We start from the raw sequence: 70,310 nt of genomic DNA, 5'->3' as shown, positions 1-70,310 counted from the left end.
TTTTGTGCTGCCCGGATTTCCTCCTTCGCGAATGCGAGTCCAGTCTCGCGAACGTGAAGACCAAATTTCCCCTAGGCCGACTTTCCCTTTCGCGAACACGAGGCTTCGATCACGAACGCGTAGCCTTGCCCCTCGACCCTTCGCGAACGCGTGCCCCCTGTCGCGAATGGGAAGCACAAAATAGCCAGTCCGAATTTAATCTTCGCGAACGCGAGACTGCCCTCGCAAACGCGATGAAGGAAACCAAATACAGGCATCAGAAAATTTCAGCAGCTGTTTAAGTCTAAATTTCGATCCGTTAACCATCTGAAACTCACCCGAGGCCCCCGGGACCTCAACCAAATATACCAACAAGTCCTAAAACATCATACGAACTTAGTTGAAATCTCAAATCACATCAAACAATGCTAAAACCACGAATCATGCTCCAATTTAAGCTTAATGAAACTTAGAAATTTCAACTTCTACATTCGATGCTGAAACCTATCAAATCAAGTCCGATTGACCTCAAATTTTGTACACAAGTCATAAATGTCATAACGGAGCTATGAAATTTTTCAGAACTGGATTCCGACTCCGATATCAAAAAGTCAAGTCCCCAGTCAAACTTCCAAACATAAATTTTTATTTTAGCCATTTCAAGCTTAATTTATCTACGAACTTTCAAATAATTTTTCGGGCATGCTTCTAAGTCCAAAATCACCTTACGGAGCTATTGGAATCATCAAAACTCTATTCTGGGGTTGTTTACATATAAGTAAATATTCGATCAACCTTTTCAACTTAAGTTTTTAACCTTGAGTTTAAGCGTCTCAATTCATTTTGAAATCTCTTCGGACTCAAACTGACTACCCCGATAAGTCACAATACAGATATAAAGTATAGAATGAGCAGTAAATGGGGGAATATGACTACAACTCTCAAAACGACCGACTAGGTCGTTACATCTACTCCCCTAAAATCTTTCGTGGGGGAGTAAGAAACTTCAGCAAGCGTGGCCACCATGCTTTGCTCACCAGCATAGATGACGAAAATGACAGCGGATGGATGGAGCAGTTTGTCATCTTTACTACTAGGGATATCATCCTGGTCACAACTCCATTTTTCTCCTAATCCTGGAGTCGTTCATGTAAGTTTAAAGTTTATCTCTTTCTCTGAAAACAAGTTGTTTCATGTCATTGTTAACCTTTTTTATTTCATTATTTCAGCAACTTGGTGGACACCACCAAGGGTTGAAGGTCTGGACCAGTTGGTTCAGAAGTTTCTGGACATAACTACGTAAGAGACCCACCGGTGGAAGAAGTTGGCCCGAAATACGGGTGGAGGGCCATGAATCATGATAAACTAACTCTTCTTTTACTCCATCTTCGTACATGAGTAAACCTTCTAACTCTACCTTCTTGCTTGCTTCTGGTCTCCCGCAGGGTTCTGTCTCTATTCCTGAGGAGAATGTTTTGGTTGATCCTGTAGGGGCTACGAGGTTGTTGAATGAGGCTTTTACCCGGACTGGTGCCCTCAGGTCTGCTTCCGGTGCAGGTTCTTCCTCTCGGAGTCCCCGACCGGAGAACAAGAAATAAAAATGTGGCATTCTTCCTTGACCGAAGGTAAAAACAAGAAAGTGAAGAAAGCCACGCCTATGCCCGCCGCAACCACTGTTGTTAGTGACGATGGTGGGGAAGCTAGTGATGAAGAGGCTTCCCTACAAAGGAGACGACGATCTTCATCAGCTCAACATAATGCTCAATCTGGAGAGCTTGAAACCCTAACCAAGGGCGACCTCTTTGAAGAAATGGATTTGGTGGAGAATGTTGATTCTCCCATTCCGGTCCTACTCGCTGCTTCCGATCCTATGAGGCTGGATACTGGGTCTCTTCTGCCTTCAGTTGTTGAGCAACTAATAAAAAGCACTGCCTCTGCTTCTCAACCTACAATACCATCAACTTCGTCTCCCTCCACACCGGCCATACCTTCATCACTAGCAACTGCTACATCTCCCCCACCCGCCGCAGATGCCCGAGAGGAGGACGTCCCTCTTTCCCAGTCCCCTGACCACGAGAATTTGGGGAACAATTACTCGCCCCCTTATGCAGATCCTAGGGGAGGAGGAGTGTCTCTCTCCCAGTGTCAACGGAGTTCCATCTGATGTCAAGGCCGGTAGAACTCGCCAATTATCAGAGAAGAAGAAAATACACTCTCTTTCGAGGGAGTGTATGATAAATAACGCCATGCACAATGCATCAGCGATATTATACTTCCTTTTACTGTTTGTTTCTCTTCGTCTGTTACAATAGGGTTCCTGACTTCGATATTTGCTTTACAGGCCAACTTCCTTGCTTTCGAGGGCCTTCAAAAATTGATCCTTAACAAAAAAGGACTCGAGTCCGAGCGGGATCAGTTGTTGGCTGATAGGAATCAACTTGTCGTGTGCCTGCCAATATTAGAAGAGAAAGCCGCTGAGGCGAGTGATCTTGACACCCGGATACAGCATAGCGAGCAGGAGGTAGTGGCCTTTAGTTAAGAAACAAAGAAGGACTCAAGTCCGAGCCGTATCAGCTGTTGGCTGATAGGAATCAACTTGTGGCGCGCCTCCTGGTATTAGAAGCGAAAGCCACTTAGGCGAGTGATATTGAGGCCTGACTACAGCATAGCGAGCAGGAGGTAGTGGCCCTTAGTCAAGAAGCTTCCTGATTAAATGTTCAATTCCAAGAAGCTAAGGCTAAATGGTCCATAGTTCATGATGTCATGCTTGCTACTGTCGAATGCGAGTCTCCCTCTATTGAGCAAGTGAATAACTTGGAGCCAGCCTTGAATTCCCAAGCTGAAGAGGTTGTTGCTGCCGAGGAGAAGTGTGCCAAGATGGAGGATAGGTATAAAATGATCATGGGTCACAATAAGTTTCATATAACCACAATCTGTGATCTCGATCTTCGCCTTAGCACCATGAGATCCGAGAGGGATGGCCTTTTGACCGAGGTTGATAGGCTTAAAGCAAAACTTCAGCACCGAGGGGATTCCATCATTATTGAAAAGACACATTCTATGTACCACATGAGGAGGAAAATTTTGGAAGAGGCAAAAGAGGGCGTTATTGATATTGGCGATGAGATTGCCAAGGCCGAAACGCTGGAGTTAGCTACCCGAGAATGCCTACGGGCTCAGCCTAATGCAACCGATTCTTCTAGTTCCGGTTTTGAGTCCTCAAGAACCGAGGAGAAACTTGAAGAGAATGATGACGAGGGCCAAAATCCTGCACCGGCGGCAGATCTGCATACTTCTCCGGGGGAGTAGATGCCTCTCTTCCCCTGAGTTCTGGTGGTGACGTAGTTTAGCTTTTTTGCTTTCTTTTCCTTTGTTATTTTCTTTTTGTATTTTTATACTTGTTCTGCTTCGCACGTTTAATAAATAAAAGTACTTTTTGTTTAAGCATTGCACAAAGTTTATTCTTTTTCTGTCAAATTAGACAAGGCTTCGGGTGTATTTTTCCTCGATAGCATTTGGATCCCGGGCATAAACTCTTCCAGTTTCAACCCTTTATTGTGAGGATTTCATAAGAGAGGGCCCTCTTATGTTTACGGTGCTCTTAAAGAGGACGTCTCCTGTTCTTTCCAGCACTAGCATTTGAAGTACTTAGTTAACTTTCAAATGATAAAATTAATTCATGGTTTGTATAAGAAACAAGATAAAAATAAAAGGACTTCATTTTATTTCTTCTATATTAAAAAGTACATAAGTAGTCGAGTGCTGAAAGAAAAGAAATTGCCAATACATGTGGATGTTTTATACAACTTGTTTCTACGGGGCTAGCTGTGTAGTCCCTGGTCCCGATGAGACATTATCGATTTCGGGTCTCGTAGTCCCAGTTTTTATGGAAATCAGGTAGTTGTATCCTCATACTGTCCCCCCTAGTGTTGGAATGTGAAGAATGTGAATCGAAACACTGGAAGTCTTGTTCATTTGAAGGAAAAACACTAGTGAATCGTTGGATAATCATTCGTTCGATAGCAAGATTCGTTTACCATTAGGAACTTTGCTATCGAGCCATAGATTATCTAATCACCCCTAGTGGCTTGTCTGAGGAAAACATTTGTGAACGGTTGAATAGCCTTTGGTCCGGTGGCAAGTTTTGCTTCCCATTAGGAATTTGCCACCGAGCCAAAGATTATTTAACCATCCTGTAGTGGTTTGTTATTTCAATACCTTGACATTTAAAGGTTTTATCTCTATTGATGACATTTTTTTCATAGTATGCTTTTCGTTGCTGCCTCGTTAAAAATCTTGTAAGAAAAACCCAATTGGGATAAAAATTGGGCGAAGGAAAAAAGAGTGCAGCACATACTTTTAGTACAAGCGATGCCCATCAGCAATAATACCTTTTGAGGTGAGCCACATTCCACCTGCTCGGAAATTTGACTCCGTCTTGGTTCTTTAGTTCATATGACCCTTTCTCGGTTACAGCTAAAACCCGATAGGGGCCTTCCTACGTCGGACCCAACTTTCCCGCGTTGAGCTCCCGAGTTTTCTAAGTTACTTTCCTCAAAACCAAGTCGCCCACTTTAAAATAGCAGAGATTGGCCCTCCGGTTATAGTACCTTTCCATTCTTTGTTTCTGAGCTGCCATCCTTATGCGCTAAGTCCCTGTGTTCGTCAAGAAGCTCCAATTTGACCAGCAATGCTTCATTATTTTCCTGCTCGTCCGCCCGGAAGTACCGCAAGGTCGGTTCTCCTACTTCCACCTGGATCAGAGCTTCTGTACCGTATATGAGGGAGAAAGGTGTCTCTCCTGTGCTCGACTTTGCCGTCGTCCGGTATGCCCACAACACTCCTGGTAACTCTTTGGGCCACTTGCCTTTGGATGCTTACAATCGTTTTTTAAGGTTTTGAATAATCACCTTATTGGTTAATTCTGCCTACCCATTTGCGCTCGGATGGTATTGCGAAGATGTGATTCTTTTAATTTCCAGGTCTTCAAGAAATTTTGTGACCTTGGAGCCTATGAACTGTGGTATGTTGTCGCAGGCAATCTCCTTCGGTATTCCGAACCGGAAAATTATGTTTTTCATAGGAAATCGACCACTTCGCGCTCACCAATTTTTTGGTAAGGACCTGCTTCAACCCACTTAGTAAAATAATCAGTTAAAATTAAAAGAACCTTACCTTCTCGGGTCCCGGTGGCCGCGACTCGATTATATCCATCCCTCATTTCATGAATGGCCAAGGGGACAGTACCGAGAGTAAGAGTTTTGCCGGTTGGTCCAACAACTGTGTGTGGTGCTGACACTTGTAGCATTTGTGAATGAATGACTTCGCATCTTGCTCCATCCGGGGCCAATATTATCCTGCCCTAACTAATTTTAGGACCAATGAATCTGCACCGAAATGGTTCCCGCAAATTCCTTCATGAACCTCTTTCATGACGTAGTCAGCCTCGGAGGCTCCTAAATGGCAGGACAATGGGATTTAGAACAACCTGCAATATAATTGTCCTCCCCAGAAGCTGCAACGAGCTTCTTTGGTACGGAGTGCCCGGGATGCCTTCGAGTCTTCGGGCAGCTTGTCGTGCTCAAGGTAATCGATGATCTCATTCCTCCAGTCCCAGATTAGGTTGGTTATATTTACTTCACAATAACCGTACGCATCTAGTACTGAATGCATGAGCTGCACGAAAGTACCGGAATATGATCCCTTCATCTCCGTGGACGATCCCAAGTTGGCCAATGCATATGCTTCTACATTTTCTTCTTTCGGGATGTGGGTGATCGACCACTCCCGAAACTGCGTGAGCAAAGTTTGAACTTTAATCACATACTGTTACATGCGTTCCTACTTTGTATCAAAGATCCCATAAACTTGGTTTACCACCAGTTGTGAATCACATTAGATTTCTATAACCTCGGAGCCAAGTCTCCGGGCCAATTCGAGTCTTGCAATCAATGCCTCATACTCGACTTCATTGTTAGTTAAAGGAACGGTTTTTATAGCCTGCCTCAGGGTTTCTCCCGAAGGCGTGATTTTTATGGTCCATTCGGGCGTGGAACTCTTTCGCGTTCTCATTTATCCGCTCGTTCATTTTCCTCATAAATCTCATGAGTTCAATTTTGAAAGGATCATTGTCGTTGTCGTTACCGGACCAATTGTCGATCCCCCCCTTCCCCGGTTCCGTTGAAGCCAACTTTTTCCCTCGGGGTGTTGTTATCAACCTTTTGAGCTGTTTGATTTATGGGAGCGCTGAGAGGAATAGGGCCTCTTACATTCGCATTGTTGGAGGCACCTAACAATGCCTTCTTTAGTTCCATCATGGCATGATCTTGCCTTGAGAGATGCTCCATGATGGCCTTTTGCTGCTCCCTCAAGATCCTTACTGTCTCCGCAATATGCTCGTCCTCAGCGCCATCATGAGTTATCTCCCGCACATGTCGTGGATAATGCCCTTCATGGACCGGAGTTGCTACGCTTTCCTCGTTGCAGGTGTCACTGATTGAATACTCATGTTGAGACAAATTCTGTTGCGCCTCAACGTTTTGTGTGATGTTGACATCGTTAGCTACCATTTTTTTTTTTGCTATGAAACAAAGAATAAAACAAGTTAGTAATAGATTCAAGGATCAACTCAATTACGCAACTGTCTAAGTCCCACGATGGGTGCCAAACTCTTTACCCGTAAAACGGTACAGTTAAATTTGTTACGTGGTTTATAGACAAATGAACTGATTTGATCCAAAAATGATAGATAAATTAATTAAAAAATAAGTCTTAGCATTGAAATTGAGATAAATAGCAGATAGTCTGGTTCCGGGATCAAGGTTTCCTAAGGCAGCAATAAGAACAATGTTAGACAGAAAATAAAGTGTTATTTAGCTTGAGAATAGTGTATAGTATAAGTTTGTTAGAATTTTCGTGTGTTACAATGGTTGTTGAAGCCACTATTTATACCTATACCTAGGGAACAAGGTCCTAGGATCAAGCCCCTCTTAAATGACAATGATGGAGGCCATTGATGAATATGTAACGGCAGACCATAAATGCTAAAATTCTCTGTAATGGTTGCATATTTAATACTGAGGAATATTATTCATTGAATGTCATCTGGTGACAAGTATTCGTTTGCTCCCGTTGATTATGTTCCCATCGGGATCTACCCGGTACCAATTAAAGTTGTTGTCCTCAGTCTTGCTTTTCACTTGCTTCATCTTCTGTCTGCCTCTGATTCCACGTGTCACTCTGTTATTCGAGCATTTAATATGAACCTATTTTACCCTATACAATGTACTAATCAACTTTACCTAATTTTCAGCAAGAGTAGTTCTATTTTGAAATTTAAATTTTTTATGGATATTGAGCAAATTTAACATAATAAATAATTTGCTAGTGACTATATTTGTGTAAAGTTTAATTTCTATTGAGTATTTCATTATCTATATATCTATATCTATAATATATTAAAAACACGAAGGCCCTTAGTAAAATATCGTGGGTCTGGGGAGGGTAGTGTGTACGCAGACCTTACCCCTACCATGAGGTAGAGAGGTTGTTTCCAATAGACCCCCGGCATCCTTCCCTCCAAGAACTCCCCACCTTGCTCTTTGGGAGTCTCGAACTCACAACCTCTTGGTTGGAAGTGGACGTTACTTACCATCAGAGTAACCCCTCTTGTCATTTGAATTATGTAAAGATTCCTAATATTTACGACTTCAAAATCCAATAAATTTAGCTTATGTAATTACAGTATCTTCGATACTAAACATTTTATTTGTCAAACAAGTTGTTATTAGTATTAAATAACGTGAATGAAATAGTGGTGGTGCTAATTTCTTGATAGCGTAAATCAATTGCTAATTGAGGTCAAAATAAGTACAATACAGAAATATAGATAGTTAAATGTCCGGTATCAATTAATGATGAATAATTTATTCAATAGTCAATTTCACATTTCTATTATATGTGAACTACCTTTCACTTAAATAATATTTTTTTGTTCATATTTTTATATCTATATTATATTAATATTAAAAGTACGAAGGCCCTTAGCGAAACGTCGTTCGCCTTTTTTACTCTTTAAAAATAAATTTTACATTAGACAAAACTGTAATTTGATAATTTTTCCTAAAATTTAGGAGTAAAATAACTAAAATTTTAAGCATTAAACAACAACAATGAACTTAGTGTATTCCCATAAATAGGGTCTGGGATTTTAAGTACTAAATCTTTCTTTATTTGAATTATGCATAAAGTTCTAAAATTTAGGACCATAAAATTTGTTAAAGATTTCAACTTACGTGTGTCCTTTCTTTCACGCCCCAAACCTGAAGAGGCGTGGCCGGCATCCGGTACCATACTCGGCCCGAGTGTACCACTTTGTAACTGTGAACTCTAGAGGGGTAAGGCAGATGAGGTCATATTCTGAATTATCTGAAAATATCGTCTCTCTCATCTGAGGGGTAAACATACCCAAAAACTCATATATATATATATATATATATATATATATATATATATATATATATATATATATATATATATATATATATATATATATATATATACACAAACTATACAGGACTTGTCTACAAGCCTCTAGAGATAGTTGAACTGTATCATGGTCGGGACAAGGCCTCTACCTACCCATCAAACCTGTATATATAAAACGAACTCCAAGGTCTAGACCTGGTAACTCCGGGGAAGTGGAGCTTGCCAACCAAGCTGATGTTTGGCTATGTCTACTGGGAAGGACTATCCATCTGTCTATCAAGACCTGCAGGCATGAAATGCAGTGTCCCCAGCAAAGAGACTTCAGTACAAAATAATGTACTGAGTATGTAAGGCAACAGAATAACTGAAAGCTGAAACTGAACTGATGATATAATAATTGAATGTAACTGGGAGTCAAAAATAATATGAAGATATGCTTACGTGCTGATACTGACCCAACTCTCTCCATATAGTATGTAAAATAGCGGTCCGAGCCTATAAGGCTCGGTATGTGTAACTGCCCTGCCGTAGTAGGCTCACTCATAAGTGCTCGGCCATACTAGGCTCTGTATCTCGGCCATTCTGGCTCGCTCATAGGCGCTCGGTCATAGTAGGCTCAGTATATAACTTACCATCTGATCAGAGGTTGCCTAATAGGAGCCTGCCCATCGATTATAGCTCGATTGTGGTGAAAATACTGTAATACTGTATATATATAGACCCTCTGCTCTCTTGACTGGAAGAAGACAATACTCAATTGAATATAAAGTCCCGATAAGGGAGAATACTGTAACTTATGAGACTAGGATAATGTTTATAAATTCGGGAGTATGAACTTCTCTTTATGCCTCGTTATCAAACACATTTAGTTACGAGATCATGCCAAAATGAAGGAAGGGCTTAGCCTTAACATACCTTATCACAATCTTTCCAATCACCAAGTTGAACTCTCCTCTTCGTACCTTAATCTACAACAACGATAATAATACTATCATTAAGTTACGAAAGGTACAACTATCGCACAATGAACGACAAGCTTATTTTGTATTAAAGCGGGCAGCATCTCCCCTATAATCCTTACTTCCTCCAAATTCAAGATAACACCAACAACACCAAAAAAATAATAACAATATATATACATTATTTTCCAACCTTATGTACACCACACAATACTACAAAACAGCCCAACACACCCCAATCTCTTCGTACACAAAACGACCACCATAGTAGTGTCAACAACCCGAAAATATTACGACGAACGACCAGCCCAACATCCTGCATTTATGTGGTATTTCTCCATACCCTTCCTCCTCCAAAACTCTACAAAATAGTAGTAAAACATATAGCCCAACAACACCACAAAACAGTCCGCTACAAGTGAATAACTCGAACTCACGGCTTTCGATCACCATCCCGTGAGTTCTTACAACTATAGAACGACTTACTATGCATCTACAGCAGGAAAAAAATGGATGAAATAGAGCAGTAAACTTACCTTATTTGTTGGATAACTCGTCTCCTATCTTGGTTCTTCAAACTCTAGGCTTTACCTCCAATTAGAACTTGAAAGGGAGAGAAAATCAATTGGAGTTTGTGGAAAATATTTGGGAGGATTTTTGCAGAGATTAAGTCTGGTTATTTTGCCCTATTATCAGCCTAATATATGAAGGGGATAGGCCTTTAAAAAGGCCTCTTTGAATGACCCGAACTGGCCTATTTTTGGACGACCCGAACAGGCCCAGTTTTGGATTCTCGTTTAAGCAAGTAGGTGACAGTCTGCGCAGTCTCGCAAAAACGCCCATATCTCTCTACTCCGATATCGTATTGACAAACGGTTTAATGCGTTGGAAAATAGACTCATATATTTTTAATTTAATGGATGGAACACCCCATAACTCTACGTATATTGGAAGAAAATGGTAGTTATATTTGACCCAAAGTTTCAGTAAAACTTATGAACGTAACTTGTGATGACTTTCATCAACTTTTGTTCCACTACTCGCTTGACTTCAAAACATAACACACGACTATCATACGACTAACATAACTCATAACATAACCTCCTTATCATGTTAAACACTCTGGTCTCACTCCAAAAGTACATGCTATAACATTCCCAATTTGTCGACTTTCGACGAAATATTATTTTTTTCAATTCCTTTAGCTTCTGAACCTTCCAACCATCTTTGTACTTGTTGTTCATGATCTTCAATATTTGTAACCTCCGAGGTAACATGATTAACTTACTTTGTAAACTTTCAAATATGATTTCATTTCTGAACTTACATCTATTGACTTACGATGTACTCGTACGTACGAAAATATGGGTTGTAACACTTTCCTTATTTGAACCCTTCCACGTTAAAATTTTTTGTATTATAACTTTAGAATTAACTTATTTCATTTATTAAAAGATGAAATTAGTTGAATTAGAAGGAAATCAACAAATAGATTAAATTAGTTAGGAATTATGGAAAGGAACAGAAAGCACTGGAACATATTATGGAGTAAGATAATACGAGAAGGAACATACGATAACAAGTTCATTTTGGAACAAAGTCTATTTTACGGTTCAACGTTCTCCTTAATTATAAATTGAATACTTAACACAATCATGTCGAACAAATTATTTTCCCATTCAAAAGGAAGTTGTTTTCATTGTTTTTTGTAAGATATTATTTTAAAACTACATTGAATAATTAGAACAAATAAAAATATTTAAGACTATAAAAGAGAAAAAAATTGTTGGCATGCGTCAATAAAAATAAAGATTCAAAAGAAAAATGTCAGATCAAATTTTTTATTCTTTGAGAGTAGAATGCTTAGTAGATAAATTTATAATTGCCGCTAAAATTATAAAAATTTGTGATGAGCTAATATTTAAAATTTGAATAATGAAAAATAAGTTATTACATTTAATGTTGAGGAAAAAATAATCAAGTGTTTAAATTAAGTTACCTTTAATGTTGAAAAGAAATAACTAATTCTTTACATTAACTAATAAGCAAAAAAAATAAATTTAGTTCTTTTTCAAATTCATCACGTGAGAAATTATTTTTCAATTAACTAAACTCTTAGCATCAAAGAACTTTTGTGGTGCAAGATTTTTTTCTTTTTTTGAGATCAAATATATTATTTAATACTCTATTCATTCCAAAAGAATAACACTATTTATTTTTTAGTTCGTTGAAAAAATTAATAATACTTTTAAATTTAAAATAATTAAATATGAATATTTTATTTGTCGTTAATGACAAACTTTTATAGCCACTCAAAATATTATGATATGTGCAAGATCACAAGTTTTAAAAGTCTTCCTTTCCTTCTTTCTTAAATTATGTATCCAGTTAAGCTAAATTAAAGCAGATGGATAATATTAATCTAATTCTTTAAAGCTTTGTATTCATTGATATGGTTACACGCGCAAAGTGCGTACCCTAAAACTAGTTATATTAAAAGCAGAAAGGCCCTTAGCGAAATATTGTTTGTCCTTTTTACCCTTTAAAAATAGAGTTCGCGTTAGAAAAAATAATCATTTAATTATTTTTCTAATATTTATGAATAATCATTTAATTTTTTCCCTAATATTCAGTATTTCAAAATCAATTATACAAATTATTTCCTTATTTGGATTGTGTAAAATAGTTATAACTCTTTCCCACGATGGTAACTACAAGAAACCTAAGCACAACTAAAACTAAACATGCTTATTAAAAAGCTTTCTATGTTGCTGCGTTTGGGACATGAATAGGAGCCCTAAGACAACCTATCAAGACTATTGATATGCAGATCGTGGGTGGTTAACGTGAGTTTGTATATTTTTCATGCCTTTGTTTTCTAGAATTTTTGGTGTTCCTTTTGCTTTTTTAACCTCTTGAAGTAAAGAGGGAATTTTTGAAGTTTATGAGCTCCCTTACAAATACATCTCCGCTTTGTTTCTTCGTTGTATAGTGCCTTCTTCTTATCTTCTATATATATATATATATACCTTACAACTGGATCCATGCATCCAAGAATTGATTTTGAACTTGATTATGATAATTAGAAGCAAAAATTCAATAAAGATGAAGATCCATCTCCACCTCCACTTAGAAGAAGAAAGAAGAATAAAGCTTAAAGGACTCCACTGAAGAATAAAGAAAGAAAATCTTTTTACCCTTTTAGAAATAGAGTTCACACTAGACAAATAGTCATTTAATTATTTTAAAATAGTTATTTAATTATTTTTGTAATATCTAGGATTTTGAAATCAACTAAATTTGTGTATTAAATACTTGTTTATTTAAAAGAAAATAATATAACCGATTTATAAAAGAAAAATAATATCAATTCGAGCACTTCCAATTATTTTTAGGTTTAGGTCTCTTTATATAAATAGGAAAAAGGATTGAAACTAATATTTAAGTTGACACGGTAAATTTAATTTGTAAAAGAAAAATAATAATAACAATTTTGAGCACTTTTATCTTTGAGATCTTTTTCAATCTATTGGTTATAGGAGGTTACTTTGTGAGACTTCCCCCTAAATAAAAGCCACCTTTATAGTTAATAAATTAGGGTTGTCACCTTGTATTAAATTAGTTAAATAGATCAACAATTATCATTTTTAAATTTACAGTTTTCTCCTTAGCTTTTATTTTATAACAGAAATATAAATATTTAATATATTATGTACATAAGTTTTTAAAATTTTATACTCATGATACAAGCGTAACGCGTACACTAAAAGTAGTAGATATATGAGTTAATCCACCAAAGAAGATCGGTAACCAACCATATATGGGAAGTGTAAACAGTCATAAGATGAAAATAGGAATTAGGCCATCCATATATGTACGACCAACCAAACTTCGACATTTCTCAAAATGAAAAGCCCATTTGAAAAGACAAACAAATCAATTCCGATCAAAAGCTTTGTTCCATGTTTTTTTTGATGAAGTAAAAGCTTTGTTCCATGTTGTCTTCCACGATTAAATAATGTTCCATATTCCACTTTGATGTAACAGTGGTTAAAAAAAAAAAGAGCGATTGAAGAACATTATATTATGACCCATTAAAAAGATTATAATTTAAAAAATATATTTTTGTGTGTGTCTCGTTCCAATGGGAGGGAGTAAAAATTGCACTGTGTACCCTATCTGGTCCCCTCTTTTAACTTGTACCTACTTTTAAATTTTTTTAACTAGTACCCAAAGTTTAGATAACTTTATGCATTTTTCTCCTCCTTTTTTCTTAGTCATCATCATCATCATTATCATCATCTTCTTTTCTTCTTCTCCATCGTTGTAAAAATAAAGGTGACAATGAATTCATATGGTATTTGTGGGCATATTTTTAAGGTAGTTTATGGCATTTTACAGTGGTGAGGTGTTGTGGCGCTTTATCTTTTACTACTGCTTAGGGTTTCTTATTCTTCTTCTTCTTCTTAATTGCAAAATGGGTTTGTTAGATTTATTATTGTTTTGACACATTGATGATTGAGGTTTATTCTTGATAATATTTGGGGGTTATGTTTCAAATATGAGCTCATTTGGAGTAGATTTAGGTGTTAAATCATGTATTAAATTGTTGAAATTCGAAGAACAAATTTATGTTTCTCGGCAATTTGCACTTCATACCTATGTGGCCTTAAGTACATGAAAACATTGGTTGAACTTTAGACTTATTTGGCCTTAAGTGCATCTGAAGTGTAATTTTTGTACTTCAGACCTATTTGGCCTTAAGTGCATGAAAACATTGGTTGCACTTCAGACTTATTTGGCCTTGAGTGAATCTTAAGTGTAAAATTAGACTTAATTGGCCTTAAGTGTATTGCACTTCAGACTAATTTTTCTTTAACTTCAGACCCCATAAGTGTAAAGTTGATCTTAAAGTAGGTAGGCTTGCAAAGTTTTGTGCAAAGTGGATAGAAGTTCAATCGTGACCCCCAAAACTGGGTATAAATGCAATGCCCCTCGGAGGGAGGGGGAGTTGTGGCCCAAAAGGTGATAACATAGGAAGACACAAAGTCATAAATAAGTAGAAAAAAAAGGCACTATACCAAATTCTAAGGTTTAGAGCATATGTCAAATAACCAAAGGGAGAAAGTAAAGTAGAACAAAGGCATTTGGGAAGGAGTTAGTCACTTTCATCAACTGTTGCCATCAGTATGTTACATCTTACAACTTAGAAAATTGCCAATAATCATATTGCAAATGAACTATCAAAGGCACATGCAAGTAACTCCATCTTAGGTATGGTTCGAAGTTAACTTTCGATTGGCTTGTTTTTTGCTTCACTTTGGAACTGTGTGTAGGGTAAGGGAAGAAAAATTTGGCACAAGAGAGAAACAGAATTCTACTACTTAAAAAAGGGGGTTAGGCCTATATGTTAAATCATTGATAGCTTCTTTAAACTGTAATTGTTATGACCAATTAGGGTTTTGTATTAATCAGCAGTGGCCCCAATCCTTCTCATGTCTACCAAACTATGCTTGCTTTTTGACACATATTTATCATTATTTCTCCAGACCTAGCTATTAAGACTAGTACTGTTTTTGTTAACTAACATATGCTATTTGGTAACACGAAATTATTTTTCTTTAATCCACTAGTATAACTGAAAGTTCGTATATAGCTTCACTGAGACGGAATTAAAAATAGGACCCTCTGTTTCAATTTAGATGAGCTAGTTTGTCTCGACACGAAATTTAAGGAAAAAAAAATAAACTTTTGAAATTTATGATTTTAAAAGCTCGAGGGGTAATTAAAAGTTTTGTGGGTCAATGTCATTTGTGTGGTTATAAAAGTTTCTCATTAAAGATAAAATGGGTAAAATGAAGAGTTTGTTGAATTATTTCAAATTATAAAAATATGTAATTCTTTTTGGAACAAACTAATAAGGAAAGTGTATCATCTAAATTGAAACAAAGCGACTAGTTGATAAAGCACAGGTTTGGGAACAATCTCTCAACTTAAGGGCTAATCATGAGAAGTCTATTCTATTTTAGGTTTAATTTCAATCTCTAACCAGCTAAATCGCTTAATAGGTCAGAATCTAGGTTAAGAACCTAACTCAAGAAAGAAGCTAATTATCATTTTCCCATTATGATATTTGGTGGTTATGTTCTATTTTCTAAAGTAGGATAATCATCACTAAATCAATTGCAGATTTGTCTGTTTTAGTTTTGATCAACTTTATAAAAAGTAACAAATTTTTCTCTTTTATTTATAGGTTTCAATTTCTTGTTTGTAATACATGACATCTGTCAAGAAATTAAACTGTTCTCGTGGAATTGTACAAACCATTCCTCATATGCTTTAACAAATGAAACCTAGATCTTCCTCATACGCTTTAAAAAAATGACAATTAAAGGAAGTGAAGAAAAAAATGTAAACAAGAAGCTGTAGTTGGGAAGGGGTTGTCGTCAATCATTAGAGAGGAGGGAGCTGCAATTGTAAGCACTTTATTAGAATGAGGGCTGGTAAGAACGACGAGAAAAAACTAGTCACGTTCGATGTTTATATTAATCTGATATACAAGACATATGGAGTGTGTTTGGTAGGAAGGAAAATATTTCGGAAAAATATTTTTTAAATTTTTTATGTTTGGTTGGATTAAATATTTTAGAAAACATTTTTCTTCAATTGTAGGAAAATATTTTTCAAAACTCTTTTTCAATATTCTCCTATTTCACATCCCCACCAACTCATCCTCACACCCCACCTACGCTCCACCCACCCCAATCCCACTCCACCCTGGCCCCACTCCCACCCCCACCCTACCCTAAATAGAAATATTATTAATAGTACTTTCTTTTCATGTTATAGATAGAGTATTTTTTTTCATTTCAACAAATGATAAGATCCATCTTTAGTCGAAATGGTATTAGTAAAACATTCCTGGGACGCCACGTGTCGAAGTAATCCAATTATCAGCGAAGGTCGTGGTCGAGGAGTCAGCAAAGACTGAAGTCGAGGAGTTGCCATCGAGGTCGAGGTCGAGCACCATTGACAGAGTTATAACGGCTAGTTTCAAGATAGGACATAAAAGAGAATATTCTAGTTGATATCCTCTACACTTGTACTGCTAGAATTTTTAGGAATATATTCCCTATAAATAGAAAGAGACACAATGGTAGGGAACATGTGATATTGATTTGTAAAATACACTTTGACTTTAGAGAGAGAATCAGATCTTATTGCAAGTAGGGGTATTCATAAAAACCCGAACCAAATCGAACCAAACCGAACCAAACCGAACCAAAAAAAACCGATACTTTTTAGGTTTGGTTTGGTTTTGGTCTTGAATTTTAAAAACCGATCAAATTTGATTTGGTTTTGGTTTTAATAAAAAAATAACCGAAAAAATCGAATCAAACCGACTATAAAAGTAGCTATTTAAATTTATTATTACACTTATATATATGTACATTTTTATATAAAGTTTCTAAAATTTTATGGTACATATTAGTCATTTGTATGTTTAGTCTAATTCTTTGCTATTATAATAATCTAATCTTTGCCTTTATATTCTAGTTTGATTGGTAGCTTTCTTTTGCTAAGTACAAGAATTTATTTCATGTTAAAAATAATCGATTTTTAATTGAGTACTTAAATTATTCATCACTATTTGATTCAATTATCATCAATATATCTTGGTAAATGATAGATTTCTTAAAGAGCAATTGATTTGATAGTGTTACGTTGAAAATATAGTCACCGGAATATGTATTTGGTAGTGTATGTCTCATATGTAAGGAAAAAAATCAAAAAATAACCGAAAAAACGACAAAAATCGACAAAAACCAAATCGATAAAAAACTGACTTATTTGGTTTGGTTTGGTTCCAATATTTGAAAAATCGACTTACTTAGTTTGGTTTCTTTTTAGGAAAAAACTGACCCAAACCGAACCATGAACACCCCTAATTGCAAGCATACAAACTTCACCCTTTCACTAAGATTCTTAGCTACACTTTTTCACTGGATCCGAGAATAACTCAGATATTCAAAGGATTATCTATCACTCATCTTGTTAGAAAGAACATTCACTGGTTCTATCCTTTCTTGGGTGACTAATTCGTTCTATTTACTTGAATGCAATTTATTGCTATGCATCAATATTTAATAGTATATTATTTCCTTTGACTTCTTAAATATTGTTGTGTGTTGCCGCTGCCATTAAAATATTCCTATATACTAGTATTTATTGCACTTCTAAGAACTTCATCTTTAGGATATTATTGTTAACTAAGATTAACCTCATTTATATAAATTTAATTAGTTGAATCAAGATCTACATTTTTTAGTCAAATAACTTGGAGCCGTCTGTGGGGATTTTTTAGTTAAATTTTTAGTTTCCTCTAGATCTACAATTAACGCAAGTCACTAACATCAAAAACCCTGAGATCTCCTTTCTTTGTGCGTACAAAACCATACATGGCAGGTAACCAAAGAGAAAGGACAAAAATAACAAGTGATTTCCCTAGCAACCTTATGAATGTTATCTACGAAAGCTGTGAAACAGTAGGTAGGGATGTGACGCCCAACGCATCCCCTAAGCGCAAAAGGTTGCCTCCCCCACACTGTAGCATAACAAAACACAGTGGAAAAGGGGCCTCCACGTCTGCAGAAGAAGGGACGCCCCCAGCTGTGAAAAAACTCTTCGAAGCATGGCTGACTGACATGCTAGTGAGCGTCCTCAACAAACCTGCTCCAGGCATGACTACAGAAACCGCAAGAGCTTGTATGATACAACAAACAGACGAGGAGTGCAACCGGCCAAGCACCTCTGACGACAGGTATAGCTCACAACATTATTAACAATACAGGTGACAGCGCCCTCGTTTCCGTTCTAAAGAGGATGGAAGAAATGGAGAATTAAAACAAAGCACTCCGATACTAGATGAAAGAACACCAAGAACGAGTCGACAAGATACCGGGCGCTCTCAACTTGCTGCCAAAAAGGACGCTGGCAGGTTCATAGAGCAGCCGTACAGCGATGATGCAGCTCCGCATGCCATATCAAAAACCTTCAAAATGCCACTCTACCTTAGGATGTACGACGGAATGACCGATCCTGAGGATCATGTGACTCACTACATCACCGCCGTGAAAGACAACGACCTCGCCAAGGAACAAGTGTCCTCTATTTTGCTGAAGAAGTTTGGCGAAACCCTTATGGGAGGGGCATTAACATGGTATTCACACCTACCAGCCTGCTCCGGAGAACCTTTCGAGAAAATGACTGATAAGTTCGTAACTGCCCATGCCGGAGCCAAGAAGGTCGAAACAAGAGTAAATGACATATTTGCTATTAAGCAGTCCTTGGGAAAGGGACTAAGGGACTTCCTCGCCCGATTCAATGATGGCAGTCGCCGCTTTCCAGAACGGACTGAGTATGGATGGTTCAAGAGCAACTAGAAAACTGTTGAGCCGATTGATGAAATATCCCCCAACCACTTGGGACAAAATCCATTATGCTTATTGCGCCGAAGTCCGAGCAAATGAAGACGACCTCAACGGACCAACTCATCGGCTAACATCGGTGCAAACAGAATCTAGAAAGGAACAAAGAGACAACATCAGGAGGGATCACCCAGTTCCGCGGCCCAACAGGGAACGGTACCAACCATATGTCAGGGGCGGCCACCGCACCTTCCCCCCGCTATTAAGAATGCCCGTCCAGGCCAAGGACATGGACTCACCGGAACGAAAGAGGTATGCCCCCTTTAATATCTGCTCACAATTTTTTTTGTCACCTACAGAAATAGTCTACGCTCTTGAGAAACTCGGAACAAAGGTGAAGTGGCCGCCGAAGATGAGATCAGACAAAACACCAGAAAATCCGACGCCCTCTATGAGTTCCACCAGGAACGTGGGCACAAAACTGAAGATCACATCACCCTCAGACAAGAAGTCGTAAATATGTTGCGGCAGGGACACCTCAAAGAACTGTTAAGCAACAAGGGGAGAATCAATTTCGCCAGAGGACGTGAACATCAAGGCCCGCCGAAGCCGCCATCACCAACTCGTACTATCAATATGATCAACGGCGGCATCTGCGATGATGCCTCTATCAACTGCGTGAAATTCACCATCACTCACAAGCTCAAGCAGTCTATTACCTGCGAACGGCACGACGGACTTGAAAAAAGTATCATCTTCGATGAGTCGGATGCCGACGGTTTGACTTTTTCTCATAATGATGCCCTTGTTATTACTTTATGTATTTTAGATACCGATGTAAAACGCATCATGGGGGACGATGGAAGTGGAGCATGCATTATCCATCCCCGAGTCCTCACCTAAAAGTGACTCGAGGACAAGATAGTGTCGCACTGCATCACGCTAACCGTCTTTAATAATGCATTTGAACGGACGACCAGGGACATTACACTCCCCTTCTTGGCCAGCGGCGTGATTCTGGAGACGACATTCCACATCATGGACCAGGCCACCGCGTATAACGCCATCGTGGGACGACCATGGATACATCCCATGAGAGCCAACCCATCCAACCTATACCAAGAAATTAAATTCCCAACACCAGGGGGAATATTCAGCATACGCAGAGAATAGCATACGTCCTGGAAATGCCACTGCATTGCCTTAGATAGCACGGCAACCCAACAGAAAAAAGACAAGCAAAAAGAGGCATATCGATCAACAGGGCCGAGGTTGACATAAGAAGAGACTGGGGACTTCATCATGGATCTCGACACGGTCGAGGCTACAGATTCGACCATAGAAGACTTCGACCCCATTCAATTGGACCTCAACGATAGTAGCGAAAAGGCCTATATCGGCTACAAACTCCGGGAACTAGGTACATTCAATCAATTATTAATATCTAATGCAAATTTGTTTGCCTTCAGCCATGCAGACATGCCAGGCATCCCAAGGAAAATTGCCACACACAAATTAAACGTCGACCCATTCCACCTCCTAGTAAGACAGGTCGGGCGTAAATTCAAGTCTGTCATTAACGATGCAGTCCGCGAGGAGGTGGAAAAACTGTTAGAGAACAGCTCTATAAGAGAGTCGAAGTACTCCAAGTGGATCGCCAACATAGTGATGGTAAAACAAAGATGGGAAATGGTGGATGTGCGTAGATTTCACAGACTTGAACAAAGCATCTCCGAAGGATTCATTCTTGTTACCTCATATCGACCAACTCATCGACGCAACAGTCGGGCACGAACTATTAAGTTTCTTGGACGCTTACTCGGGCTATAACCAAATTATTGTGGAGGAAGAAGACCAAGAGAAGACCACGTTCATCACCCGCCAAGGAACGTATTATTATAGGGTCATGCCGCTTGGGCTGAAGAACGCGGGGGCTACATATCAAAGATTGGTAACAAAGATGTTCAAAGACCAGCTCGGTAAGACCATAGAGGTATATAAAGACGACATGCTTTTTTGTATCACAGCGAAGAATCGAGGTCAACCCAGACCAAATCAAAGCTATCGAGGGATACCGGAACTCTTAACCACAAAAAAGCAAGTCCAAAGGTTGACTGGCCGAATCGCCGCCTAATCAAGTTTCATCTCGCGGTCGTCGGATATATGTCACAAATTTTTTGGCATACTCAAAAAGGACAACGCCCTCTAATGGACTCCCGAGTGCGTCCAAGCTCTGCGAGAACTGAAGGCATAACTATCATCACCACCCATGCTTTCAAAACCCGAACATGGGGAGCAACTCCTCGCCTATCTAGCCGTATCCGAGGTAACGGTAAGCGCAGTCTTGATACGCGAAAACAAAGGTACATAATATCCCATCTATTACATTAGCAAAACACTCATCGACTTCGAGATGAGGTACCCGTACCTCAAAAAATTGGCTCTGGCCTTGGTCATAGCTTCACGAAAACTTAGACCCTATTTCCAATGCCACCACATCTCGGTCGTCACGGCCTTCCCCTTGAGGAGTATTTTGCATAAACCCGAGCTATCGGGGAAGCTGGCCAAATGGGCCATCGAGCTAAGCGAGTACTGTGTCACATACCAGTCGCGAACGGCGATAAAGTCGCAAGTGCTTGCCGACTTCGTCCCCGACTTTAGTGCAAAAATAATGCCTAAAGTCGAAAGGGAAGCCGTCCAAGCTTCACTCCAAACACAAGACCTCTGGGTCTTATACACCGATGGCGCATCCAACACATCAGGGTCCAAACTGGGACTCATATTAGAGGTCCCTACAGGCGAAGTAATTCGCCAATCCATAAGGTGCCCGGATATGACTAACAATGAGGCTGAGTATGAGGCCATAATTGCAGGGTTGAGGCTAGCACTCAAGTATTGGGCAAAACGGTTGAAACTCTGCTATGATTCCCAGCTCGTAGTCTACCAAGTCACAGGACTTTCCAAATCAAGGAACAAAGGTTACAAAAATACCAGACCAAAATCTGCAAGCTATTACCTAGGTTTGACGGATGCTAGCTCGATCAGATCCCACGGGCGCAGAATGCCGAAGCAGACGGCATCGCCAAATTGGTCGCAACTACCAAAAGCATCACGACCGGGGACAAAAGTGTAGTCTATCTCCTCAACTCATCACTAGACCAAATCAAGGTAAGAACCATAAACTTAACTTAGGATTGGCGCAATCGTATTATCGCATATTTGCAGAACGGCATGCTCCTAGGAGACAAGAAAGAAGCTAAGAAAATAATAATGCAAGCAGCCAGATACAATCTCCTTCATAGCGACCTATACAAGAGGACTTACGGCGGCCCTCTGGCGAAATATTTGGGCCCGAACCAAACCCAGCGCGTCCTCGAAGAAGTCCATGAAGGCCATTGCGGTGCTCACTACGGCAATCGAGCACTGGTCAGATGCCTCATACGGGCAGGATACTATTGGCCCACCATGAAAAAGGATGCCGCAGACTTCGTGAGGAAATGCGAACAGTTCCAAAAGTACGGCCCAATGATTCACCAAGATGGAGAGGTAATGTACGATTCCTTTTGGTTTTAACTGACTATTTCTCTAAATGGGTGAAAGCAGGAGCATTCGCCCAAATACGGGAATATGAGGTAATCAACTTTATATGGAGAAACATCATCTGCCAATTTGGCCTACCCAAGGAGATCGGTTATGATAACGGACCCCAGTTCACGGAAAAAAAAAATCGTTGAGTTCTTCGATAAATGGCATATCGAGAGGATACTCTCAACCCCATATCACCCAGCGGGTAATGGGCAAGCAGAATCCTCCAACAAGTCCATACTAAACATTATGAAAAAAGCTCAAAGATGCTAAGAGACTATGGCCGGAAATACTACCAGAAGTATTATGGGCCTACCGAACAACTCCGAAGAAGAGCACAGGAGAGACGCCCTACTCTTTGGTCTATGGGACTGAGGCAGTATTACTGGTCGAGGTCATAGAACCCAGCCTAAGGTACTCCCACAAAAGCGGCACATCGATGAAATCAACCAACCAAAAGATATGGCGTACATAAGAATGGTCGCCCAAAAATAACAAGTAGAACGCTATTACAACAAGAAAGCAAAGGTCCAGCCGCTTAAAGTCGGGGACTACGTACTGAAAGCCAAAACTCAAGCGAGCAAAGACCCTCGGGAAGGCAAGCTGGGAACAAACTGGGATTGTCCATATAAAATCACAGCCAAAGCGCACAAGGGTTCATTCCAACTAGAGACAATGGAAGGAAAGCATCTACCAAACAACTGGAACATCAACCACCTCAAATACTTCAACTTCTAAGAGAAAAAGTGTCCCTCAAGTCGTACTCTTTTTCCATCACTTGAGTTTTGTCCCATTTGTATTTTCTCAAGGAGGTTTTTAACGAGACGACGAAGGGAACATTTTGAGTCAAAGTACGCGAGGGTAGGAACACCAGCCAACACCCAAAATATGTAATTTTCTCCAAGTATGTAACCAAAGCAACACTGTCAAAGTAATAAGAAACTTACGTTTATGAGGACACCTTTTTCGTATCAAGGTTATGTTCGACCTCGCTCGAACAAACACCTACCGGCCCTCGGTCGTGATTTAACAAAAGGTTATGTTCGACTAAGCTCGAACAAACACCTACCGGCCCTCGTCCTCAATTTAACGAAATGTTATGTTCGACTAAGCTCGAACAAACACCTACCGACCCTCGACCGCGATTTAACAAAAGGTTATGTTTGATTACGCTCTAATAAACACCTATCGGCCCTCGGCCACATCTCAACAAAGAAACGCATTCGACCTATGAATATTCGGCTCCAAGGCCATGACCAACTAAAAGACAACAACAATAAGGAGGACAAAAGCGAAACGAGCAAACAATAGAAGCAAAAAACATACAAGTATAGAAAATAAACCACAGGAAGGGAAAAAGATGCAAGGAACAACTTTGATATCTCATACTTAAACTGTTTACAAAGGCTCGTGAAGACGTCGACAAAAATACACAAAAACGTCAAAAAGAAAACTACTAGTCGCCGCCATCACGACCTTCAGTGCCCTCTCCAACTCGATCTTCAATGACACCGCCACCCTAACCACTGATACCCTCACCATCTCGATCCCCCTCGCCATTGCCACCTTCACCCCCAGGATAAACGATATTGTACCAGGCATTCTCCTCAAGCCGGTTTACACCATCGCACCCATTCTTCTCATTGGCCTCGGGCGTAGCGGGATCATATCCACAAGTGACTCGAGCATCACGAGCTTTAACACGAGCATCTTCGAGGGCAGTCTCAGAAATAGACCCCACCGCATGCAAATCTCGAAAGATATCTAACTAGGCCTCGGCATGAATCCATTCCTCATATAACTCCCGAGGTACATAGGAAAAATCTGAAACACGGGAAGAGGACGGATGTGCAAGTAATTGGGCCTTCTCGGCCTCCAAAGCAACCACTCGATCATGAAGAATAGAGTTATCCACTACTAAAAAATTCGATTTTAGCGACGGACAAATTTTGTAGCTAAACAGAAATATCCGTCGCTAATCTCATTTAGCAACGGATTAGCGACAGATTATTAAGAAATTCTGCTAGCTACGAGCAATTTAGCGACAGATTAGCGACGACGTTCATAGCTAATTCCAGATTTTTTTTTAGTGATCTTTCTCCAGCTCTCTGATCCTCTCCTCGAGTCGTTCTTCCTTAGCTCTTGCTATTGATTTAACATTCTCTCACTCGTCTTGGAGAGTCCTATTTGCCAATTCAAGCATCTTCGTCCTCCTCCAAGCATCCAAACGAGCGGACTCCGCCTTCTCAAGCTCTTTTTGCTTCTCGACGGTTTCACTATTGAGGGCCTCCAACTGAAGTCATCACTCTTCTAACTGCCCCCACAACTCGGCCACTTGATCTTGAAGGTTACTGTATTGGGCCTCCACGTCCCTGCTGACCTCAAGCTCTTCTTCCCTACTCCTCAACATCCCCTCAAGAATGTTACATTTCTCGATGGCTCCCACCGATCTCGGAACTCGGCTTAATATCATCTCCCACGAGAATGATCGTCGTTTCACGCAGCAAAAAGTCCCCTTCCGTTGCGTAAACGGGCCGGGTGACTCCGTCACTAACATCCACAGACCTCCTCTTTCGAGGCAGTAGATCTCCATCACTAGGAAAATTTTCATCGTCCTCGTCGATGAGAGAATATAGAGGAGAAGTCGAAGTCTCCATGGCCGAAGTGGAACAAATTTAGACACAGCGACAGATGGATCAAGAACAAAGATAGTATCAGTCGCGGTCAAAATAGGGGTGAAAATTGAGGACGTCGTAGCCTTCCTCTTCCGGAATGAGGGCGGGGGAGCTCTCGACCTCCTTGTAGACCCCCTGTCCGAAGCTAAGCAAAAATCAAAAAAAGGAAAATCAGCGAAGGAAAACTAAAAAAAATTGATAGTAAAAGGAAATTACCAGTCAAAGGGAGAGTAGGCCCGAACTTCTTGAAAAAACTTGGCCATTCACGAATCCCTACGATGTGAGGGATGATCCGCTCGACCCAGTCAGAAATATCAGCGTCTAAAGGAGGCGAAAACGTCTTGGCTGCAAAAGAAGAAGGCGAGAAGTCAAAATTCGGGACCGAACACAAGGGAGAAATCAAAGTACTTACGCATATTGTTCCAAGTCTCAGGAAAGCCGTTGACATTGGCCACACCGTCCTCGATTCTAACATTGGCCAGAATTGACGACTGGCCTTGTCATCCATCTTCACCACCAAGCATTTTCTCCCTCGGTGGCGAAGGTTCAACATTGTTCCCCTATAAAATCTAGGTGCGAACAGATGAATTAAGTGTCACAGTGTCAGTTCAACCCCGGCCAACTCAGTAAACTTAGTGAGCATTTTTATAGCTTTATAAACGTATGGAGCGAGCTGAGCAGGACAAATGCCGTAGTGACGACAGAACTCTTCCACCAGCGGAAGGAGGGGAAAAGAGTAGCCGACTTGGAAGGGGTAGGTGTAGAGGGCGCAATACCCAGGATGGTGGACCTGTATCGTATCCCCTTTGGTCGGGATCAACTCGATATAGTTGGGAAGGCCGAATTTAGCCTTAAGCTCCGCTAATTCCTTCACCGTCATCGTCGACTGAAAAGCTCTAGGAGCGTTCTTCGGTGACTTGGTGAAATCGGGCCTGGAATCAGGGTTGCATGGGACTATCTCCTCCACCGATGGGAAAGATACATCCTCAACGGTGGAAGGAACGCTCTCCCCATGGGAGGGGAATACCACTACCAATGGAGCAACATAACTCCCATCTCCATCCTCAGATGGTAAGTTAGACATGATTCAATGTAAGGAAGGAGAATAACAAGCAATAGGGAGTGAGGAACAACGTAAGTCACTGAAACAGAGAGTTGAAAGGATTCTGCAAAGAAGATGAAGGAGAAGCTATTGCTTAAAGAAAAGAAAGAGTTTGGAAAAAGTTTCAAAATCAAAAAACCTTGCCTTATTTACAAGGTTTGAGATACACCAAAATCGAAACGGCGGGTCATAATTAGCATGAAGATCGAAATGACAGAGCCAATCAAGGGTCACACCTTAGTTGATACAATGCGTTGGTAAACGTCGTCATTATGACGCATGATGTCATGGAGTTAATCTCTCTCGGAACAGAGGGGGCCGAGGGAAGGGACTACCTGCTCGATATTCTTCAACAGGTCACGATCCATGGGGATCGCGATAGTCCTCGTAGTCCCCTCCAACCTTATCTTAAGATGGGTAAGCCCTTCCTCCATCATCCTCAGGTCGCCTACATCAATGTCAGAACCTGACTCATCGCCCTCCTCAGCAATGCCTTTGCCCCTCTCATTGGCCGGCAAGGAGGTGTCTGCAGATGTTCGAGAGGTCGATGCCTCATCTTGCCGCGTAGTATCAAGAACATCAGCAGCCGTCCCTTCGATCTCCATTGCCGCAGAAGGAAGAGACATGTCCACATGGGCTCCCACCGATCTCGGAACCTCGAAACTCAGGTTAATATCATCTCCCACAAGAATGGTCGTCGTTTCACGCAGTGAAAAGTCCCCTTCCATCGCATAAACGGGCCGGGTGACTCCGTTACTAGCATCCACGGAGCTCCTCTTTCAAGGCAGTAGATCTCCATCACTAGGAAAAGGTTTATCATCCTCGTCGATGAGAGAAATAGAGGAGAAGTCGAAGTCTTCACGGCCGAAGTGGGAACAAATTCAGACGCAATGGCAGAGGGATCAAGAACAAAGATAGTATCAGTCGCGGTCAAAACAGGGGTGAAAATTGAGGACGTAGTAGCCTTTCTCTTCTAGAACGAGGGCGGGGGAGCTCTCGACCTTCTCGTAGACCCCCTGGCCGAAGCTAAGCAAAAATCGAAAAAAGGAAAATCAGCGAAGGAAAACTAAAAAAAAATTGATAGTGAAAAGGAAATTACCAGTCAAAGGGAGAGTAGGCCCGAACTTCTTGAAAAAACTTGGCCATTCACGAATCCCTACGATGTGAGGGAGGAGCTGCTCGACCCAGTCAGAAATATCAGCGTCCAAAGGAGGCTGCAGCGTCTTGACTGCAAAAGAAGAAGGCGAGAAATCAAAATTCGGGACCGAACACAGGGGAGAAATCAAAGTACTTACGCATATTGTTCCAAGTCTCAGGAAAGTCGTTGACATTGGCCACACCGTCCTCGATTCTAACATTGGCCAGAATTGACGACTGGCCTTGTCATCTATCTTCACCACCAAGCATTTTCTCCCTAGGTGGCGAAGGTTCAGCATTGTTCCCCTATAAAAGCTAGGTGCGAACAGATGAATTAAGTGTCATTGTGTCAATTCAACCCCGGCCAACTCAGTAAACTTAGTGAGTATTTTTATAGCTTTATAAACGTATGGCGCGAGCTGAGCAGGACAAATGCCGTAGTGACGACAGAACTCTTCCACCAGCGGAAGGAGGGGAAAAGAGTTGCCGACTTAGAAGGGGTAGGTGTAGAGGGCGCAATACCCAGGATGGTGGACCTGTATCGTATCCCCTTTGGCCGGGATCAACTCGATATGGTTGGGAAGGCTGAATTTAGCGTTAAGCTCTGCTAATTCTTTCACCGTCATCATCGACTGAAAAGCTCTAGGAGCGTTCTCCGGTGACTTGGTGAAATCGGGCCTGGAATCAGAGTTGCATGGGACTATCTCCTCCATCGATGGGAAAGATACATCCTCAACGGTGGCAGGAACGCTCTCCCCATGGGAGGGGAATACCACTGCCAATGGAGCAACATAACTCCCCTCTCCATTCTCAGACGGTAAGTTAGACATGATTCAATGTAAGGAAGGAGAATAATAAGCAAGAGGGAGTGAGGAACAATGTAAGTCGCTGAAACAGAGAGTTGAAAGGATTCTGCAAAGAAGATGAAGGAGAAGCTATTGCTTAAAGAAAAGAAAGAGTTTAGAAAAAGTTTCAAAATCAACAAACCTTCCCCTATTTATAAGGTTTGAGATGTACCAGAATCGAAACGGCGGGTCATGATTAGCATGAATATCGAAACGACAGAGCCAATCAAGGGTCACACCTTAGTTGATACAACGCGTTGGGAAACGTCGTCATTATGACGCATGATGTCATGAAGTCACTTTTTCTTTTGGACTAGATGGCTCCAACAGACTTCCCGGGAAATTCAAAAAATTCAAAATATGCGGACCTCAGAAGGCCACGTAGCCCTGTCTCCACGACCACGACCTCAGCCAACTCTATAGAATTGTATCATAAACGATATTGTTGGCTCACCGACCTCGATAAGTAGAGGGACTAACTGTATGGGTCAAAATCCATCTTTAGTCGAAATGGTATTAGTAAAGCATTCATGGGACGCCACATGTCGAAGTAATCTAATTATTAGCGAAGGTCGTGGTCTAGGAGTCAGCAAAGACTGAAGTCGAGGAGTTATCATCGAGGCCGAGGTCGATCACCCTTTATAGAGTTATAACTGCTTGTTTCAAGATAGGACATAAAAGAGAATATGTTGTTTCAAGACAAAGATTCTTGGCTACACTTTTCCACTGGATCCGAGATTAACTCAGATATTCAAAGGATTATCCATCACTCATCTTGTTAGAAAGAACATTCACTGGTTCCATCCTTTCTTGGGTGGCTCATTCGTTCTATTTACTTGAATGTCATTTATTGCTATGCATCAATATTTAATGCTATATTATTTCCTTTGCCTTCTTAAATATTGTTGTGTGTTGCCGCTGTCATTAAAATATTCCTACATAGTATTTATTGCACTTCTGAGAACTTCATCTTTGCGATATTATTGTTAACTAAGATTAATCCTCATTTATATAATTTAATTAGTTGAACCAAGATATATATTTTTTAGTCAAACAAAAATATTTTCTGAAAAAATATTTTCTATGAAAATCATTTTCCTTCGTACCAAACACACCCATGATATAAATTGTTATCATCGGACCCTTATTAATTAGTTCACGTTTACTCAATTATACCAATAACCATAGTCAATACAAGTTATTGTAAATATTGAATGTGAGTAAAACTTTTCGAAATGATCTGTTGAATAGTACACGACTTTTTCGACGAAAGGAAAATGCAATTGAGGAAATTTAAGCCACAAATGACTTTTCATCTTTTTCTTTCTATACTGAATCCCTTGATATAAATAAAACACAAGGATCTATTTGGTGAGTTTTTAAAATCTACTAATCGAAAAACAAATGGTTCGTATTGGTAAGAAACTTAGATATACGGTGAACATAGAATTAGGTGAGGTAAATTAAGCTTTAAACTTGAATAAAATAGAATTTGTGTATATTTTCTGTTATTTTTCTTTTCTATATTTGGAGTAAAAATCAAAGCAGCAAGTTCTTTGAGAGGACATTAAAGAATCTGACCGAAGTTTAAATAATTGTGTCTCTTTTCTCCTTCTTTCTAACTAATTATTGGTGAATCTAGCCTTGATGCAATTAATTAATTTTGCGTAAGAAATAGTAGTAATATTTTAGTAAATTCAGAAGTTTTTTTTTTCTACTGTCGGGAGTCTTTATTTTGGCTGTAGAACCAAGTGGGGTCTGTTTTACAATTAGCCTGTGTTTACCATGGGGGAATCGTCTCACTCTCAGTCGAGTGATTTTACTGTATTGCCTGTACAACTGACATTAATTATATGAGATTTTTTTTTATTTTACATATTTGTGGACACAGATCACAAAATTATTATAAAATAAAAAAGAGACCTCGTATTCAGTTGCGTTAAACACAAAATAAAATTTTTCTTCTCAATCAAACACTTTGAGGAGGACAAAGTTGAATTTACTCGTAATTTAAAAATGATATACGGAGCATGTACATCTGTAAATCACGACGCCATTTTTATATACTGCTTAAGCTGAGATTTGTAAGGCGTGCGATCCCAAAAATAATCCAGATTAGAAAAGTTGATCCCGACGCGCCCGCGAAGTACTCGATTCAACTGCAACAATAAAATGATCTCGACAAGACCACGTGGCTCTCTATAAAAGCGAGTAGAAGACACAGCAGAAACCAGCGAATTGTTCACTTCCTATCCGAGAATACCGCTCTCTCTCTCTCACACTCCATTTTTTTTTTGCTTAGCTTAATTTATCAAGAAGACCCATATACTTGCGCTAAATTGCGCCGAGGGGCACACTGCGCACCCCAATCTTCATCTTCTCCCTCTCTAGTCTCTACCTCACATCACAGTAGTCTTTGTCTCTCTGGCTTTCACTTTCAGGCTTTAAACTTCTATATAATAATAACCCAAACATTTTCAAAAAAACACACTTACACTAACACTAACACTTGCATTTCTCCCCCCATAACCACAACTACTTAAGCTCAAAACCTAGGGTTTTCTTTTTTCTGTCCACTCATCTCGTGTTAATAAAGTTCACACTAATCATTAAACACGAATGTATATAATTGTGAATTGTTGAAATGGATCCACCTATTATTAATGAGGCATCATTCTCGGCGGCCAACCCGAGTTCTTACAGCTTAGCTGAGATTTGGCCGTTTTCCACCGCAGCAAATGGTGGCGGCAACGGCGACCTTGGTGGAGGAGGCCTGGGTCTCAGAATGAGCAGCTTTACGGATTTATTAGAGGCGGCTGCTAACTCCGTTAACGAATCTACTGTGACGGAGCAAAGCGGAAGAAGCGGCGGCGGCGGCGGAACTGCTGCTGTCAGGAAGAGGGATGTGAATTCGGAGGATGACTCTTCTAAGCTTGTTTCTACTAGTGATGCTAATGATTTGGTAATTATAATTATAACTAACTTTCTAATTGCTCTTTTTTGGTTTAAGTACAAGACTAAGCGGGATGTGGATAGATTACTGTTGATTTGACATTGAAATTTGTCTAATTATTATTTTCCTGCCTAATGTCTTACATTTTTGGAAGAATAAATAGTATTTCTCATTGAGTTGAGTCACTTTTACATGTCAATTTCGTAATTTGTTCTCTCAGTTCTCTTCTTGTTATGTCTAAAAGCAATTCTTCGTCATTGGTGATGAATTATTAAGTTTTTGATGCTTGTCAAACAGAACATATACTAAGCAATTCCTTGAGCTGTAAGTTGATGATGTATGTGCCAATTGTCAATTTGCTTGGTGAACCATTTCATTCGGATCAAGTTAGATTTCAGCATAACCCGACTTCTAAGTCTTCAGCTGATGAAAATTCTCTTCTGCTTCACAATTTAGAGGTTTCATAATTTTTTCAAATACTTTGCTGGTTGAGAATCAGCTCCTGGATTTACCATATACCTTTAGATCAAATTCTTATCTTGATATGGTTTCCAGACTTTATGAAGCTACGTATTGATTTTTCTTATTAATTCAAATTATGTTCGCAGCAGGATGGTTCAGTCGCCAAACGCCAGAAAGCATCAGAATCTAAAGAAGAAAATGGCGGCTCAAAGGTAGAAGCAGAATCCAGTTCCCGGACGGTTAACAAGGGCACTGAACAAAGTAGTAAACCTGAGCCACCCAAGGATTACATCCATGTAAGGGCAAGAAGGGGTCAAGCTACTGACAGTCACAGCCTAGCAGAGAGGGTATCACATTCTCTGAACTTTCATAACTTTAATTGTCTGATGATTTTTTCATATTGGCTGAGCAGATTCTTTATTTATCAGGCGAGGAGAGAAAAAATTAGCGAGAGGATGAAAATTCTGCAAGATTTGGTTCCTGGATGTAATAAGGTTAGTATTTTTTTTGAAATTATTTCTAATCTCTACAGCGAGCACGTGGGCTCCCCGTTAGAAATAGTGGTGGCTATTATAAAAAAATGGTGATACTCTTACCATATCTACTAACGGGAACCTACATCAGTATCTTCTGTGCTTGTAAGGTTGAAGCATTTCATGTATAATTAGCATTTTTCGCGTGACTTAGTAATACAGGTTATTGGAAAAGCTCTTGTTCTTGATGAAATAATAAATTATATCCAGTCACTACAGCGTCAAGTGGAGGTAGTTCCTCATCTTCGTAGTGGTTGTCCTTTTGGGTCTTATGAACTCAGCCATAACCTCATCTTTTTTCTCTCAATTGAACTTTCCAGTTCTTGTCCATGAAGCTTGAAGCAGTCAATTCAAGGATGAGCCACCCTATAGATACCTTTCCTTCAAAAGATGTAAGTATTTGGTGTTCTTTTTCCTTATCACAGGTAGCTGGTAGATGGATTCAGGTTTATGTTGATCTAAGACTAAAACACTATATCTGTTCTATCTGTTAAGCCTTTCAAATTTTTGGAGTCAATAATCTACAGGTGGATAATAACTTGCTGAAGGTTATTTTATCTGATATTTTGTTTACTTCAGATATTGTAGATTTGGTAAAGTAAATGCCAGAAATGGTAGATATCTTTCACTGCCCATTTTCTATATCATATTTGCTCATGGCTGCAGTTGAAATCTCTTTCACCCAAAGACTCTGGACCTAGAAGTTTAAGTAGTATTAGGCGCCATGGTTGTGAGAAATTATGTGATGGTTAAGTAAAGTTATTGAATTAGTTGATTTTGATATCTTCCTCAAGCATCCTATGAATGCTTGAACTCTTGCAACCACATTTCTCGAAAGAAATGCATTCATGAAAACATTGAAAACTTGTGCTCTCTTTTGATTTGAACCTTTTGGATGAAACTGATTTGCCACTAGACTGACTCTAAGTCAGTTCTCTTGAGGTAGTGTCAACAGGAAATCACCTACATTAGTGTCTGGAGCGTTGCTATGTGCCAAATTGCAGTTCTGGGAAAGCTTTCCACATATTTTTTGATCAGATAGTAGCTGAGACTTTTCTCTAGATAGGGCACGGCTTGTTTCTAGACTCCTGATACCTTTGCCATATCTTATAATTTTGTTTTACTCTAGGCATTAATTGTAAGAATCCAGCATAGAACAGCAAGGGAAATTTTTATATGGTTAATTTAGTTTAAGTTACTATCGAGCTTTGGAGTATAGACTGGAACCATCTCCAATATGCTTCAAGGAATTTGGTATCACAACTCATCAGATAGACTGTTGTGTAGAAGCACAAAAGGAGCTTTTTGTGACCACTTTTCTTTTACTTTCTTGCACGCGTTATTTTTTTTTCTTATCGTTTTCGGGGTGGGGTAGATTTGGTCTGGAAGGTTATCACCATTATACAATTCTTTTGCTACCCAATCCCATCTTCATAGTGATGATGTTTAAGGGGAGGTTTTGAAAGTGAAGTTTAAGCTTTTCGCAGCATTGCTAAATCTGCACTTTACCATGCGAAATTAAATGACATGACATTTGGACAGATGTAGACCTTTTCTGACAAGCTTCCATGTTTTTGTTGTCTGATGCCACAATAAAGTCTGTGACGTACTTGCTACTTCTTTTGCCCCACTTTCCAGCTTTCACTTTTCCAGTCCTTTGTTCTCTCAATGTATTGTTTTCTTGTATGACTTGACCTTGTTGGTCCTTGAGAATTGTGTGGATATAGACTACACGGATTTTGTTTCTCTACCACAGTCTGCGGTGCTCGTGTGAGCTTATGCTCACCTTCTTGAGCTACATACCAAGCTGAGTTCTCTTTGCCAACTGAACTGCTACTACTGTTTTCATTCATGCATCATCGCTAGGCACTAATGATCTTTTTCAGTAGTTTCAATGTCAAGTTAGACCCTAAAATATTCATATTCATTGCAACACAAGCTAGTGTTTGATTCTTTTCGTGTTTCTATACGAATAATTTTTTGTGGAAAGCTTCTTATCACTTTCTTGATTTCTGGGCCCTCTACTTCTCTTGCAGCTTGCACCGTCAGCATTTGATGCCACTGGAATGATTTTTGGCGCACAAGCACCTAGAGAATATGCTCAAGGAGCACAATCCGAGTGGCTCCATATGCAGGTTGGTAGCAGCTTTGACAGAGCAACATGACAGATGCCCTAATGAATTTGAATATAGGTTATTTAGGAATATTAGTCTTCCACTTCATCATGATGTTTGTGAGGGAACCTTGGCATTGGATCCTACAACTGTCCAGCAGCTGTTCCACTGTAGAAGAAGCATTCTTAAATTTGTAATCATAATCACCCTCATTTCCAGTAGAATTGTCTGTTTTATCTTGTATGATCAAGGTCGTCTAACTCAGTGTACTTGTACTATGTTGTATTGGTATAAGAAATAGACTACGCAGACTTTCTCGCTGTACTAGGCACAGACGCCTTCCCATTCTGAACGCGCTGAACATGCACAATCTCTCAGAATGTATTCTTGCTCAAAGAACATATAACAAAATATATAAGACATCCAAACTAAATAAAGTATAGGGGAAGAACATATGAAAAATGGCCTGAAATTGAGTATTTCTATTTCCACATTAGTCTGGAAGCTGGTAACTGGTTATATTTGTAAAGATTAAGATAAAACTTAGAAGGAGAAGCAGAGGTTTGGCAGGCACCAGAATAGGATTCTTCTGTTGTTCGAGAGTTTCACTTTTTAGCTGTGGGCCTATAGTAGCCAAACTACCTAGTTAGAGACCTAAAACTCGGTGGGTTTATGCTTCACTAGGAAGCATAGACCTAAGTCTTTTCTGAAGATTCTGATAATGTTTTCGTTTGTTCTTTTTTATTTTTCAATTCTTTGCTGTAGGGTCTAGGTAATGTGCAAGGGTTTAGGCATTTGCATTCTTGCATTGTCTCCGAGCTTTACCGTACTTATTCAATGTCATCAACTGGGTTAGATATGGAAATGAACGTCCCCGATCCTATATGCCTGCATAGCCTATTACAACACCAGTAGCATTTAGTTGATTGAGAGGTGCAACTTAACAAATATCCACATCATGGCCCGACCATTGGATAGCGTGGTTAATCGGTAGAAAGCCACATCAGCGTGGTTGGCTATATCTACTACAACCACAATAAAAACAAAACTCATTGTAATCCCACAAAGTAAGGTTTGGGCAGGGTAGTGTATACGCAAAATTTACCACCTTGTTAAGGTAAATGTGATTGGTTCTATTTGTGTTACAATAATGTAGTCTTTGCAGCATAGACTCAAAATCACTCAATTGCATGTTAAGTAGCACTATAGCAGTTGCTTTTATTTCTAAATCTTCTTTTGGATTTGTGACAGTAAGGATATAAATAGAGTAGCAGAGCCAGAGCCCGGTAGTCAATACATGAACATGTACCTCTGCCGGTTCTTCTGAATTTCGCTAAGAAGAGATGATGTTTTTCTTTTTACTTCCTTAAATCTTAATTAACAAGAATAGAATCTCAGCTGGCCTCCACCTTTTGTAGGTTTCATTAGCATAAATGCATATTTTGTTATTGCTTAAACTATAGTGAAACCAAAACTTGCAAAGTAGTACTAAATTATATGAGAAGTGATAGCGAATAACACACTGTATACGTCAAAGATATGGTGAAAAACAGCATGACTCTTATTTGTATGAGTAACTGCAAAGAAATCATTTGAGTACCCATATGTACACGTCCGTACGAAGAAGTAAAAATTCTTGTTGCTTTCTGCATTATTGATGATTACACAATACATACCTGGAGATGTATGAGGGACAAATACACAGCTAATACTTGAGAGCAAAAGTTAATATTTTACGCTTTTCTTTTCCATTCTGTTATTCAGCTGTTATAGCTTTTACTCCTGAGACAATGGAGTTTTAAGCACCAAATTTGGCCTTGATGCCATCAATGACACTTGTTTCAACTTGGAAGGTCTTAGTCAACACATCATTAGGAATGGGAGGTTTGGAAGCAAATAGTGTAGTTGGAACGACGACTGTGCCTGGCAAATGACTGTTAAAAGCTGTGAAGGTCAATGCCTTCCCCTTCCCAACATTCATTTGGAAATGCACTAGTCCTCGGGGTACCACAAACATCTGTCCTGCAGTCAAAACTTTGGAATAGAACATGTTGTCCGTTGTCACGAACCCAACAAAGAGTTTCCCCTTGATGACAACCCCGGACTCAGTTGCACGAGGGTGTGAATGGGGTGGATTCATCCCTCCCGGGGCATAGTCTACTCGATTCATTGAGAGACCTAACGTGTTCAAGCCTGGGAAAGAAAGAACATTTCCTGGGGTCACATTGAATCCAAATACATTGTCTGTGTTTCCCTCTTTGCTTAGACCATCAAAGAAGAAGTCATCCGAAGTAACTTGGGAAGCAGGCTTGCAAGGAAAACCGTTTAGAGATGTTGATGTGCTGTTCAGAATTCCAACACAGAAATCCTGCAGTGGATCAGGATCAGCTGAGTGAGAAGGAAACGGTAAGACTACCAGAATTATCAACAAGAATGTCACACGAATAGAAAACCCCGACTGAGACTTCAGGGCAGCCATTGTTTAGTGTTGTAGAATGAAACTTGATTCCAAGAATAGTGTGGCACTGTACTAATGGACAGGAGTTTAAGGGCTATTTATGCCTTGGCGTTATCTCATCTGCAAGAAGGCTACCTGCTAAAATAAAATCATATATACATAAAGAAAGGAAATTTAGTTGAGGTTAGTTGGCGCTTTGACAATAGATGAATGCAACGTTTCAACTTCTGTAAGGAGATGAAATAGTCAATCGAATTGCTGGTAAATCTTACTTGGGGATTACGACCTCTGTGAATTATTGTATCATTTGTCAAAGCAATGAATTGTTCAACTCCTTTTTAATCAGGTGGTTCATCCTAGCCCTTCCTATGGTATGACAAGCCAAATAGTGTTGAATCAGTCCTAAATTCCTAAACTAGGGCAGCCCGGTACACTAAGCTCCCGCTATGCGCGGGGCCCGGGGAAGGGCCGGACCACAAGGGTCTACTAAAGTTAATAAATCATGATTTGAACTAAATGCAATGCTCAGAGGCAGCCACACTTGTTTATCTTTCTAAACTATCAGGATAGAGCCAAGAGCTTCTGGAAGCTGCGCGACATTAGAACAACAGAGAAGCTCTAATATCTTTCAACTGGAATACTGGACTATTGCTAGGAAAAATGATCAAATTGGAGGAAAATGGAGTAGGTAAACCTACCCATGCCCAATATTTTTGTTAAATTGGCATACGACATAATCAACTAAAATTTAAATACTGGAAAAAGTCGTTTATTTGCCTGACATTGAGATCCTGAGGAAGAATTCAATCTAATGCTTCTCTTTTTCACCTGATCCTATATTCCTGATAAATTTTATTGGGAAGATGACGTCCATGTTTGTTGGAATATGACTTTTCCATAACGTAATTAGAATACCGCATGCTGCATGTAATGTAATCTATTTAATTTTTTTGACTATACCACGATGATAATGAAATTTGAAGAGTGACAAGTTATTGTATGTGGTAGATAGTAACACAGGAGATTAACTAATACACAGTAACAATAATATGTGGATGTAGTCAAAATGTTTGGTTGCTCGTATATTCAAATATAAGGACTTATAAACGATAGTACTACGTTCTGTTTTGAACCTGATAAAAGTAAAAATCCAACTGTAAGCACATCGCATACAGGACATTTGAGGGCCTTAGGTTGTATAACGATAACAATATTAACACGAGTCTCGTTTCCTTGGTATTGCATAATATTGAGTATGATCTGAATGAGATTGTCAACCACGTCCGACTATCAATAGGTGGGTTGGCAATGACAACCCATTTTGATCCGCCCAAATTCAGCCCTAACCGTCCATTTGCCACCCCTACAAGTCTCTAATATGACATGTATTCATTATCCCATTTTGGAGAACTCTGATACAGGGTTGTACCCCTTGCTGCCTACCCTAGAGATAAGGGATAATGGTAATTCATATATGCTACCACAAATAAATGGTTCAAATCAATTTATATACATGGCTACCAAACCTACAACAACAGATCATTTCATAATAATAACCTCTTCCTCCAGATGCCATTTCTCAAGAAAATAGAACAAGCCATTATCCTTGCCCATGACCGCAGTAGTATTATATGCTTGGATCAGAATTCACTAATCGAAAACAGCCTCTCTGCCTTTATAGGGTAGGGGTAAAACCTCTCTGGATCAGAATTCACTAAGGTGTGATTCCTTCCCCACCTCTTCGATGATGCTGTGACTGGGGATTCTCCTGAGGCTTTCATGTTTAAAAGAGCATCTTTTCAATGGCGTATCTCCAGCGCAGCTGGACTAATAGGAATCACACCGGAAGGTGATACAAGTGCGTCCACAAGAATATCATTTGGAGTTAGTGGTATAGTACCCTCATCCACTATCTGCACTGAATAACAAAGTGCAACTGCAATCCAAAGTGAAAAAGTCAATATAGAAAAGGAAAATTCGTTTACTGTGAACAAAGAAGATACAGCGAAATGGTACGTAATCCTGGAAAGAAGCAGACACAGAGACACACTTTTGAGAGGTTGCTTCCAATTCCGTTCCATTGCAAGCTCTTGATATCTTGACAAAAAGGTGTCGTAGTAACTATTTGTGTCAAACAATGAAAAACAAAGGATCATCAACAAGAGGACAAAAATGTAAAAGTGCAATCAAGAATGAACAGGTAAAACCATGTGACTACTCTTCTTATTTTGTTTTTCCTTTTTTTTTTAACAGGTCGCTCTTCTGCTTCCTTGTACGTTTTCTCTATTTATATTAACCAAAGCTGTTACTTCTGCAGAAGGGGAACTACAGAGACAAAGGGACAAAACCTACCCTCCACCGCGGCCCAACCGTCTTCCAGCTTTATCAAATGCAAGTCCTTCATAGGTGAGAGAGAGAGAGAGTGTAAATACATTATTACCAAAACCAATGTATTTACCAATGATTTCAAGCTTTGAATCATTTAGAGTTTCACAAGTTAATGACAAACATTAACGCACTTACCAGGTAAAAGAAACAAATCAACAGGCTCATTTGCGAACAAAACTGCAACGACAAAAAATCTTTCAATTACTACCATTAAGTCCACAATCCTTTTCCAATTTTCACCCTCGAAAGAGAACTCGACAGAAATAAATGTGTGTACCAACAAACATGTCCAAATATGAGCTACACATCAATCATAAGCAAGAAAATATATTCATAACTTGGTTACTATCTTGATGAAGTAGGTCTCAAAGACCAGCACCTTTTTTTTCTTTTTTCCTCCTTGTTGGATAAGCGGAAAAATTGACACTTCTTTCAACAACAATAGTACAATAAGAGAACACACCAGGAAAAGGTATCAATTTCAGAGATGCCAAAAGTTCAGCTGTACAAATGAACCTAAAGATATACTACGCTCTTTCATCTTGTACTAATGAACCTAAATCTGCTATGCTCTTTCCATTTGTATCAGGTATATTATAATCTTCAGAAAAGGGTCAAAAATACCCCTCTACTATCGAATATTGTTTAAATTTATCCTCCGTTATACTAATCGATCAAAAATGCCCCTGCCGTCTTACTATTAAACAAATATGCCCCCAAGTTAACAGAGAGGCCACGTGGCAGCCATTTAAGACATTTGGTTTTTATACTGACCCGACCCACTACCCGATACCCTCATACCAAAATCTGAACCCTAACTTTTTTGGTCCTTACTTCATCTCCTTTGTTGGAGCCTATTATCTGCAAATCTACTTGGAAAACTCAAGAAATGAAGGTCAATCTCTATCTGCACATCCACATTGGTAAATCCAAGAAAAGAAGGCTAAATCTCCATGAGAGTAAAAGAAATAATCTGTTTATATTTCTTATTATTCAGACCCACAAAGCTATAATATACAATGTCAAATCCCGAATTCCTCAAGTTATTGCCATTCTATCAAGCTCAAAAGATAACTCTTTTTTTCTTCTTTTTCCCCTCTAATTCCTTTCATGAGAGATGAAATTAAACCTTTAATTTATGTAAGCATTCAACTTTATCTTGATCTTTCTGCAGCAATGAGAGTTCAGTATTTGTTATGTCCGCCTCATAGCTCTTTGTCACTTTGTGTAATTGTCGAGACAAGGTAAATGAATAGGAGATTAAGATCTAAATGTGCTTTGTAACTTTTTGGAGTGGTATGGGTGAAGGTGGGTTTCTTTCTCACTGGTGGTGGCTATGGAGATGAGCCGAAGAGGTGAGGGAGGTGATGGTGGAGAAGAGGGTGTCGGCAGCAAGCTTCGCCGGCGACATAACAGGAAAAACTTCATAGGGATGTTGAATAAGGGTTTAATTTTTAGGGTCGGGTACCGGGTGTAGCAAATGGCCGCCACGTGGCCCCTCCATTAACTTGGGGCATATTTGTTCAATAGTAAGATGGTAGGGGCATTTTTTATCGATTAGTACCACGCGGAGGGTAAATTTAAACAATATTCGATAGTAGAGGGATATTTTTGACCCTTTTCCGTATAATCTTTGACGCTTCATCAATCAAAGCAACCAAAATTCTTTAATGCTTTCTCCTTTCTCATCCTGTTCAAGTGTTGCCTGTTTTAGACAAGTGTCTACTCACACCGAGGCACACACAAAGTGTATATCTAGACTATTACTTTGAATATGATTTCCTATAAAAAATTTGCCTGATAACCATGAGATTTTTTGTAGATGGGAAAAGTGTGTTGACAGAGCATATCCCATTAGTTCTAAAGACTAACTAGTTTGGCTGGGATTTATTACTAAAAGGAAGGGGCATACTTTCCTGAGGAAGCTGCTAGCAACTACTATGTAATTGTAACAACAAAAATGAGAACAAACAAAAAGGTTCCACTTTTAACACGAAACAGGCAACTAATGTAACAAGAGGCTTCCTATGCACCAAATAATTTATTCAATATGTGCATTTTAGGGAAGTTAATAAAACATAAAGAAAGGATTACCCTAACATAGTAACACCCGTAATAGAGTTTTCTGAAACAAACTTCCACAATTAAAGACAACTTCGAGACACAGAACGAAATTGCTCCTCAAAATTTTATGAATTACTAGAGGTTTTAACTCATTGAAATGTAACATGAAACAAGTTGATTATGTGCATTTTACCTATTGTTGCTGCAGTAAAAAAAGTTACAGCAGTGTGAAGAAAAAGAACTATTCAGTATTTACAAAGGAAAGGTAAATGTACCATCTTCACGTTCATTTCCATCAGCATCTACTGGAGCTGGTTCCAGAATGTCCATTGAATTTGCAATCAAATCATCAGTGCTTGAGATGTGAAGCATTCGCATGTTTCTGTTCCTATCCTCCACTCTTGGAACAAAAAGCTTCTTTTGCATCTGCAAATCCTGATCTTATTTGATAATGGGAAATGAGAACGAGAATTAAGGTCTATAACTAATAAAACACTTAACAATGAAGAGAGCAACACCAAGAAATTGTAACAATGTTGTCACCTAGTGCTTAATATTAGTGGAGAAGTACTTATGATATCCAATATATAGCACTGCCCATTTATCAATTAATCAATCAACTGCGACTCAATCCCAAACCAGTTCGTGTAACAGAGAAATTCCAGAGGTTCAATTGAATTCCCTTCCTTGCAAAATTATACTGTGTAAATAGAGAAAAAACTTTTTCTTGTTATATATAAATTGTTGAATCCCCTTTATGCACGAGAATTTTAGTATAGCAACAAAGGGGTTTAAATTTTTTTGAATGAATCATTTTGGCAAAGCATTTTGATGAGTAGGTACACACCTCTGGATGGCTTCCGAGAAAATGAGACATTATTTGGGTTGTATCTACTTCTCGCAAAGCACTAGAGCTTATGTAAGCACACAATCTCTTGCAAGCCTTAAACCATGGAGCTTCCATTACAATCCTTTGTATTGCTTCATCTAACCACTCGCATACAAATCAAAATTATTAATATACCTTCAAAGGGGAGAGAAATAATCAACTTTTAAATTCGTGTGTTGGAAAAAAAAAATACCTTCTTGGGATCTAAGGATGGGATCCATGGACTTGAGATCTCTTTTAACAACAGAACGGAGGGCCTTTTTCTGCTTGAAAATTGTTTCCAAATGGGCAGCGTCCGAACTGAAGTTCTTTTCTCCGGCGGCGCTCATGGTGGCCACGCCGGAACACGGTGAAGGTTGACGGCGGAGGATGGCGGAGCGGGTGAAGAAGAAGCGGGGGATGGATGCTACTGTCCAAGGATTGGTCATTTAATCGCCTGGTCGTGCGTGCACACATATCATTTATGTGTGCTCCTCCCGTTTCCAAATGCCCGCAGGTTTCTATACAGCAGCACGAGTAACACTTTGGATTAGGAAATAAGTAACCACAGCATTCGGTACTCTCCAAATATTATTCTTTTGAATAACGAGAAATTATTGATTTTCTTTTTTCAAAGTTACTTATCTTTTTACAATTTGTGAGTATTAATTAATGAGATGTTTAAAGAAAGATAACAGATAGTATATATAATACTCCTATGATTATAATTGCCGCTATTAAATATATTACTTAAGAATTGTGCTTGTGCAAAAAATATGTAATATGGATGATAGGAGTATGCCTATCTCGGATGATAAAATGTAATGAGACAGAATTTTTTATATGGATTACGAAACATAATACCTAGGAGTGATGGGTCACATGTAACTCGCACCGCTTGATTTATCATAGTTAAGTTATAAACTGAAATAATTATAGTATTGTATTAATTAATCATGGTTATTAGTTAGTTTTTTCCTTGGCGTGAGCACGATTGACAACCGTTAATTCAGTTAATTGATCCGCCAAGCACTTTCCTATTAATTAGTTGAACAAAAAAGAATGGTCATTTGGTACATATAGCTGGTATTCACAACACCATCCAATTTTTGGAAACATTTGTCTTAGGGAAACAGACTTCCTATCTTTCCTTCTTCACATTTACTAGAGAGAAATTAAGAGGAAGGTCATGATCTGGGGTTTACTCTACCTACCAAGATCATGATCTATCTCATTTCATCCCTATTCTTTTGAACCCTCATTTCTTCATCTCTTTCTTATCAACACCCCACTTTTTAAATTTTCACAGAGCACATTCTTTGTCTTGAATTTTGTTGGGTTGTTTTTATTAGACAAAAGTTAAGGTAAAAAGAATGGCTTCGCGATCTTTTAAGCGTTTGGTTGAACAGAAGATGGGGAGAGTTGGGGTTTTCTTCATATATGCTATTCTTGAATGGGTGATGATCATTATTCTTTTCATTGATGGCTTTCTTGCATTTTTCACCAATGAATTCGCTAAATTCTTCGAACTGAAAGTTCCCTGCTTGCTATGCACGAGAATCGATCACATTTTCATTAAAAGAAACTCCAGTTTCTATTATAATGATTCCATTTGCGAAGTTCACAAGAAGGACATCTCTTCCCTTGCGTATTGTCATGTCCACAAGAAGCTTTCTGATATTAGGAACATGTGTGAAGGCTGCCTTCTCTCATTTGCAACAGAGAAGGATTCTGATTGTGATAGGTACAAGTCATTAGTTGGGATTTTGCATAAAGACATTGATTGCTTTGTGGATGGAGATGATCAGAGAGTTTCCATAAAATCAGTGAAGAATGAAGATGAGGTCATCAAAACAGGAGCTGTTGTTATCCTGAGGTGTTCTTGTTGTGGGGAGCCTCTGAAATTGAGGTCTAAATATTTGCGGAACTCGTCTATAAATGAAAATATTTATTCTCAAGCTCCTGCCCCGTCTCCTCGATCTCCCTTGACAATATGGAGAAATGAGGAATCGCGCAATCTAGAATTGCCTCATTTCCGGTACACAGAGCTCAAGTTTACCTCAGAAAATGACTCGGACCTTCCAGATGATGAGGGTCACCAAAATGCAGGTACCTATTTATCTTGAGGATTTCTTTTGCTTCATGTTTTCTTCATTAACAGTGTTGTGGTGAAAGAAAAAAAAAGAACAATGAAGAAAGAGAAGAGCTCTTTCATCTTAACTTCTGCAACTTTTACAATTAGAGTATAAGTTCTATCCATTGTCGGTGTATATAACTTAAATCCTTACATTATTGAATGAATATGGTGTGTGTGTGTTTTGGGGGGGGGGGGGTTACAATTTTTTCCCTTTATCTGTCTTTGATGCTACGAGTTATGTTGTTAATTTTATGGTATGTTAGTGCTTGGTACTCGTTTTAAGAAAGAAAGAATAATGCAAGCAGAAGAAATGGTGGAATTGCAGTTGCAGAAAGCTTCTCTGAATCAAGAAGGATCTTAGCATCCACCACCTCATAGTTCACATCTCTTTGCATAGTTTATTCTACTTTATCTCTCTTTTTTCCAATGTGTAGCAGGTAGAGATGATATTAAAGCTGCTAGTGTCCCACTTCTACCAGATCCTGAGGACATACATGATGATTCTTGCAAAACCCCAAATTCTGCAAGAAATAAATTCTTTGGAATCCCATTGTCAGACTCAGCTCAAGCCAGTCCTAAGTGGCCTTATAGGCCCAGAAAATTGGGTGGTGATAAGAGTGAATTCATTTCAGATGCTAATGACACGAGTGCAGCAGACGATGACATCTTGCATCGCTTAAAGAGGCAGGTTCGTCTGGACCGAAAGTCTCTCATGGAACTGTACATGGAATTGGATGAAGAAAGAAGTGCCTCTGCTGTTGCAGCAAACAATGCCATGGCAATGATCACGCGCTTGCAAGCAGAGAAGGCAGCTGTCCAAATGGAAGCATTGCAATATCAGAGAATGATGGAAGAACAAGCAGAATATGACCAAGAGGCCTTGCAAGTCATGAAAGACCTAGTTTTGAAGAGGGAGGAAGAGATAAAGGTATTGGAGGCTGAACTCGAGACCTACAGGGAGAAATATGGACATATCAAGAAAGTAGGTAGTGAGGTCTGTGAAGTCGATGCAGATGATGATTATCAAGAGTTGAAATCTCATTCTGTATCATCCTTCGGTGAAAGATCAGACTGTGGCAGTCCTCGTGAAGTAGATCAAGATGGAGTAAACGAGCTCCATATTGAACGTCCTAGGGAATATGGAGAGGGAATTGTTGATCAATCAAACCTTGATTTTGAGAACGAGAGATCTTATCTACAGGGTTTGTTGACAAACCTTGAAAAGAAGATTAAAATACCTCCTGATGTTGAATCTCATGTGTTAGAGCCTAATGTTATTCAAGAAAGAGGTACATATGAGTCTTTGCTTCCCTGTTTATCATCCTATCTTTTTCTTTTCATTGTTGTTGATTATCAGACAATAGATACTAAAAGTTTGATAATGTTGTTAGGAAATGAGAATAAGGTTACCCTTACAAGAGAAGTGTCTCTAATCAGAGAGAGATTGAGAGCTGTAGAAGCAGAAAGTGGCTTCTTAAAACACGCGGCCATGACATTACAGAGGGGTGGAGAAGGAACAAAACTCTTGACTGAGATAGCTCAACATCTGCGGGAGCTTAGATACTCTGATACAGCAACAGGGAATGCAGATGCATGACTTTTGTCCAAAAAGGTGATTTCTCTTCTTCTTAGTTGTATATCTTTATTCTTGCTCCCAGAGGTACTAGAATTTCTTTAAAGGGGAGGTACTAGAATTTCTTTAAAAGGCGAGAATGAGAAAAAAATAGAAAGCTACATTAGTTGTGAATGATGTAAATTTTCTACAGATGAGTCTTCGAGAATCACAGAATCATTCATGCTACTTTTAGCTAAAAATTAAACTCCAATTATAAATTTATTGGTCGTGTTATCAGAGATCAATTTTTTGCTTTGTATGTCTCATGTCAATTGTCAGTTCCCTCATCACTTGAAGTTTAATGTTACTAGTAATCTGCAGGAGTCAGTTATGCAACAAGTGTTTTTTGCAGTTCTTTCTCCTCCTTTTCCTCTCTTCTTCCACATTAGGATGTACAGTCTTTGAAGGAGCCCTGAAGTTCCCAGCTTTGGCATTTCTCGGAGTTTAACTTCTCATTACTTAGAGCCTTGAGGTACTTCTGGTAATATTCTATTCCATGCTTGTATATTCACCGACTCCATCTTGGATTTTTAACTCAAAATATTGTACTAGTTGCACCAAAGTAGCACTAGAAATTATTTTGGAGAAGTAGCACTAGAAATTATTAGTTGCACCAAAGTAGCACAATCTGATTAGCCTTGATATATCATCGGCTTGTATGATTGGAAGAAGGGAAGAGCTTCTCCCACACTGTTTGGGTTGTTTGGTGTGGGGTATAATCCAATATCTTTCAAAAATTTGGAAGAAAAAAGGTCAAAGTCAATTTTAAGTGATGACATGTTGGAATGTGTTAATATCATTCTGCAGCACACGGAATAGAGGATCCAAAGAAATTGATTGCTTTAAACTTCACTTTCCTGATGAGGATTAAATTCAAGTGTAAGTTCGATGTATTCTTAAATTTAAGTGCTGAGTTTGAAGTAACTTTATAGGATAATCGCTACGGAAACATGTAGGTTAACTTAGGTTGGATTCTTATTGACGTATGATCATATTTTAAAGTAGTTTTCCCCTCATTCGGATTTTAGGAGTTGAGGATGGCTTATCGAAAACAACATCTTTACCTCCGTAAGGTAGGGGTAAAGTCTGCTTACACACTAGTCTTCCAAACCCAACTTGTAAGAATACATTTGGTATGTTTTTGTTGTTGAGTCGATGATGGCCCCATTTTTTATCTTTTTTATTTTTATTTTCTGAATGTAACATATTTTATATATAAGATAAAGTAACCCTTATCACAAAGATTGTGCTAACAGATTACAGAAAGTTACAACCCCCCTCCCCCCCCTCCCCCCCCAAAAAAAAAAGTGCAGAAGTCTTGTGGTAGTTATAAGGCCCAAATGATGTCCACTAGGGCTGTCAAATTTGGTCGAAGCCCAAATGACCCTCCCAACCCGTCCAAAGGTTGGGTTGGTCATTAACCCGCCCATTTATTGAAATCAGATATCTTGATCCAACTCATCTCAATCCATTTAAAGTTGGGCTGATTTTTAGCACAAATTGATCAATGATTAACTTTGTCAAAATATCTTAGAAATAATTTTTTTTGGGTTTGATATGTTGTATATGACCATAATAAAAGAAAAAAAAGTCTTATTTAGTAATTATACAATTCATAAGAAAACAACAAATATTAATTAAAATTTGGTAAGAGTTGGGCGCCGGGCTATGACCCAAATTTTAGTTCATCTTGACCCAATGCATCTCAGCCCAAATAACTTTTTACTGGTCGTTAACCTACCCGTTTATTGACTCAGCCCATTTTGACCCGCCCAAAATCAGTCCAACCCGCCCATTTGACACCCCTAATATCCACTATAGACTCTACATCTTCTGCAAGGGCTTCAAATCGATCAGGATTACCATTTTCCAATAGGAAACAAGAAAAATATAATATCTAACCTGTTGTTGAAAGGTATAAGGCTCAATATGTGAACACTTTGATCTCAAGGCAGTGTGTAATACTGCTTTTTGCAGGTGAAATTGGCTTGACCAGATAACTTTGAAATAATCCAGCAAAAGGCAGAATGGACTCACGGGAGGACTCCAATGAGAAACGAAGAAATAGTTTTGTTAAATGTAACGGTTATATATTTGTATGATATCCACCTCTCTTGACCTCTTGCAATCTATTTGAAATGAGTTGTTTCATCAGATGCTGCAATAGGAAGTTCAATGACAGCAGTTGTACACAGCTGCTTGTTTAGCAGACGATATAACTTAAACGTAATTAAACGAACGGAGTGGAAGGTGTGAGTGAGCATAAAATGGATCCCAATCCCCTAATGTGTTACTTATCTTTCTTTTTTCACTCACACTTAATTTGGTTCCTAAAGCCTCAATTTACTTTCGTTTACTCTCTTTTATACGAGGGGATGAAAATTTCCTGCCAATCATGTTAATGCTTTGATAAGAGCTGCTATTGCGATTGTCCAATCTTGGTTTCGGAGCCAAAATCAGGCTTCGGACTAGCTTCTCAAATTCCAAAAAGCTTTCATCAGAGAATGCCACCGCAGACAAGGATACAAGTCATCAAGTGATTGAGCGCCAACACATCATAAATGGTCGAGCAACCAATGTTAGGATGACCAGAAATTCCAAAAGAACAAGATGACTCCAACAGATTAAATTGTACTTGCACAGAGGAAATTTTGCTGTCCAACAAAGATCCAAAAGTCACCCTAATAACCTTTTATAAAGCAAATAGCAACCTTATAAGGCCAACAGTTCATCAGTTTCTTAAATCTACCTTTCAAATAAGGTAATTGTCGAAGAAGTATATATAACTTAGCATAACCAAACTTCTCAAGCCACTTCTACTAAGCTGTACAAGATTGAGCGAAGTTATCCAGATAGGTGAGCCCCTGTTATTGCCTAAGCTGAAGGCAACACATCGGCAGACATGTAAGGTGAGATGCAGCCTTGTACCTGAGGAGAACCAATAACTCACATTAGACAAAATATTCAGAAAATTTATCAGACAATCGTAATACCATTCTTCCTCTAGTGTTAGGCACAAGCTGAAAGACTTAGAGTTGAAATGCAAATCAACAACAATTTGAGAAGAAAAAATGAAAAGAAATTATTCGCAGTAACACAGTTTCCCTCAAGCTGTCCTCTTCATTTTTGAAATGCTTTCTTTGACATCATTAGCCTCAAGCGAAAAGAACAGATCATGTATGTGTACAGGTTCATCAGCAGATGTATTTATCATGCAAACTATACACAACCATTCTAGTTTCCTGAGAACGAAATTTCTTTCTTTTTCCTTTTTTTTATTTTTTGTTTCTGATAAGTTCCTGAAACGAAGTTTCAAACTAGACCATTATAGGGATTTGAGGGTAGCTCACATGGTGTGACCCCCTCATCCTTCTCCCTATGGTGAAGGATCGAATCCCATGATGTAATTCCCCCTAAACCTTGACCCTCCCCCCTAATAGTAATAAAATTTTAGAGAAAAAAAGCTAGGCCATGATCGTCATTTCTTAATTGGAAAAAGATAAGGATAACATCGTACCAAAAGAACACTAGCTTCTTGTGCAGTTGTATATAAACAAGCCATCTTTCAACCTTCTAAATACAGAGGCTACTTATAGTTTACCACAGATGAAAGGATGCAGGATATGAAACTTCATGATTTTCCAGTAAATCATGCATAAGGAAACAGCATGCATTGTCACAGGTCTAAATTATCTATAATTTCATAAATACCTTTTGACTCAAAATGCGTCCTTTCCACCTTATATTTTCTTCTGTTATAATTCTTCTTATACAACATAATGTCATGACCCGCCACATCATCATGCCACGTAGGTGCCATTTGGCATATATTTTTGCCATATGGAAGCTTACATATGAAATAGACTAGCACATGTGGGAAGGTTCTACAGAAATATGGAGATTTCTCATGAAAGACCTTAGAACCCTATGGAATTGCTAGGAAAGTCCTTAGAAGATTCTAGCTATGTAGCATATTCTAGAGAAGGGACTTACTTGTAAATAATAAGGGCCTTGTGTAATAATTATTATTTGCTCACTAGCCCCTATGAAACTAGTATATAAAGGGGGTTATTCATTTGTAACTCACCAAGAAAACAATCAAGTTCTCTCTAATACAAAAGCTTCCTTTGGCAATTCTCCTGTGTTCTAATATTCCCTTAGCGATCTTTAGTGTAGTAAGGCTGACTTGGCATAGCAAGAACGTGAGCAAGTTGTGCAAAATCGTGAGCAAGTTGTCAAGTGCCGCACGTGCGCTTAGTTGAAGACTAAGGACGTGACAATAAGCCATAAAAATAACCAAGTACTATAGCCAAAGCAAAGAAAAAGAGTAAAACAAGGAACACCAGGAATTAGATTGACTAAGCAAAGGGACGCATAATTACCTGCAACAAACAAGTCGGTATTTGGATAAACCCCTGTAATAGAAGATCCACCTTCTGCATACTGCTTTTTGGAACAGGGGTAATTACATAGAGTACATGCTTCAGAGTGTCAATGGCACGCACTATTCCTGAAGCATTTTGAAGCAGGGAAAGAAAGAAAACAATGAGACAGAAGTGACATCCAATAGCACCATCAAGTTTAAGCTTATTAGGAACAGAACACACCGCCACTAACCCTAAACAAACATGTCTAGTCAATGGCACGCACTATTCCTGAATCATATTGAAGGAGGGAAAGAAAGAAAACAATGAGGAAAGTGACATCCAATAGCAACATCAAGTTTAAGCTTATTAGGAACAGAAAACACTGCCATTAACACGAATCAAACATGTCTAGATCTAGTTCTATGGTTGGGCATAGTGTGATTCCTCTAGCTAATATTAAGGCAGCCGAGTCTTAGTTAAGAAATAATGTTCGATGCGGACAATCAGTAATAATAGCACAAACTTCTGCATCATCAAATACAAGTGACCATTAGTGTTGCGGAAATGGATCCAACAAACAAGATCACTGCTAAATGATGCAATAGCATACAGTACATTTTACTAAGTGTATTCATTTTAAAACTAGATCATTTGCATCATGTTCATGCTTCTCGCACTCATGGTTCTTCAACTACCCTATCTGTGGCTAAACACTTAAAATTCCACATATATAAACACCGTGACCTGCAAAAAATACAAAGTTCTCCTAGACGAAGGAAACAAGTATTTGTCCACTGAAAAGAAGCAAAACTGGTAATATTTTTTTAGAGGGGTATAAAACTGACAATATTACAAAACAAGTGTGGGAATCTAGTTGCAACAACTTACCCAAACCCATGCAGTCAGGAAAACTTTCAGAATATTCAGAATCAACTGCCAAACCAACAATGGTTGCATTCAAGCTGTAGAAAACCTCACTCTTAGGAACCTGGCATACAGATATAGAGCTAATCAGAACATGACAGAAATATCTAGATACTTGTTTCAATAAGACTGGAATAATAGTTAACTAATTGAATAAATAAGAAAAGGAGGAAGCAAGAATGTAGAAAATGCCCCAGGCCAGAAGATCCAGCAGATATGGACGGCAATGCTCTTGGCCAACCCAAAGTAACAAAGCATTGCATGTAGAACATGTCATTCACCATTGCATAACCTACCTCACAATGAAGGTGTTTAATTTTGATACTTGATACAGGAATCTCGTATGGAGGGTGGGCAGCTAATGCTCGAGAGAGTTCCTTGATTGTTGTGATTTGCATATCACTTGGAAAGCATTGTCTGAAATAGGCCATAACACGCAGATCACGCAGAAGACGTGCATCCTTCTGTACAAGAACCCTGGGAAAACATATCAGAGGACTAAGAAACAAGGGGGATATAAATTGTTGAAGGAGCAGAGACAACCCAGCCAATTAAAAACAAATTCTGGATCTTGCTTAAGGCATATGAACTGAGATGTGGTATGTGTAGTGTGTAAGTAATTTTCTTTACCCTCCCTCCCTCACTCCCTCACTCACTTACTTTAAGGACTAAGGTAAAGAGATGTTAATGTACTAGGAAAAGCATCTTTGTCAAGAGAATTATTTCCAATTCAAAAGGAATATAACTTCACTCATCTGATGTAAAAGCTAAAAGAGAGAAAAGATAAATACATACGATCTGTTAAAAGAGTCCTGACGAGCAGAGTTGACCTCAATTAGAGTTGCAACAGCAGCATCACCATCATCAACCCAAAATGCACCAGCTGGAAGATTCTTGCTCTCAGCTGATATGCAAATCTTAACAACATGGGTAGGAGAGATATATTTTAGAATATCCACAAGAATGTCATAGCCAATACCTATAAGACAAGAAACCAGAATCAGACTTGATCATGAAAATTGTATCCAAATCGATGATAAAACGAACCACACTAGCCTAAATTCAGGCAGAAGCAAGTAAATAAAATACAGAAGCGTGCCTTTCACCCAGCCTGTTGTGTTAATAACAAGGGGCACCCCAGCATTTCCAGGACTTTCGCCATTGTTCAACAGGTATGTTCTCCGGTAATGATCATACAAGGCAAATATATAAGCCAAGTATGTTTTGGGATCCCTTTTTGAGGATATGTCACCAAAAAAGAAGCATCTGAAAGAAAAAATTTGGAGTCAGAATCAATATCAAGCAAATTTTGGACTTTCTACCAAAAGATGATGAAATTTCTTTCATTCAACTCATATATTTCAGCAACTACAGAACTTATGCACAGCTTAGCTTACAGGACTCCCAAAGACAAAAGAAAGCAACTTTTCCACTTTCATGTGACAAACTAAAAAGGCATCTCCCTCTTCCAGCAAGATCTAGACAAAACTTTCAATGTGCTTGAGGACACTCTTAATTTGTCAAATGCCAATGCTCTCTGCTACAAAGGAAATCTACTACCAGATTTAAGCTGCAAAGACCAGCTTAAAATAACTTTAAACCTCTGGCGCACGATTCAAATGCAAAGCACGTTTGCTATTAGAGTCCCGGAGGCCATTTTCCATTTATTAATTATTTTTTTAAACAACTGTAGTATCCGGGCCAACATGCACGCACCTCGACTAATTCCACGGGATACCGGCTACTTTCCACCAGCAACAGGTACTAGGTAACTCTATCCACCAAGGTTTGGACAAATGGGAAGAAATCACCTATTGTTTTTGTTTCCGTTGGTATTTGAATCTGAGACCTCAAGTTCTCAACATACTTCGTTGACCACTAGGTCACACCCTTGGGTGCGCCATTCTCCATTTATTTGCCTTCTTTACAGCAAAAAAGCACTAAATAACATATTGAACACGGTAAAAAAATAGACTAGATATCATATCACTCGTCTTGTTTTTTTCTGCTGCAGGACAAAGATGGTGGGAGCAGTGTTGTGAAAAGCGCTCGCTTCAGCGCTTAAAGCACGAAGCGAAGCGAGCGCTTCGGTATATTAAGTGGCTGCCAACGTTAAAAATAAAAAGCTCTCTTTTTACAAAACATCATCGAACAGCAGAGAAAAACAGCCGACTAGGGTTCCTATCTTTTGCACTTTTCAAATTCAAGTTCATCAAGTTCAAGCCCAGGTATGTGATTTCCTCCTCCGCCTCCTCAAAATAGCAGCGAAATGCTGTCAATTTTTTTTTTCCTTCAGTTCTTTTTCTCACTGTTTCAGTCTAAAACTGCAGCGAAATGCTGCCCAATTTTTTTCTTACTTACTGCCATTTTTTTCGTTTCAGTTCTTCTTAGTTCTTACTGCCATCTTTTTGTGTTATTCAGTTGTTCTTTTAATGGCACCAAAAGAAGATAGGAAAGACTCGGCTTGGGCTTATTCTGTAAGAGTTAGCGAGACCAACAAGATGGCAATTAGATGTCCTTTTTGTGATAAGATTTCGAATGGGGAAATCTATCGTCAAAAATTTCATCTAATCGGTGGTGATCCAAACGTCGTGTCTTGTCCTAAAGTTCTGCCGCATGTGAAGGAAGAAATGAAAACATACCTTCAAAAAAAAAAGACTGTAAGGCTTGTTGGGGCTTTAAGCGCAAAGTGCAAATAAAGCGTGGGCTTTAATGAAAAAAGGGCAACTGAAGAAAAAAGTAAAGATATGTATATGTAGTCCAAGATCAATAATTATAAGCATGAATAACAAATATATGGACAAAAAAAGTTGAAGAAAAAATAATGATAAAGTGAAATATCAATTGTTCAGTGTCGCATTTTCAGGACTACACTCATTGGCAAGGAAAGTACACTGAATCTCCCGCAAAGCGAGGCGAAGCGCTTAACATGTTTTGAGCCTCGCTTTAGGGCTTAAGCGCGCCTTTGACAACACTGACAAGAATAAGTGCATAATCTTGATGATGACGATGATGAAATAGAAGAAGGTGATGATGGTTTATCGCTTCCATTAAAATCACAAAAGCGGGGAATGATACAAATAATGTCTTCAAGTTGTGGATCTACTGGTAAGGCCATTGAGGGATCGTGCAGTTGCAATGTTTCTTGATGAAGAGATTAGAGTGCATTCCTATATTGTTCAAAGGCCTTTGTTATTGAATATGATGAAGAGATTCACTAAACCAAGAAGCTAGGTGAAACCTGCAAAGACAAGATTTGCTATCGCTTTCTTGACTTTGAATAGGATGTATGAGCAAAAAAGCAATTTGAAGAAGTTGTTTGTTTCAGATGAGTACACTAACAGTGCCTATGGAAGGGAAGCTCGAGGGAGAGAATCTGCAGATATTATGCTTTCTAATGCATTCGAATAATGTGGTTCATGCATTGAAGATTGGTGGTCCCAGTGTTTTGGATAGCGTGCGACGACAAATAGCGACGAGGGCCCGCTTCACTGAGGCGAGAGGCGCGCAGCGAAGCGCTCGCCTTTTTTATGTGAAGCGACAATTTATACAAAAACATAAAATATTATATACATATAACTAAAAACTAAATAACAATAATATATTAATAATAAGAAGAAAAACATAGCAAAAAAAAAGGCTACTGCTTCATAAACTAAAGTCTAAAAGCCTAAAACAAACAACATCTATTCTTCTTCAAGATTTTCAAATTCTAGAACTTCATGAATGTTAGCATTATATTGGCTATCATCTTCTTCATCTTCTTCATCCTCGGAGTCTTCATTAATTAGGGACCGGCTTGAACTTGCTACTCCTTTTCCCTTGTAATTTGAACTTGAACAACTCCCTCTAAGACCATAGATATTCTCCTCAACTCCAACCGCCATAGAAACAGTACCCCAATCAAGATCATCTCCTACATACACTTGTTCATCTTCATGATGTTGGGGGGCTCCAGTTAACCATTCATTTGCCTCGTCAATGTTATCCAACAAAATTGGATCAATGGTATCGCGAGCTTCATAACGTCGCCTCAATGTTCTATTGTATTTAATATACACTAGATCATTGAGACGCGATAGCTCAAGCCTATTCCTTTTCTTGGAGTGAATCTGCGAATAAATTATTTAGATTAATTAATAGATACTAATAATAATACAATATAGAATATATTAATATAATAAATCTGCTTCTTACATCCTCAAATACACTTCAATTTCTCTCGCATCCAGATGCACTACAAGTTAGGCTTAGTACTTTAATGGCAAACTTTTGTAAATTTGGAGTTTGATGTCTAAATTGCATCCACCATTCAACTATAGAAAAATATTTTAAAAGTTAATAAGTATAAATCAAATAAATTAAATTAAAGTTATAAGGATATCTATATTAACGTTAGTTACCTGGCGACCTTATGTCTCTGGCTCTAATGGCCGCCTGTAAACCAAATAGGCCCTCTGCTTGTGAGTACCTACCAAACTCCTCCCCTATTTGATCTACCGTCGCTGAATCGGGGATCAACTTCTCAAGACACTCATGGTATCCAATCCACACCTCTGAATCCAAAGTTTCATCTCTAGTGTTCTTGTAAAATAATCCCGGGTTCAGAAGATGGCCTGCTGCATGCAAAGGACGATGGAGTTGATTCGACCACCTGCTATCAATAATATCAAAAACTTTCTCATATTTCCTAACATCTCCCTCAAATGACACTGCAATAGTCTCTTTGGCTCTATCTATAGCTTCATAAAGATAGCCCATTGGCGGTTTTCTCTCCCCATCCACCATACAAAGCACCCTAATCAAAGGACCACCAACTTTAAGAGCCCAAACGACGTCATTCCAGAATAATGGAGAAATAAGAACTTTGGCAGTTTCTTTCCCCGCAGCTTCCTTTGCATATCTATTATCTTTCCATTCATTTGAAAAAACTAGCTTTCTCAAGTTTTTCTTTTGCAAGTAAAAACTATGCAAAGTTAAGAAAGCCGTTGCAAATCTAGTCTTGGCCGGTCTCACCAAATTTCTTTCATTTGTGAATTTCCTCATCAAATTCAACAACAACGGCCTCTGACTGAGGTAAGAATATACCTTGACAGCCTTAGTGAAAACTGTAAAAGTAAAAATAACAATTTTATAGTTAATACTTAATACTTAATAGGATAGGACATAATAAGTATAAATAAAGTTAAAGCTTTAAAGATAACTATATTAAAGCTACCTGAAGCATATGGGTTTTCCTTGAATATGTCACCAAACATTAAGTTGATACAATGGGTAGCATATGGAGTCCAATAAATGTGTGGATACATAGCTTCCATCATCTTACCCGCACTAACATTCTCACTAGCATTATCGGTAACAATTTGTACAATATTTTCCTTTCCAATTTTATCAATAGTCTTTCTAAACAAGCTGTACATTTTGCTTCCATCCGTAGAAGAGTTGCTAGCATCGTAAGATTCAAGAAAAACACTCCCTCTTGGAGAGTTCACCAACACATTTATGATCATTTTTCCATTCCGTGCTGTCCATTTATCCATCATAATGGAACATCCAAACTTGTTCCATTCCACTTTATGCTCCTCAATAATTTGGTCTATCTTCTTCACCTCTTTTTTAAGATGTGTTACTCTATCTTCATGATAGCTAGGAGGCTTCATTCCTGGGCCATATTGTCCTACGGCCTCAATGAATTTATCAAAAGTTTTGTAGTTAACACAGTTGAAAGGAAGCCATGCATCATACATCCATGCTGCAAAGGCACTTACGGCGCGATCCCTCAAAATCTTCTTGGCTTCTAAACCTGAACCAGAATCACCTTTTCCCTTTTCTTGTTGTTTTGCCGAGAAATAAAGATTGAGAGGACCTTTTGTCACCGTACGTGCCGTTGTGGATGACCCACTAGAACTATTTGAAGATATCTTATGAGTTTTGGGGGGCGGAGGTCCCATTTCACCATCTTCATCAATTAGATTCATCGATGCTTCATAATTCATTTGAGTTCTTGTCACATTTTTCTTATCAACAAATGCTTTTACTTCCTCCCTAACCTCGGGCGGACAAAGAGGACATTGTATTACATTTTTAAATCCACCTATCAAATGTTGCTTGTGACGAGTTATTCCACCATGATATGTTTTTTCACAAAACACACATTTAATTACGGATCTTGATGAGCCTTGTATAGCATAATTCCAAGTTATATCATTTCGTTTATTACTATCGGATGACGTCATTTCAACGTTGTTTTATAGAAAAAAATTATCAAGTCAATATGCAATTAATTCTACTCTATAAGACTATAAGTCAATAATTGAAAAAACAGGGCAAACAAAACAGAATGAGCTACTGCCTCTGCAGTCTGCTCTGCCTCTGCCTCTGTTATTTTTGCTCGAAACAGAGCCTCAGTTATTTTGCCAAAATAGATCCAAAAAAAAAATGAAGAGAAGAAGAAAGAGGATCTCGACAAAAAACAGAGGAAATAAATAGAAAGAAGAAGAGAAGAACAAGTTTAAATAAGCGATGCTACAGTCGCATCTCGCGACACTGTCGCGAGCGCTATTTTGAAACGCAACGCAACAGAGGGAAAGTGGCGACACTGCCTCGCCTCGCCTCACGCTATTAGCGCTGAGGCGAGCACTATTTATAACACTGGGTGGTCCTTTAGTTAAAGTGCTTCGTTTGGTGGATGAGGAGCAAAGACCACCAATGCATGCAGCTGGACTTGTTTTGAACCCGGAATTGTTTTATGACAATGAAGAGAGGATTATAGAAGATGCAGAATTGTGGAATAGATACATTGAAGGTATTGAGAAGTTGATACCCGAAGAATCCGAGCAAAATAAAATAACAGAGCAATTTAGTACTTAGAGGAATGTTGAGCAACTTTTTGGAAAAAACATGGCTATTAGACAAAGAAAGACGAAGTCACCAGGTGAGCGAGTGCTTATATATTGCTTTATAGTTAATAAGTCATTTCTTTATAAATATTATGTTTTGAATATTTGTTGTACTTCTACAGTTGAATGGTGGAAGCAATATGGCCATTCCACTCCAGAACTACAAAAGTTTGCCATCAAAGTTCTAAGTCTAACTTGTAGCCAATCCGGGTGTGAAAGAAATTGGAGCGTGTTTGAACATGTAAGAACTAAGAAGAAAGATTTAGTATATTGAGATAATTAAATTATATCTCAATTGTCCTAATCTTACTGATTACTTATTATTTGCAGATTCATACCAAAAAAGAGGAATAAACTAACCTTGAAGCGTCTCAATGATCTAGTCTTCATTAAGTACAATAGAACATTGAGGCTTCGTTACAACGCTCGCAATATAATTGATCCAATTAGTTTGGACAACATCGATGATGCTAACGAATGGCTAACTGGAGTCCCAAAAGATCATGCAGATGAAGAAGTATTTGAGGAAACTTCTAATTTCACTTGGGGTAATGTTGCGGAGGCACGTGAAATTAGGGAGAGGATTTATGGTTTGAGGGGGAGTACTTCAACTTCAAGCTCACAGAGGAAGGGAAAAGAAGCAGCTACTTTGTCCCTAGTTAATGAGGAAGAAGAAGAAGAAGATGATAATGATAGTGGAATACAAGAATTTGACAATCTTGTAGAAGAATAGGATGCTCATTTTGTGCTTTTATTGATGCTACTCTTTAGTTTTTACATTGAAGTATTGAACATTTGCTTACATTAACATGTGTTGTCTATGCAGTATTTATTTTAATATCTTTTTTAATTCCGCTTCACTTCAAAAAAGCGAGCGCTTCGCTTGTCGTTTTTCCTCGCTTCACGCTCTTCACAACACTGAGTGGGAGTGGAAAGAGGAAGAAGGGTTCTAAACTCTTCCTAGAACAGAGACCGAAAAGAGGAGACAAATTTAAGTGTCTTTTTCTAGTTAAACAAGTAACAACAGAAGTGAATTAATGGCACAAAGTTATGTTTTTCCAAGACATGGATTCAACCATTATACCTCTCAGGAGTCTTTAGGCACGGAATTGACAGATCTGATGCAGAAAGAGAAGAAAAGAGAGGAATGTGAATAAAAGTGTCATTTGAAAAGCTCAAACACAAACATGTAACAGTTGAGGAATAATAGATGTACCTGAAGTTATTTTGTCAATTGTAGTAAGGGATAACAAACCAGGTGGAGTAAACTCTGTCTGCCCAACATCCGTATCCAAATAAGCCACTTTCTTGTATCTGAAATCCAAAGATAATTTATGATCAAATATGTACATATATAGTCAAAGAAATTTTGGGATCAACAGGCTATAATTATCTAATTCAGATATAAAGGATACAGAGCCTCTCACAAACAGCCAATAATAACAATAGAAAATGTGATCATCCACAAGTATATGCAAAGGTAGAGTGGTTGTTCATAATTGTTCGATTCAGACAATAATCACACAGAGCCTCTCAAGGACAGCGAGCAGTAATAACATAAAATGTGATCATCACAAATATCAATATGCAGAGGAAAAGTGATAGGGCATGATGCTTTCGAATCAACAATAGGACTGTATAGTATCCAGGGTATTACTGTTCTCTGAAAGTACTAAACTGGAATATATAATGGTTCGTAGGTGGCGATTTGATTTGGCTTTTGGTTTGATGTTATTCTGGTTTTGGACCGTTTGATTGCGGGGATTTGGTTTTTCGGGAAACACAGTTTAAATCGGATTTGGTTTTGCAAATCAATTGTACCAAAACCCAAAAATATTTAAGATGAATAATAACAGGATAAGATCGACTAAGTATCTATATATTTGATACTAAATAGTCTAACTAGTCACCAAAAAGATATTAATAGCTTTACAAGGAGAAAGCTAAAGCTGTCTTCTGTTTTAAAAATGGTTTGAGCTTGCTTTTTAGACTATATGCAACCTTAAGGTACCATGAAATAAGAAAGCAGAAAATTAGGACATCGTTTAAAAGAACTGAACAACTCAAACAAGTACATTGCCAAATTTCAAGCATGCAAAAATGTCACATACGCAATGTATAATACATGGCACGAGTCCATTAATTCAATTCAATATAAGTATGCAACCACTTCTCGTCCAAAACCAAATTTACAAAGTAAAATAAAAGGTTGATTGCTCAAGTATAAGCTTTAGCAGTGGACTTTCATATATTTGAGAAAAAGGGTAAGAGATACCTCTGCAGAAGGACGTTGAGGAGGAGACGAGAGAAAGTGGTCTTGCCGCTATTTTTGGGACCGCAGACAAACGCAACCGGCGGCGGCGAAGTTGTAGAATCATAAGCTATGGTATCGGCAGCGTCGGACCACTCCTCCGGTATGAATATGTTAGCCGATTGGAGCTCGTCGTGACCCAAGGACGCCATTTTTTATCCTCTCTTCTGTGTCCGCAGCAAAGTGTGTTCTGTTATAGAGGCGTGTTTATGTTCTTAAGTAAAACTGGAATACACAAAGGCACGTTCTTCGTGTGATGTAGCGGGTCGGGTAAAAGCCCGAAAGTAAAGGATAGTATTCCTTTTTTCTATAATGGTATCTTTTTCCTTTTTAGTTTTGTAAAACACTTTGGAATAATTTGTTACCAATTCTCTCAAGATCGAGTCTCCCTTCTTGTGCTACTAATATTAAAATCGTGTTATCTTTTATTTTTGTTTTAATAAAATGTGTATAAACTTTAATTATATAATTAGCAAAAGTTCTCTTTAATCTGTTAAACATTAAGTTCTAATTAAATCTAGAAATCTAAATAGCTTACTATTAAACATCTAGCAGACTTTACCTTAAGGGTTTCCATAGAGTTCTTAAATTCTATGTTTTACCTTTATTTTTAGCAAATAAAAATAACAAGTCAACAATTTAAAACACAATATGCAAAGCATAGATAGATACATATATTTTACTTATACAAAATTATTAATATAACCCAACTTATAGTGAACTTACAACTAGTCAATGATCATTATAGCATAAATTAAATTTTCAAGTAATCACTATTCACTTAGTATTATGGAACAAAATAAAGAAAATATATTAGGAAGCTATAACCCCAACTTGGCAACACCAAATTTTGAAGACGCATCCATTTTATGAAGTGAATTTGCCTGACCAGTAACGCCATTGTTTGACGGGCAAAGGTCCAAATTTGCTCATAACTTATATGAATTGATATAATTTTATCGTTCGCCAATAGTTGAGATTAAATGAGCCCTTTCATTTGCAAAGAACTCACCTATTGAAACTTTTAGTTGGCACAATGTGCAACATACTTGTGATTCGGAGTTAAGGACGAGATCCTCGCGTTTTTACATGATGTGAAGTATTTAAACCGGGCTGCAGCCCGCGATAGAAGTTATGTAAGGACGAGGTCCTTGTGGTGAAATATTTATGAGTTTAAAATTTTTCCTTTGTGAAATTTAATTGTACAATAGTATTAATAGGGAGTCATGCCTGTTAGGCTTATTTGATAATTCTTGTATATTTTTCTGTGCATATTCAACCATTTTGGTGCTGTAAACATTGAGTTTTCACCTATGAGATGAGTACCCAGGTGGCGCTAAATGTGACTCATTAATCCGAGTAAGCAATCATGAGGTCTTCATGCCTCACATTCTGTTGTAAGTGTTGTGAAAATTCGAAATGAGGTGGCGGTTAATATGAGATTAATTGATGATGGTGGAATTAATTATGAATAACTTTTAAGACCAGAGATGTGGTGATGAGCATACATATGATGTGCTTCATGTCCTGATATCATTATGATAATGCAGTGCTTGTAATGCTGAGATTGGTGTTATTGATATATACCTTGTGGTATTATGTTGGGTTGTGAATGTATTGTTAGGAGTTGTTTTGGTGTTACTCTGGTAGGTGGATAGGCCCAATTACAGGGGAGACTCTGCCGAAACTTTTGAAAAATTTGGGAGTTAGTAAAATTTGAAGGATTGAGATTTGCAAAGGAAGAGATAAGTTATGTTATGTGTTTGAGGGCGAATGATCTTAAGCGGGGGAGAGTGTAACACCCCAGAATTTTTTTGAAGTACTTCAACACTATCAAGAAAATTGATGTGTGCATAGGCATGAGTTGCTATAGCCAGTTGAGACTAATACCGTGCGTTGTTGTGAAAATTAGACCTTTTGAAATGTTTGGAGTGTAAGAAATTAATCTTAAAGTTTACAAATATGGATAAAAGAAATAAACTCAAATGAGATGATGTTGTCATGCTTATCTCAAATGCAGTAGTGTGGAATCAACCGTGAGTATATGTGTAAAAGTAAAATCATCAATTTGGTAACCTCAGAATAATTCTTAGAACGTTTGAGGACGAACGTTTGTTTAAGAGGTGGAGAATGTAACGACCCGACTTGTCCTTTTAAGAAATTATACCATGTTCAGTGACTTAAAGTCTCGAGAAGCTTCGCAATATGTATTGTGACCCGCATGTGTGGTCGAGTTTGGTTTTCGGAAGATTCAGAATTTAATTTAAAGAAAAAATCTCATTTTGAAGCTTAAATGGAAATAGTTGACAGAAGTTGACTTTTGAGCAAACGACCTCGGAATAGAATTTTGATGATATCAATAGATTCGTATGGTGATTTCAGACTTCGGCGTATGTCCGGATTCGGATTTGAAAGTCCGTAGGCCAATTCGATGCATTTTGGCGAAAGTTGGAAAATAGAAGATTTTTGGAAAAATCCTACCGAAGGGTGAATTGTTGGATAACGAGGTCAGATTTCGATTCCGGAGATGGGAATAGCTCCATTACGTCATTTATGACTTGTGTGCAAAATTTAAAGTCATTCTGGATTGATTTGATACCTTCTGGCGCATAATATAGAAGTTGGGAGATTTAAAAACTCAAAATTTGATTCGATGCGCGATTCAAAATTTTTGCATTTTTTGATGTGGTTTGAAGCCTCGTCTAAGTTCGTATTGTATTTTGGGACATGTTGATATAATTGGTTGAGGTCCCAGGGGCCTCGGGCGAGTTTCGGATGGTTAAACGGACCAAATTTTGGACTTGAAGGAACTATTGGAACTCTGCCATTGGTGTCATCGCATCTGCGATGAAATGGAGCGCAGATGCGCAATCGCAAATGCGAAAGGAGCAGGCCTGGGCAGTGGTCGCAGGTGCGAAAATTATCCCGCACCTGCGAGACCGCAGAAGCAGAACTTCTCCGCAAGTGCGAGAGGTCAGTGGTCAGTGGGCATCGCAGAAGAGAGAAATTTTTCGCAAAAGCGAGCTCGCAGGTGCTTGAAATTAATCCGCAGAAGCGAAATCTTGGCAGAACATTTAGGACCAAAAATGGTCATTTCGCCATTTTCGATTTGAGATTTTGGAGCTCGGTTTTTGGGCGATTTTGGAGGAGTTCTTCACGACTTTGACTTGGGTAAGTGTTCTATATTCTAAAGTAATTATATTTCATGAATCTATGATTATATTCATCGTTTAATTCGGATTTAAAAGGAAAAAATCAAGTTTTTTACAAAATCTTCCAAAAAACAAAAATTTAAGATTTGGAGGTCGAGTTGTTATTGGAATTCGATAACATTGGTATGAGTGAACTCGTATCGGAATGAGTTTTCGGATTTCATGAAAATTATGTCGGGTTCCGAGAAGCGGGTCTCGCGTTGACTTTTCGGAATAAATTTTTTAGCCGACGTATTATTATCTGGAATTATTTTCGATGAATTTTAACGAAGTTATACAATTAATTTGGATAGATTTGAGCGGTCCGGAGGTCAATTCAAGCAAGAAAGCGAATTTGAAATATCGGCATAACTTCAAAAATAAAAGAGATAAGTATCTTGCCTAACCTCGAGTGGGGGAATTACCCCTTAGGCATTGAGTCTTATGTGCAATTTTGTATAATTGAAAACTATGTACACGATGTGACGAGTACGTACTTGGGTTATATGTGCAAATTACATTAGTTAAAAATCTTTAGACGCCCTTATGTATTAAATGGGAAATTATTGGCACTTATTAAATTCTCTATTTGTCATGCCTAGATCCTTGTTTGTTGAAATTATTTTTACATGATGATTTGGTGTGATTGCCACCTTGATTTTTATGTGAAATATTATTTTGTTGAGTTGTTCATTTCTGGATATTTTGTTAAGATTTTTGTGCACATTATGATCGAGTCATGGGTTCCTTATTGTGAAAAATAAGGTATTGTTGATTTTTGTGGCAAGTTGTGATATTTGAGTGCTTGATGTGCAATCTGTGATAATTGTAATATTTGAGCATTTGATGTGCAATTTATGATATGTTGTAATAATTGAGCACTTGAGGTATAATTTATGAGATATGATATTGGCACATTATATTGTGGGAGTTATGTTCGGGTGTTTGCACGAGGTTTCTGCCGTGCTATTGTTACTATTGATATTTGCACATTCGGCGTATATATATATATATATATATATATATATATATATATATATATATATATATATATATGTGTGTGTGTGTGTGTGTGTGTGTGTGTGTGTGTGTGTGTGTGTGTGTGTGTGTGTGTGTGTGTGTGTGTGTGTGTGTGTGTGTTGTGCACGTGTGGCGAGATAAGGCGGGCATTCACTTTACTATTGCACACATGGCGAGACAAGGTGGGCTATGTCGGGGATTGATTTGTGATGGCCTGGGGGCATTGTTGATATTGCATATTTACTTTTGGGACTACGAGGCGGTACCTCGGGAGTGCTCTTTTTGTTGATATTTTTTATGGTTGCACTTGCCTTTGGTTATTTTTTTTTTTTGTGATATCTAAATCCCTGTGTTCTTCCACGATGTATTAATTGATTTTATTGTGTGTTTGTATTCCTTGTTGTAATGTGTTGGGTTTGTCCCTTGTACGAGACTCTGAGGATTTGTGTTTCCATCTTTTACTAATTTTTAAGGTTAAGTTATTTTGATTAAAAGAAATTTTTTGTATGCTTTAATTCTTATAAGTTTCACATCCAAATCAGCAATTATCAGGTGTTTCATTTTTATTGAAATATTATTTTTTCCACCCAAATGATTTCTAAAATAAATTCATTCTTTTGTTGATTTTTTACTTGATTTTTTTATTTTAAACATACCTTATTGGGAATAAATTGATCGTGTGGATCTTATGTACATTGATATTATTGGCACGTGAGTAGTCCGTGCAGTTGTGATAGAAACATGGGCACGAGGTGCCGTGGAAATATAAAGGTGGGTTGAGACACATATTTGATGATTATAAAATGAGGTGTCACAGGGTGACTTTTAAATTGAAGAATTTTATTTTAAAGATATTTATTTGAAAGAGTTTTATATTCGAAGGATACATATTCGAAGGAAATATATATTTGGAAGGTATTTTATTTGAAGAGTTCTTATGTGAAAGACTTGTTTAATTGGTTGTACTTGTATTCTTTCTTATTTGTCGGAGCAATAATTGTGGTGTTCTTGCTGCCTTACCATTTATAACACTGCTATTTGTTCTCGATTATTTTAGTATGACACAGGTTGTTTGACTAGTGAGTGTCTTGACTGTATTTCGTCACTACTCCACTGAGGTTAGTCTTGATACTTACTAGGCACCGCTGTGGTGTGCTCATTCTACACTTCTGCACATTTATTTTTGTGCAGATCCAGGTATGTTTCGTTAGTAGCTGTGCGGGTCATTGTTGTGGAGACTCAAGGTAAACCTGATATTGCGTTCGCATGCTTCGGAGTCACCTTCAAGTTTACATTTTGCAATGTTTATTCTTCGTTCTGGACAGTTATATTTAGAAGCTTTCTAGCAAACACTCTGTAGAGCCTATTACTTGTACTGCCGGGTTTTGGGAATTTGTAAAACTTTAAGAGATTTCTATTTCAAATTGTTAGATATTGTTTAAATAATGTTGTTGTTTCAATTAATGTTAGGCTTACCTAATCTTTAAGACTAGGTGCCATCACGATACCCAAACGGAGGGAATTTTGGGTCATGACAAAATATGTGCAGAAGCGTATAGTATGAGTACACCACAGCGGTACCCAGTAAGTATCAAGACTAACCTCGTTGGAGTAGTGACGAGGAACAGTCAAGACACCCACTGGACTAAACAACCTGAACAAGTATAAATGTAGTACTAACATGGAATAATATCAATGTAAAGTTACGCATGATGACAATAATAATACAATATTTGTAATAGGTACTAAAAGCAACAATTAGAAAAGAGACACAACAGGTAATAACACTGTAGAGTAAGCTGAACACAGTTCAAATCTGGCGAAACCAAATAAAGGAAAACAAGTGACAACTCAATAGGAACAACCATTTTCACACTAGGTTTATCCAAGAATTTCCACTGTCACGACCCCAAATTAACCCTCCATAAGGTGTCGTGATGGCACCTAGTCTTTACGACTAGGTAAGCCTATATTATAAAAAATATAAAGGAAACACAACATTTTAAAGGATAAATAGCATATTATAAATAGCCATGAGTAGTACCACTCGACATATACAAAATAACTTCCCAAGACCCGGAATATCACTAAGTCACAAGCTGCTATAATCTATGTAGCTCTATACAAAAGTCTGAAGATATTAAGGAAAAATCTCTAGACGAGGGAGTAGAAGGGGACTCCGAAGATATGCAGATTCAAGCAGAGGTACCTTGAAGTCTCCTAGAATCAGTAGCATGTACTAACCCCGAGGCTGATAGCTCGCACCTGGATTTGCACACGAAAACATGTGTAGGGAAGGGCATGAGTACAGCACAATGGTACCCAGTAAGTGCCAAGCCTAACCTCGGTCGAGTAGTGACGAGATCAGGTCAAGGCCCTACCGGAGTAAATATAATAAATTAAACAGTAAAAGATATAAGTAGAATTTACGGTAACACAGTTAAAGAAATTTTTGAAAATTTAACAGTAAAGGGAGCCCCCGGCTCAAAACAAGGTAAACACAGTGGGAAATCTCTCGGGATACCGTCCCGTAGTTTCAAATAATTATGCAGTATAGGGGGATCTCCCAGAATACGTTCGTAGTCCCAAAGTAAATATGTAGCGCTGGAGGATCTCCCGGAATACGTCCGTAGTCCCAAAGTAAATATGCAGTACAGGGGGATCTCTCGGAATATGTCCGTAGTCCCAAAGTAAATATGCAGTACAAGGGGATCTCTCGGAATACGTCCGTAGTCCCAAAGTAAATATGCAGATGGGGATCTCCCGGAATACGTCCGTAGTCCCAATTTAAATATGCAATGCAAGATGAAATGACAGGTATGACATCGAGTTATACAGTTTATACTGGACACAGATAAGGCAAATAAGGACTTAACTGAACATGATGCACAGAATGTCAATTAGGCAGTTAAAACACGTAAACATGCTTTTCTAGTCTAAACTACACAATTAAACATATCAGTACAATTAATAAGAGAAGCAATTTATGATTTAAAAAGGTTATACATGATTTTTTTTTTGCAATAATAGCCAGTGTACGTACTCTCCACCTCACGTACACGGCGCCCACACACCAAATAATATCAAGATATCCTAAGGGGAAAGTCCCCAACACAAGGTTAGGCAAGCCACTTACTTCGAACCGCTCAAATCAACCTGATATCACGTTCTTGCCACGAGTATTCGACTCCAAATGGCCCGAATCTATTCAAAATAGTACAATACCATCAATACGCGCTAATGGAATGAATTCCACAATAAAAACTACAAAATTAGGCCAAAAACCGAAATTGGCTCAAACCCGGCCCCGGGGACCACGTATCGAAACCCGACAAAATTCACGAAACTAGAAAGCTCATTCACTCACGAGTCTAACCATACCAAATTTACTAAAATCCGACACCAAATGGTCCTCCAATCGGCAATTCAAACTCCCAAATCCCTAGTCTCCAACTTCCAATTTCCACCTTAAATACACATTAACTAGGTGGAAAAATACATGGAAAGGCAAGATTATTGACCAAAAATAAGCACAAGGAACTTACCTCAAAAAATGCCTCGAAAATGCTCTCAAATATCGCCCCAACCCGAGTTTACAAAACCAAAAATGATAAAAATCGTGAAGCCCTTCGGTTTTAATCACTGCCCAGGTATTTCCGCACTTGCGGAACCTGGGCTCGCACCTACGGGTGCGCTTATGCGGAAAAACGTGCGCATTTGTGCAACTCACTTACCCACTCTGCCTTCGCATCTGCGACGAAAGGGCCGCATCTGCGCCCTCGCGCCTGCGGAGTCCCTTCCGCTTCTGCGCATCTTGCGCATATGCGAACATCCTTGCGCATTTGCGGGCATCGCAGATGCGGAAACTTCCTCGCACCTGTGACCCCAGGCCAACTCTCGATTAATCGCATCTGCATTTCCATCTCCGCATGTGCGGCTCGCGCACCTGCGGTCTCTTTTCTGCATGTGCGAAAATACCAGAACAAGAAAAATTCAGAAATTCCTCTGAGTCCAAGTTTTCACCCGTTAAGCATTCGAAACACACCCGAGGCCCCCGGGACCTCGACCAAACATACCAACCAATCCTAAAACACCATACAAACTTAGTCGAGCTCTCAAATCCCATCAAGCAATGCTAAAATCACGAATCACCCTCCAATTCAAACTTAAAGAACTTGAAATTTCAAAATTCTACAACCGATGTCGAAACCTATCATATCACGTCCGATTGACCTCAAATTTTGCGCACAAGTTATAATCAACATTATGGACCTACTCCAACTTCCGAAATCGAAAAACGACCCCGATATCAAAATTTCCACTACCGGGCCAAAACTCCAAAAATTCGACTTTCGCCATTTCAAGCCTAAATGAGCTACGAACCTCCAAAAGACAATCCGGACACGCTCCTAAACCCAAAATCACCTAACGGAGCTAACGGAACCAACAAAATTTCATTCCGGATTCGTCTTCACATAGTTACGACTATGGTCCAAATCCTAGGGCTTAAGCTCTCATTTAGGGACTAAGTGTCCCAAAACACTCCGAAACTCAAAACCAATCATCCCGGCAAGTCACAATAGCAGAAAAACATTTAGGGAAAGCAGTTAATAGGGGATCGGGGATATTACTCTCAAAACGATCGACCGGGTCATTATATTTAGGGAAAGATGAGGGTACTGGCTGCGCATATCCTGCTCGGTCTCCCAAGTCGCCTCCTCGACCGGCTGACCCCTCCACTGGACCTTTACTGAAGCAATATTCTTTGACCTGAGCTTTCTGAACTGCCTGTCCAAAATGGCTACTGGCTCCTCAACATAAGATAGATCTTTGTCCAACTGGACTGAGCTGAAATCCAATACATGAGTCGGATCACTGTGATACTTCCGGAGCATGGACACGTGGAATACCGGGTGAACTCCTGCTAGGCTGGGAGGCAAGGCAAGCTCATAAGCAACCTCCCCAACTCGCTGCAATATCTCAAAAGGACCAATGAACCTCGGTCTCAGCTTGCCCTTCTTCCCGAACCTCATGACACCCTTCATAGGCGATACCCGAAGTAAGACCCGCTCACCAACCATAAATGCCAAATCACGAACCTTACGGTCTGCATAACTCTTCTGCCTAGACTGGGCTGTGCGAAGTCTCTCCTGAATCACCTTCACCTTATCCAGGGCATCCTTGACCAAATCTGTACCCAACAATCGGGCCTCGCCCGGCTCAAACCATCCCGTTGGGGACCGGCACCGCCTACCATACAAAGCCTCATACAGTGCCATCTGAATGCTGGACTGATAACTATTGTTGTAAGCGAACTCTGCAAGTGGAAAGTATCGGTCCCATGACCCTCCAAACTCCATCACACAGGCATGGAGCATATCCTCAAGAATATGAATTGTGCGCTCGGACTGCCCGTCCGTCTGAGGGTGAAAAGTTGTGCTCAACTCCACCCTAGTACCCAACTCCTGCTGTGCGGCTCTCCAAAACCATGATGTGAACTGTGTACCTTTGTCTGAAATGATGGATACTGGAATACCATGAAGGCAGACAATCTCTCTAATATAAATCTCAGCCAAACTCTCCGAAGAGTATGTAGTCAGCACCAGAATGAAATGGGCTGACTTGGTCAGCCGATCCACGATCACCCAAATAGCATCGAACTTCCTCAAAGTCCTAGGAAGTCCAACCACAAAGTCCATGGTGATCTGCTCCCACTTCCACTCTGGGATCTCCAACCTCTGAAGTAATCCACCCAGTCTTTGATGCTCATATTTAACCTGCTGACAGTTGAGACACTTGGCCACAAACC

General features: G+C 38.8%; 6 protein-coding genes across 17 annotated transcripts; 2 read left to right on the top strand and 4 right to left on the bottom strand.

The window, feature by feature from the left end:
* Positions 1–30,439: 30,439 nt before the first annotated feature.
* LOC107818052 (transcription factor bHLH79) lies at positions 30,440–34,583 on the top strand. 3 transcript variants are annotated; one of them, XM_016643972.2, is made up of 6 exons: positions 30,440–31,159; positions 31,762–31,959; positions 32,041–32,106; positions 32,308–32,376; positions 32,466–32,537; positions 34,182–34,583. In XM_016643972.2, the coding sequence occupies exons 1-6, from the start codon at positions 30,842–30,844 to the stop codon at positions 34,308–34,310; spliced, it is 852 nt and encodes a 283-aa protein (XP_016499458.1). In that variant the 5' UTR covers positions 30,440–30,841; the 3' UTR covers positions 34,311–34,583. The 3 variants fall into 3 exon arrangements, with proteins under 3 accessions (XP_016499458.1, XP_016499457.1, XP_016499459.1); XM_016643971.2 differs by having other exon boundaries at positions 30,442–31,159; positions 31,759–31,959; XM_016643973.2 differs by lacking the exon at positions 32,308–32,376 and having other exon boundaries at positions 30,442–31,159; positions 31,759–31,959.
* A 1,296-nt stretch (positions 34,584–35,879) lies between these two features.
* On the bottom strand, positions 35,880–36,855 carry LOC107818054 (germin-like protein subfamily T member 2). Its single transcript, XM_016643974.2, has one exon. It carries the CDS (start codon positions 36,736–36,738, stop codon positions 36,058–36,060), a length of 681 nt encoding a protein of 226 aa, XP_016499460.1. The 5' UTR covers positions 36,739–36,855; the 3' UTR covers positions 35,880–36,057.
* A 1,320-nt stretch (positions 36,856–38,175) lies between these two features.
* LOC107818051 (5-formyltetrahydrofolate cyclo-ligase, mitochondrial-like) lies at positions 38,176–42,599 on the bottom strand. 4 transcript variants are annotated; one of them, XM_016643968.2, is made up of 7 exons: positions 42,252–42,599; positions 42,017–42,156; positions 41,445–41,595; positions 39,241–39,282; positions 39,070–39,115; positions 38,768–38,838; positions 38,176–38,653 (listed from the first exon to the last, which is right to left on the bottom strand). In XM_016643968.2, exons 1-7 carry the CDS (start codon positions 42,484–42,486, stop codon positions 38,517–38,519), a joined length of 822 nt encoding a protein of 273 aa, XP_016499454.1. In that variant the 5' UTR covers positions 42,487–42,599; the 3' UTR covers positions 38,176–38,516. The 4 variants fall into 4 exon arrangements, with proteins under 4 accessions (XP_016499454.1, XP_016499453.1, XP_016499455.1 ...); XM_016643967.2 differs by having other exon boundaries at positions 41,445–41,604; positions 42,252–42,596; XM_016643969.2 differs by lacking the exon at positions 39,241–39,282 and having other exon boundaries at positions 41,445–41,604; positions 42,252–42,598.
* A 522-nt stretch (positions 42,600–43,121) lies between these two features.
* Positions 43,122–47,940, top strand: LOC107818048 (putative myosin-binding protein 5). Of its 5 annotated transcripts, none has more exons than XR_012708613.1 (5): positions 43,122–44,146; positions 44,612–45,463; positions 45,566–45,786; positions 46,111–46,270; positions 47,767–47,940. XR_012708613.1 is itself a non-coding variant. In XM_016643964.2 (4 exons), the coding sequence occupies exons 1-3, from the start codon at positions 43,411–43,413 to the stop codon at positions 45,769–45,771; spliced, it is 1,797 nt and encodes a 598-aa protein (XP_016499450.1). In that variant the 5' UTR covers positions 43,122–43,410; the 3' UTR covers positions 45,772–45,786; positions 47,767–47,940. The 5 variants fall into 5 exon arrangements, 1 of the variants encoding a protein (XP_016499450.1); XR_012708612.1 differs by having other exon boundaries at positions 43,123–44,146; positions 44,609–45,463; positions 46,142–46,270; XR_012708611.1 differs by having other exon boundaries at positions 43,123–44,146; positions 44,609–45,463; positions 46,111–46,261.
* A 463-nt stretch (positions 47,941–48,403) lies between these two features.
* Positions 48,404–60,497, bottom strand: LOC107818050 (polynucleotide 5'-hydroxyl-kinase NOL9). 2 transcript variants are annotated; one of them, XM_075251655.1, is made up of 9 exons: positions 60,255–60,496; positions 59,196–59,293; positions 59,064–59,097; positions 52,180–52,346; positions 51,876–52,059; positions 51,377–51,557; positions 51,045–51,144; positions 50,172–50,299; positions 48,404–48,717 (listed from the first exon to the last, which is right to left on the bottom strand). In XM_075251655.1, exons 1-9 carry the CDS (start codon positions 60,440–60,442, stop codon positions 48,664–48,666), a joined length of 1,134 nt encoding a protein of 377 aa, XP_075107756.1. In that variant the 5' UTR covers positions 60,443–60,496; the 3' UTR covers positions 48,404–48,663. The 2 variants fall into 2 exon arrangements, with proteins under 2 accessions (XP_075107756.1, XP_075107757.1); XM_075251656.1 differs by lacking the exons at positions 48,404–48,717; positions 50,172–50,299 and adding an exon at positions 50,407–50,444 and having other exon boundaries at positions 60,255–60,497.
* On the bottom strand, positions 54,734–59,057 carry LOC142180277 (uncharacterized). 2 transcript variants are annotated; one of them, XM_075251657.1, is made up of 3 exons: positions 55,484–59,057; positions 55,278–55,396; positions 54,734–55,192 (listed from the first exon to the last, which is right to left on the bottom strand). In XM_075251657.1, the coding sequence occupies exons 1-2, from the start codon at positions 56,124–56,126 to the stop codon at positions 55,293–55,295; spliced, it is 747 nt and encodes a 248-aa protein (XP_075107758.1). In that variant the 5' UTR covers positions 56,127–59,057; the 3' UTR covers positions 54,734–55,192; positions 55,278–55,292. Both variants share the same exon structure in this region; 1 of them encodes a protein (XP_075107758.1).
* Positions 60,498–70,310: the final 9,813 nt, after the last annotated feature.

The sequence above is a fragment of the Nicotiana tabacum genome, chromosome 4 (genome assembly GCF_000715075.1).
Source record: "Nicotiana tabacum cultivar K326 chromosome 4, ASM71507v2, whole genome shotgun sequence".
NCBI lineage: Eukaryota > Viridiplantae > Streptophyta > Magnoliopsida > Solanales > Solanaceae > Nicotiana > Nicotiana tabacum.
This window is presented reverse-complemented; position numbering and strand designations above follow the sequence as displayed.

What these genes read in the sequence shown, in the direction of transcription:
- LOC142180277 (XM_075251657.1), bottom strand. Translation starts at nt 56,126, where the DNA reads ATGAGGAAATTCACAAATGAAAGAAATTTGGTGAGACCGGCCAAGACT. An exon ending in CAGAGACATAAGGTCGCCAG is followed by an intron (nt 55,397 to 55,483) that starts GTAACTAACGTT and finishes ATTTTTCTATAG; the next exon opens with TTGAATGGTGGATGCAATTT.
- LOC107818050 (XM_075251655.1), bottom strand. Translation starts at nt 60,442, where the DNA reads ATGGCGTCCTTGGGTCACGACGAGCTCCAATCGGCTAACATATTCATA. An exon ending in AATTGACAAAATAACTTCAG is followed by an intron (nt 59,098 to 59,195) that starts GTACATCTATTA and finishes TTTCTGCATCAG; the next exon opens with ATCTGTCAATTCCGTGCCTA. An exon ending in TACCGACTTGTTTGTTGCAG is followed by an intron (nt 48,718 to 50,171) that starts GTAATTATGCGT and finishes GGTTCTCCTCAG; the next exon opens with GTACAAGGCTGCATCTCACC.
- LOC107818054 (XM_016643974.2), bottom strand. Translation starts at nt 36,738, where the DNA reads ATGGCTGCCCTGAAGTCTCAGTCGGGGTTTTCTATTCGTGTGACATTC.
- LOC107818051 (XM_016643967.2), bottom strand. Translation starts at nt 42,486, where the DNA reads ATGACCAATCCTTGGACAGTAGCATCCATCCCCCGCTTCTTCTTCACC. An exon ending in TTCTCGGAAGCCATCCAGAG is followed by an intron (nt 41,605 to 42,016) that starts GTGTGTACCTAC and finishes AAATAAGATCAG; the next exon opens with GATTTGCAGATGCAAAAGAA. An exon ending in CGGTTGGGCCGCGGTGGAGG is followed by an intron (nt 38,839 to 39,069) that starts GTAGGTTTTGTC and finishes TGACACAAATAG; the next exon opens with TTACTACGACACCTTTTTGT.
- LOC107818052 (XM_016643971.2), top strand. Translation starts at nt 30,842, where the DNA reads ATGGATCCACCTATTATTAATGAGGCATCATTCTCGGCGGCCAACCCG. An exon ending in CTAGTGATGCTAATGATTTG is followed by an intron (nt 31,160 to 31,758) that starts GTAATTATAATT and finishes TTATGTTCGCAG; the next exon opens with CAGGATGGTTCAGTCGCCAA. An exon ending in TGGTTCCTGGATGTAATAAG is followed by an intron (nt 32,107 to 32,307) that starts GTTAGTATTTTT and finishes TTAGTAATACAG; the next exon opens with GTTATTGGAAAAGCTCTTGT.
- LOC107818048 (XM_016643964.2), top strand. Translation starts at nt 43,411, where the DNA reads ATGGCTTCGCGATCTTTTAAGCGTTTGGTTGAACAGAAGATGGGGAGA. An exon ending in TGAGGGTCACCAAAATGCAG is followed by an intron (nt 44,147 to 44,608) that starts GTACCTATTTAT and finishes TCCAATGTGTAG; the next exon opens with CAGGTAGAGATGATATTAAA. An exon ending in TAATGTTATTCAAGAAAGAG is followed by an intron (nt 45,464 to 45,565) that starts GTACATATGAGT and finishes TAATGTTGTTAG; the next exon opens with GAAATGAGAATAAGGTTACC.